General features: G+C 38.9%; 1 protein-coding gene, 1 long non-coding RNA gene and 1 pseudogene across 5 annotated transcripts in view; all 3 read left to right on the top strand.

The window, feature by feature from the left end:
* Nucleotides 1–12,810, top strand: part of RPIA (ribose 5-phosphate isomerase A) — a 32,971-nt gene extending 20,161 nt beyond the window's left edge. For all 3 annotated transcript variants that reach the window (XM_015591249.2, XM_015591250.2, XM_006914239.3), the window contains 4 exons: nt 751–819; nt 1,517–1,658; nt 7,770–7,869; nt 11,881–12,810. In XM_015591249.2, coding sequence (XP_015446735.1) covers nt 751–819; nt 1,517–1,658; nt 7,770–7,869; nt 11,881–11,978 — 409 coding nt within the window. In that variant the 3' untranslated portion in view covers nt 11,979–12,810. The remainder of the gene's footprint in view (nt 1–750; nt 820–1,516; nt 1,659–7,769; nt 7,870–11,880) is intronic.
* Nucleotides 12,811–24,670: 11,860 nt separating this feature from the next.
* Nucleotides 24,671–34,295, top strand: LOC112481705. 2 transcript variants are annotated; one of them, XR_003047000.1, is made up of 7 exons: nt 24,671–24,814; nt 28,980–29,087; nt 30,020–30,065; nt 31,268–31,349; nt 32,432–32,558; nt 32,734–32,866; nt 33,791–34,295. It is a non-coding gene; the product is annotated as an uncharacterized LOC112481705 (long non-coding RNA). The 2 variants fall into 2 exon arrangements; XR_003046999.1 differs by having other exon boundaries at nt 32,432–32,866.
* An 18,329-nt stretch (nt 34,296–52,624) lies between these two features.
* On the top strand, nt 52,625–52,743 carry LOC112481707 (annotated as a pseudogene).
* Nucleotides 52,744–60,202: the final 7,459 nt, after the last annotated feature.

Below are 60,202 nucleotides of genomic sequence, written 5' to 3'. Positions count from 1 at the left end.
AAGGTGAGGTGAAGAAGATAAAATCCTGTTCTGCTGGTTCTTAAAATCAAGCAGACGATGAAATGACACAGAATTTGTTTAAAAGCTCAATGTGCTCTTTCTGCTTCATCACTCTGACTGTCAAATAGCCAGTAGGCCATGTTGTTTGAAGCTTATCCTTCTCCAGTTGTAGGCCCCTGAGTTATGCCATGTGTAGGTGACTTCTTCAGCACAGAGCTTCTCCATAGATGTATCTTAGATGGCATTCCGCCTGGCCTAACTGGAGCCATTGTCTGGTTTCTAGGTTTCTCCCAGACACAGGCTAATGTTTCCACAATCCATTTACTAGAAGCAACATGGATTGGGCTGCCATAGCAAAACACCAGAGACTGGGTGGCTTCAACAGCAGAAGTTTCTCACAGTTCCAGAGGCTCTTGGCTTGCAGACAGCTGCCTTTTCACTTTGTCCTCTTGATGGAGAGAGAGTAAGCAGGCTCTCCCATGGCTCTTATCCAAGATTTTAATCCTATCAGATCAGGCCTCACCCTTATGACCTCATTTAACCATAATTCCTTCCTTAGGGGCCCCATCTCCAAATACAGTCATATCAGGGGTTAGAGCTTCAACCTTAGAGTTTTGGTGGGACATAATTCACTTCATTGCACAGCATGATGGGGTTGGGTAAGCGCCAGAGTTAAGTGGATTTGGGCTTCCTGTGTCTGGCCTTGGTTCCCAAATCGAGTTTTTGTCTTACCTCTGTGTTCATTTTCAGAGGCTGCCTAACGCAGGAGAAGATTGTGGCTGGCTATGCAAGTCACTTCATTGTAATCGCTGATTTCAGGTATAATTTTCAGTGTTCTGAACTGCCCACCAAAGTAGTAGATCAGACCCCAGGCTTCGTCCCCATTTTACAGAGGAGGAAATAGAGAAATGGAGGGACTGACTTTCTGAGACTCATGGCTAGGACTTAGAGCAGTGTCTAGGAGGATTTGTTCTGCTTTCGTGCTGAAGGTAGATATCACTGTTTTATGTGTTCATTGGAATGAGAAGGAAACAGCTTATCTTCCTTGTTTACAGAGCACATCCTCATATATCAGTCATTTGATCCTCACAGGGAACCTCACAGGTGGCTGGGCAAGACCTGCCCATGGGCAGTGAGTGACTCAGCATGTACTGCTTCCCCTGGGTCACATGTGACTTTTGAACAGTCTTTGACCGGGCTTTCAGATTCTCCTTCAAGGAATCTGGTAGAAGGCTCTTGTGCTGAGCACGTTAATTAAAAAAGAAAAAAAAAAGGTATTTGCTTGTGAAATATAGCTATAGGAGGAACATTAGTAATAAACACCTGTATAGCCACAAACCTAATCAATTTACTTTGAATACCCTTTTCTTAAATAGTAGAACATAGTCACTACATTTAAAGCCTCTATATACTTATCCCTGCTCACTTCCCTTGCCCTTTCACCATATAATTTGTTGTTTATCTGTACTGCTGAGTTTATATACATTTATCGTATTTTTTGACTCATTCTTTCCAGGAAAGATTCAAAGAACCTTGGGGATCAGTGGCACAAGGGAATCCCCATCGAGGTCATCCCGATGGCTTACGTCCCAGTGAGCAGAGCTGTGACTCGGAAGTTTGGAGGCATGATCGAACTTCGAATGGCTGTCAACAAGGCGGTAAGTGGCCAGGGACGTTTCTGGAAGGCATTCCAGGCTCTCAGTATTGTGTTAATATTTGTGGTCCTAAACGTTCTCTGGTGCCCACAGTTTCTCATTGTGGTGTTCTTTCTGCTTCAGTCAGGTCCTTTGTGCCTAGACTAGGCAGTCGACTTGTGTTTATTTATTTTAAATCATTTTATTTATTTTTAGAGTGCTGGCTTTTTTGACTATTTCTGTATTCAAACTCATATATATAAGACTATACTGAATGTTGTGCACATCCTCTGTACAAATGGGGGAATGATTCTTTTGTCCCTTGGGAGTCTGACACTCCTCAGGAGATCTGACCTTTGTACCTGAAACCTGGATCACCCTGGTTAACATCTGCTAAACTTGGGCTTTGGGAAGTTCCCTGAGACAGAAAGTTTTCAGATTTCATGGTATAATTTTCTTTTTTCCTCCTCTTCTCTAATTCTGTGGTTAAATGTGACAAGAAGTAGAATTTCTTGGGGGAGGTGAATACCTCCTCAGGAATATACTCCAGATACTTAATCCAAATATTCCTCTTTAGCTTCTAAAGTGGGTTACAGAGAACTTTCCTTACCCATAAATAAAGCAAAATTAATAATCTAAAAACTATGTAAAATAATATTGAATGTCAGCTCTAATTGAAAAAAAAAGTTATCCAGCCTTAAATGTGAGCAGGCTTACTCATTTGCAGGCTTGCTCACATACCAGTATATGTGAAAGGATAACATAAGAATATATGAGGTAATTAGGAACATAAGAGACCAAAAAGAGAAATGTGTTAGTTATTATAGAGCATAGATCAAGAAACTTGCTCCTGCCTAAAAATAGTTTCTTAATGTGTTCAAATTAAATACTTTCCAAAGAATTTATTCTTTGTTTACTATTATCCCTAAAAATGTAAAAGCTAAAAAGCTATTCATCCTAAAAGGCATCAATTATCTGAAAAGACCTTGTTAAGTAGCATCTATATATGGACATTATAAAAGATGCTGTGAACGATTAAGAAAAATAAAAAGTAGGACATATTCTCTGGCCTCACTAAGATTACAGAGCAACTCAAAAGACAAACGCTAAAGATAACAAATATCAAAAGTTATATTTCTATACACAAGCACATCTTTTAGATGAGAATTAAGGCTGGTTTAAATGTAGGCTTCAGAATATTGGAGGAGACACTCCACCATGGGCCCTGAGGGTTCTTGCTGAGCAGGCAGAGGATGCAAGGCCCTGATCACTCTACCTGGTCCATTTTCCAGTTTTTTCTTTCCTTCAGTGAGTAACATTGAGAGATGAAGTAACGCCTCTTCATCTCTTCCCACAGAACAGTCTTACTTCCTCTCAGTGTAGAAAAGCAGTGAGTCTAACTAAAATTAAAATTAAACTGACCATCCTGTATTTTTTATTTACTAAATTTGGCAAGCCTATTTCTATGGTATGTGGGGAGCATGGGAACCAACAAAAACAAACAAGAAGCTCTGACTATTGCTTTTGCTGTGAGTAATAAAGTCCTTTGTCACTGACCCAGAAGTCTCACGTCTTTCCCTGGCATCCATGGTACAGTAACAAGCTAACATGTTACCCTGCAAGTATGGAAAATCTGAGATTCTATATAGTTCCTGACACACAGAAGGGGAGCTCTGTTTGGACTTGTCCATTTTAGTAGTTTACCGATAAGCAGAGGAAAGGCAGGGTGTTTTCTAGAGAGGGAAACTGAGCCAAAAGGGACACTTTTTGGAAAATAAAAAGAAAATGCATATTTAGAAAAAATAAAGTTACAGAGCAATGGTCCCCAACCTTTTTGGCACCAGGGACCAACCGGTTTAATGGAAGATAATCTTTCCACAGATGCAGGCAAGGAGTAGGGTTTTGGGATGATTCAAGTGCATTATATTGTGCACTTTATTATTATTACACTGTAATATATAATGAAATAATTATACAGCTCACAATTACATTTATTGTGAATTTTATTTCTATTATTACATTATAATATATAATGAAATAATTATACTCACCATAATGCAGAATCAGTGGGAGCCCTGAGCTTGTTTTTCTGCAACTAGACGATCCCATATGGGGGTGATGGGAGACAGGGGCACCCAAAGTGCATTGCTTATGCTCAGTCTACTCCGTAATCTCGTTTTGGTTGCTGTCACTGCAGAATACCCTGCTTCGTAAAGATAGGATGTTGGAAATGGAAGCAGGCTTTCTAGTGCTTCTGTGGCAGTCTCAGGATATTCCGCCTTGATTTTAATCCAGAATGATGGAGATTTGAAGTTGTCATACTTTTAATTCCACCGTCATTCGCAGTCTCGAGCAGCTGATTCTCTTATAGAACGGATTCACCTGGCTTATTCACAAATGGGTCGCACGGATCCATTCCTTCCCAGTTTGGGGTCTTCTGTGGTTGGAAGTCGATTCACCTGGCTTATTCACAAATGGGTCGCGCGGATCCATTCCTTCCCATTTTGGGGTCTTCTGTGGTTGGGAAGTAATGCTCAAACTCTTTCAAAAGCTGAGATAGGTGATTGTGTACTAGCTGGGAGAAAGAAGGTCCTGGCTTAGTCTCTTTCAAAATCTCTGCTAATATTTGAAACATGTCAAAAATCCCAGTGTTCACTTGTCACCCTCATAATTCCAGTTTGGCTTTTAATGAAGCCACTTTATCTGCCGACTTGAACACAGTTGTCATTCTCCCTGAAGTGATCGATTGAGTTGGTTGAGCAGGTTGAGTATATCATACAAGTAAGCAAGTTATCCCATTTGATGTCACTGAAATGTGCTGCCAGTGGTGACTGTTTTTGGAAAAAAAAAATCTCTGGAGCGACTCTTGTAACTCAAAAACTCTGGCCAGTGATCTACCTTTAGAAACCATCTCACTTCAATGTCTAAGAGAAGACGTGTGTGCTCTGCATGCATGCATGCATGCAGCTCTTACAGAGCTGAGTGAACAGACATGAGTTAAGGGCATGTACTTTAATGTTGATAATTTTAATCACATCCTGCAAAATGTTAAGTTCAGGTGACATTTTCAGCTAGCCAGCATTTCTCTGTGGATGACACAGTGCATAGACTCATGTCAGAAGCAACCTCTTTGACCCGAGTAGTGAAACTGGAAAGCTGTCCAGTCATGGCAGCCGCTCCGTCTGTGCATATACTGACACAAAATGACCAATTCAGTTTTCATGATATGTAATCATTCAAAGACTTGGATAGTTCTGTAGCAGTGGTGTTGGTTGGCAACAAAAGTGCATATAACATGTCCTCTTGCACATCCTCCTGAAAAATAGGTCGCACAAAGACAAGCATTGTTGCCTTGTTGTCAACATCTGTAGACTTGTCAACCTGGATTGCATACCACGGTGACTCATGAATCCTCTCTAACAGTTGTGCCTCAATATCTTGTGCTATTTCATCGGTGTGTCTAGTTATGGTGCTAGTCAAAAAAGGAACACATGCCAATTTTTGAACTGCTTCCTCCCCTAAAAGTTCACAGCAAATGTCTTTAGCAGCAGGCAGGATCAACTCTTCACCAATAGTAAAGGGCTTCTTAGCTTTAATAATGCGGTTAGCTACTAACCGCATCTATTGCAGTTAGACACATTTGATGAAGTGATTGCCTTCAGTAATGACTCCTGTTCTTTGTGTTCATGATTTTTTTCTTTTGAAAAATTACCAAAGCCTTGTCTTTTAATGCCGAATGCTTGGTCTCCATGTGGTGAAGCAATTTTGAAGGTTTCATGGCTTTGTTGCATAGCCGGTCACCACATATTATACAAAGTGGGCTTGGAGAATGTGAATCACCTGTTGCAATGAATCTGTAATTTAAGTTGGACTCTTGATATTTTCTTTAAATACAGCTTTTTTTGTTGTTGACAGTCTTAGTCTTCCACTGTCTCATCATTGGGTCTTTCCCCCTTTCCAAAGAAGTTCTCCAGTGATATTTGTTTTTCACAGTTTGGCTACTGTTAGCTTGTGGGCTTGCCAAAACTGTGACTGAGACAAGTGTGCAGTGCGAGGAAGAGGTGAGAATGGAAGTGCTAAATAAAATAATGGGTGGGCCATGCGCAGACTAAATTAAGTATCGGATTCTGACATAAAGCCTGCCACCAGATGCAGCTTAATTGTCACTTGCCACTCACTGATAGGGTTTTGATATGAGTCTGCAAGCAACTGATTTTTTATGGTCTCTGTGCAGTCAGACCTCTCTGCTAATGTTAATCTGTATTTGCAGCCACTCTCAATGCTAGCATCCACCTCAGATCCACCTCAGATCATCAAGCATTAGATTCTCATAAGGAACGCTCAACCTAGATCCCTCACGAGCGCAGTTCACAGCAGGGTTCGCGCTCCTATGGGAATTTAATGCCTAACGATCTGAGGTGGAGCTGAGGCAGTGATGCTAGCGTTGGGAGCAGCTGGAAATACAGATGAAGCTTTGCTTGCTAGACTGCCGCTCACTTCCTGCTGTGTGGCCCTGTTTCTAACGGGCCACGGACCCCTACTGGTCCATGGCTCAGGGATTGGGGACCCCTGTTATAGAGGGTCTTAAAATTGTTGAGAAATAATTCTCTATGAATCCCTTACATTTCTTACAAGCAGAGACACTGTTTTTGTTTTAACTATTCAAGGAGGTTTATAAAGTGAACAACCTTGAAAGGTGTAGTACATCCTCCCAGAGCAAAGGGAAAGTTTACTTCTACGTGTAATAAAGATGTCTACTTCTTATGCAAAGTTCAGACAGGCTTACTAGTCCTTATATTCAAATTCCATAAGTTGGACATTCCTCTCATGTTATGCCATACACGGCATGCAGGTATCACCGGGCCAACACCATGCCAGCTAAAGGACCTGGGTCTTGGGGAAGTGATGCAAATGCTGATACTCTTGCTACTGATGCTGCTCTAAGGGCTGTGTCTCAGATCCAGGTGTCTTGTATCTTCTGCCAGTACCCATGAACTGTGGCAGGTTAAGTTGTTAGCTTGCAAGTAGAATAAAATACCAAGTTTTTCACAGTTCTTAGGATTAATGAGGGTTTTAAAATGTCAAAGAATTCATACATGATGTGATAGTCACTAGAGAACTATTACATGTTATGTCTTGAGCAGGAAGATGGTATTTTGATATGATTCCCATCCTATTTGTCAAAAATAACAAATAATAAGTAACCATAGTTACAGGCATAACTATATAAAAAGCTTGAGAGATATAGAAAATAAAAATTATTTTTAACTCTTCCTTGGTATATTTTTATATTGATGTGTTTTCTTCCTGGTGTTTCGTGACTTTTTAAATTGCTGTCCTCATCATGGTGGCTGTGCAGAGCTCTGACGCTGGGAGGTCGTTGGAGGTTCTCTGTCATGGCTGGGGTTACTCCAGACAAGAGCCTCAGCATCTTCAGCATGGAGCTCTTAACCGAGCTCCTGCCCCTTCTCCAGGTTGCGGGCATTCCTAGTTTCTTTGCCTTTGACTGTAGCGTTCTGTCAGCATTTGTGGTCCTCAGTACTTCCTAGCGCCCAAAGCTGTTGAGGAATTCTTGATTAATTAAAACTACCCCCTGCCTTCTTGTCCTCAGAACCCTTTTCAGCTTCCTGTCTTTTTGATGGGACGGCCTGACCGATGGGTGAAATAGCATTGTCTTATATTATTGATGATACTTAACGTGAAGCTGTGAGAATATTGTGCCACGTTGGTAGCCTGTTCTGTTGCTGTAGTTTTTCAGTCTAAAAATAGCTAAAAATTGTTAAGCTCTCACTGTGAACACTCGCTGTGGTAAATGCTTACTCATATAGTTTATACGTAAGCTGCCTTATGCAGTATGCATGAGTATCCATTTTTGCAGTCGAGGAATCTGAGGCTCACAGAAGTTAATGGCTCCTCTGAGAATTTATACTTGTGTAGCATCAAGACTCAAATTCTGACTCTGAAGCTCTTGCTCATTACTGCTTATACCACTGCCTTCTAGAAAGCATGGGGCGGGAGTATTGGTTGGAACAAGTTGATTAGGATACCTGTCTTTGGTTATTCACCTCCACTTCCTTGCCCCTCTCTACCTACCTGTATCTACATCCTCAGTAAATATCGAAAATTATCTTCTAGGGTCCCGTGGTAACAGATAATGGAAATTTTATCCTGGACTGGAAGTTTGACCGGGTGCACAAGTGGAGTGAAGTGAACACAACCATCAAGATGATCCCAGGTAACGTGAGTGGCGTTCACCCTCTCTGCATAAGGCCGTCCCTTCCAGGACCCTTCTTAAGCAGTAGGATAGAATGACTCAGTTCACCTGCATTCTTAAGATACAGACCACAAGCAAGATATCGTGCCACGCGTTACAGGAGCACTCCCATCTGGAGAATGTGGACTCTGTCCTTAGGGAGAGTTGTGGCAAATCGGGGCTGTTGTGCCTGGCTGTGTGGAAGCCATGCCTACAAGTAAGATAGAATGTGCCAGATTCTGCTAGAATAATACCAAGAGTCTAGAGTGCACAAAAGTTGCTGCTTTGTGGGGAATTCCATGGAGGAGAGGTGGCTTGTGATCTGGTCCTCGGCATAGTATAATCTAGACATTGCACTAAGTGTTTACACATGTTTCATTTGAGTCCCCAGTTTGAGTGTACATAGTTATCGAGAGGACACAGATTGAGGAAGGTTGAAGGATTTGCCCGGGGATTTGTGGCAGCACTGAGGTGGGAGCCCTAGGTCACCTCCCGACCCTGAACTCTTAGTCCTTCCTCCTTCGAGAGCCAGGTCTAAGAGGGGTTGTGTGACATGAACACGTGGCGCAGCGGAGAGTCTCTAATGCTGCTTTTGTACCAGGGACCTCGGCGGGCAGTGTAGAGGTCAGTTAAGATTCCATGCTGGAGGAGATATTGGGCTCAAACAAGGGGATTAAAAGAAGGAGAGAGAGGTGAGAAATATCAGTGTTATGATATCGAGAGACTAAGATTCTAATTGGGACTATTTCATGACATGGAATATTCTTGGGCCAGAGCTGGCTAATGAGGCAGATATGGTCAGTGTAGCAGATTGTAGTGGCTAAGAGTGGATCCTGGAGCAGACTGCCTGAGTACAGGTCCTAACCCAGCTATGCTCTATCAGTGTGACTTTCGTGCAGTTCGTATCTCTGTGCCTCAGTGTCTTCTTCTGTAAAAGAGACTAATTCTTAGTACCTACCTCATAGGATTGTTGGGAGGATTAAGTTAAAGTGGAACCCAGCACACAAGGGAGTGTTTGTTGGATTTATTCAACGAAAGAAAGGATACTATCTTCACCATTAATTAAATATGTTAGATTCTAAGTTAATAAAGAGCTAATTCTTCCAACCTTACTTTAGTTTGCTATTTTAGTCTTCCACTGACAATCTTTTACCAGATTTCTTAAATCGAAGATGAGTTGAATTATGCTTATTCTCTCACTTCGTGTTATCTTTTTAGTAGAAGAACTAAAGAGCCAAGAAGGCAGGAGGAAGAGAAGACAAAGAGGTCACTGTTGATATAATAGGAGGATTTGCCCTAACGATAATGCACACAAACGCAGTGGTGGCACTGTTCGTCCGTAGGTGGATTTCTTGCAGTGCCCACTAGGTAGCTCTGTTGCTGCTGCTCAGACCTTTCTTGGTTTATTGAGACCCTGAGATGTCCTTCATGAGAAAATTTCTTTCATACTTTGCTCTCCATTGCAGTAAGTACAAATTACATCGTAGAGAAGTTCAGAGGTTTATTAAGAACTTAAAATGAAGAAAATGAAAAAAAAAGAGAGTCTAGATTTTCAATCATTTAGTACAGTGCCACCAGGAGCATCAGTGAGATTTGTTTTCTTGTTTCTCTTCCTGGTTCGGCCCATTGTAATACTTGCTGCTGGACCAAGATCAAGGGAGGAGAAGCAGGGCAAGTTTCCCTATCTGTCCCTGTTGCCCTGCCTGTCCCATATCACTTAGGGGACAGCTGAACAGGTGCACTCCCTTGGATGTTCCATTGGGTTGCACCCAGAGCAGACAGGCTCTGTGGAAGGCCCAGAGCTACTGGGATTCTTTCCCCCATGTTCACATTAAGCCACCCCTTCCCTTCCCACTATTTTGGGGATGAGGGTGGGGGTCAGGAGGATCAGTCACTCCCTCCATCTCAGTGACCTGAGGAGAGGTTGCTCTCAGATCAGACCCTAGACTGCTGCCATTCATCTCTGCCCTTTCCGTGCAACCTTCTTTGAACCTGGTTTGACTTTCTATCTGACCAGGTAGAAGCTGTTGCTGTGTGTTGCAGACTTTTTGAAGCGGATGGGTCTTGAGTGGCTGCTAGGCTTATCTCTGGGGGGCTCTAGTCATATCGGCTCTTTGGTGCCAGGGACCTTTGTGCTTCAGCAGATTTTTCCCTACCTGATGGCTTTTCATTGCTAATAGATGATTTTATTTATGTATTGGGGGCTGTCTTTGGAAGTTTTAATTTTATTTCTCCTTTTGAATTTACATAGTTTAATATTACAAGAGTAAACAGTGACAAGTCTCTTCCTTCCACCCCTCCAAATTTGTCTGGAGGCAGCAAAGGTTACCAAAATTATGTGTGCTTTTTGAGTTGGTCTTTCATAAACAAATCAAATGTCTCCTCCCCACCCCTTTAACAAGTGACAACATACTAGATATACATTTTGCTTCTTCGTTTTTCCTGTCGTGGAGATTATTCCATAATGGTTCATGAAAGAGCTTCCTCGTTCTTTTAAAAATAACAGCATGGCATTCCATTTTATGGCCATCGCATACTTTATTTAACCAGCTCCCCACTAGTGGATATTTGTTTCCTGTCCTTTGCTAGAAGGCAGTTCCTAGGTCAGAAGAGATAAGTGTGTCCGATGTTGCTAGATGGTGTTAAATCGCTCACTGTGGATTGTAGCACTTTGCCTGTCTGCCAGCAGCAGGTGCAGGTGCCACTTTTCCTACACACTGAGTCCATCGGACTTTTTCTCTAATAGTTCAGCAGTTACTCTCTCATTGTAGTATGTGTATACGTGGTTGACTCTTGAACAACTTGGGGTTTGAACTGCGCCGGTCCATCTTATGTGCAGATTTTTCACTTGGCCTGTGCGATCCAAGCCTGTTTTGCTCTGCAGCTGGGAATCTGCGTTTGCAGAGGGCCGGCTGTTATTCGCTGGTTTTCGACTGCGAGGGAGGTCTGTACCCATAACCCCTGAGTTGGTAAAGGGTTAACTGGATATGTAAATATTTTCAGAAAAGGTTGTTTGCAGTTGTAGTTAATTCTCATTGCTGAATAATATTCCATCTTATTTATGTGTGTGGAAAAAAGTTTGTATGTGAATTCTACTGTTGATGGGTGTTTGGGTGTTTCCAGTTTTTAGCTATTAGGAAAAGTACTGCTGTGCACATTCTTGTACATGACTCTTGATGACCATACATCTACCTGACAGTTGTTTGTATGCCTGGAGCAGCATTGTTGGATCATTAGGTGTGAGTGTGTTTGGTGTCAGAGAGGTATTAACAAACATTTCCAAAGCGGCTTTGCCAGTTTACTCCCGCTGTCTACATGTGGGAGTGTCTTTTCATCCTCGTCAGATTTCATTATATTCTTTCTAGTGAGCATATAGTGGTGTCTTGTAGTTTTAATTGGCATTCCCTTTTGACTAGTTTAAACACCGTTTTTTATGTTTATTGGTAATTTTGGATAGCCTCTTTTGCAAAGTACCTCTAAGTCTTTTGTCCATTTTTCTACTAGGTCTTCTGTCTTATTGATTTAGAGAGTAGTTTATATATTTTGATGTGAGCCCTTTGTTGGGTATACACATTGCAAATATTTTTTTGGGCTCTTTGGGGAAAACTTCTAAAGCTGACAGTATGATTGAGAATAACTGGGACTAGGGGTTACTTAGAGTAATGACCTTTCCGAAAAGATGACTTGTCATCTAATATCTGAAGGACAGAGAAGAACCCCTTGAAGCTCTCAAATGAGTAATCCAGACAAAAGGAATAGCATGAGCAAAGGCCTTGAGAAAGGAAAAAGTTTGGCACATGATGGGCCTTTAAAAAGAAAGCCAAGATGGCAAGGGACAGATGGCTTGTAAGAAGAAATAAAAATAATCAGAATCTCTATTCATTTGTCCAGTGTTGCTAATGGTAGTTGCTTCTACTGACCCTGTGATCCTTGATTCTTTTCTTGCTAGAGGAAGCTGAAACTTAATGCTTCCTTCCGTCCTTTGTCCTGCAGGTGTGGTGGACACAGGCCTATTCATCAATATGGCTGAGAGAGTCTACTTTGGGATGCAGGATGGCTCAGTGAACGTGAGGGAGAAGCCTTTCTGCTGACCGCAGGAGTGAAGTGTTCGCCTTGAGTCCCCAGCCTCAGCCGAGATGGACATGCCTCTCCAGGAGCCTTTGCCTTAATGTGTCTGTGCCAGGTGGACAGCTGGCCGGGTGGGGGGTTGGGGAGTTAAATTCAGTCTTCTGAAATATGTTATTAAATGTCTTTTTTTAAGAAGAAATATAAACATATATTTTTACTATTAAAAATACTCAGTTTTTTAATAAAGTAGAAATTGATTTCATGTTTTATATGAAACATTTACCAAAAAAAAAAAAAAAGAGAGAAGGGAACTGTCTTTTAAACTTTTAACTTGAGCCTGCTGGTTAAGCTTCTGAATATTGAGTTTGCTGAATAATATAAATGAAAACTTTTCTTTAAACTAGTAAAATGAAGAGCCCAGCTGGCAGCGATTCCCTGATGCCTTACCGGAAACATCAGAGTTTACTTTTCTGCCACTGTCTGTCTATTTTTAGTTTTCATTGTAATCACACATAGTACCTGGTTACATATTTTAAGATGAGGTTTACAAGTCTGGTGAATGTACCAGTGTGGTGTATAGCGACTCGGAGTGCAAACTATTAGGGAGATTGTGGTGGTTCTTTTGCTAAGATCAGGGAGTTCCTTCAGACCCCTGGGGCTGGAACCAGTTGGTCAGAAGGACTTGCCCACACTGCCAGAGCACTGCTGTGAAATGCGAAACACTTTTAAATGATTGTCTTTTTGTTGTTAATATTTTACTGTTCTTTTATTATTACTTGCATGGTTCAACATCAGAAGTTGTTACCTCTTTATATTGTTTGAGGGTTGAAATAAAACAGTATGGTGCCATTTTTACTCTTGTCTTTCCTTTAGAATTCATAGCAATTTTGTGGTACAACAAAAATCAATTTTGCTCACTCAGTTTACATTGGATCTCTGATAAGGGGTGGAATATACTCAAGAAATCTTGAGCCAAGGAATAGATAAATATTTCCTTTATTTCTGAGAGAGCTTGACATTAGTTTCATTCCATAGAATTTGTCAAACAGAACATTAGTTTTCTTTGTTACTGGAGAATAACACAGCTGAACAAAAGTCACAAACTGCTCCCAAGTTTTTTATCAGTCAACTCTTTACTCATGGAAGCTGACAAACAGTAAAATGGGTGATCTGCACTTCCTCTTTATTCCCTCCTCTCTGTAACCTTCACAGTTTGCCTAATGAGCAGCAAATTGTCCAGAAAGCCTCATGGCCAGGGAAAAGAGAGGCTACGGTCAACTCAGTGATGATTCTACATGGGACGCAGGAATCCATCCTGTTGTAAAGGTGTTTGTGCTGAGACCCCTAATCTCACCTGTGCTGAATTTGCACAGTACTTGAACAGTCATTTCACTGGGCTTGCCTTCTGTTTCGAAGCTTGAATTATAGCTGCCAAACTTGTTGGCATCTAAATCCTGCTAAATGAAGTTGCAGAATAAACACTCAGTACTGAGCATTGAAGAGGCTTTCTTCTGCCGAATTCCTTCTCTTTCTTCACTCTCGGTGCTCTTTAAAAATAGTTGCCTCACACATTGTTAGGGAACCTATTGTTGGGAGTGCTTTCTTTTTCTTCAAGATTATTTTGGTCTGGATGATAATTTTTGTACCTAACGGGCACTAGATCTTAGAGAAAACTTGATAGAACTAATAATCCTTTGTTGCTCTTGTGACATGAATTAAATTCAGGCATAAAGAGAAACAACAAAGTTAAACTGGGTTTCTGAAAAACACTTTTCATGCTCTACATCACATGTAAATTTTCAGCGAGTTTCATAGGCATTCACACCTGTAACCGAACTGCAGCTCCTTCAAATGTTAATGTGAGTGAGGTTTTTCTTTTCTTGAAACAAAACACTTGCAATGCTTTAGGCACATATACAGCAGTTTGTTCTTGAGATAAATTCTGATTAAAGTTTCTTCAATGAAATTATTAAATGTGATCTCGTGGGTGATAAATTGGATGAAAAAAATTTTCAGGCTCGTGATCAATTTGAGAGGCATAGGACAAGCTGCAAGTCTAGCGTTTGGGAACAGTTTATAACCAAGTTAAACACATTTCTGAGAAGTATCAAAGGGGAAGAATCACTTGGACTTGAATAAAACCTACTCAGTTTTGGTTTTAGCTATAGCTTGTATAAAGTTTTTATATTCTTCATTCATCAGACTTTTTCTGAGTCCCCACCATGTGCCAATTCCTAGGCCACTAGTGAGAGAGAAGGGTGGGACAGAGATGAAGACACCTCCTGTGCTTCAGCTTACTCATGTTCCAGATGCTTCCAGTGTGGTGGGCAAGGCAGATTGACAGAGGAGTGCCATAATGGGGCAACGTGAAAGAGTTGTCAGCCTAGGATGGGGAGAGGTGGGCCATGAGGTGGGAAAAATGGTTATCAGGTGAACATGGCGATAGCATCCTACCTGTCATTACTTCCCATGTGTCATGTTCTTTTATGGCCTTCGGCCTGTTACCTCACAGCAGCTTTATAGCATTCGTTCTCTTAATTTGCAGAGTGAGAAACAGGCTTAGTTTAACTAACTTGTTCAGGTCATGTGCTGGAAGGCAGGCCAGACTTGTTGGGCTCCTAATTCCAGGTGGTTGTAGGACTAAATAGTTTGTGTTTCTTAATTGTCGTGTCCATCCTTGTAATGTGAGTCACAAGTAATTTGTTTAACTACTGAAGTTAGTGAAATGGTTTATTTTGTGTGTGTGTAGATAGGCTTATGGGTAATTCTATAATATTAAATTCTATTTCCTGATAGGCTTTCTTTAGTGTGAGAAAGGGGTAGGACATGGCACAACCTGAGGTTGGCCATGGGACAGCACCCTTCGTAGAAGTCTTTCTCTGCCACCACTGAATTTTCTCCTCTCTCCTGTGCTCATTTCCTTTTTTCCCCTCCCCAGGCCTGGGGATATAGGCACAGTGACAACTGTAGCCTAGGAGAGGATGTTTATGGCTAAGGGTTACTAGATTTCTTTAGCCAAAGACTCTTCAGGAACACATATTTGAACAAAGTTGGGTTTATTGACTCATTGAACAAGGGAAGTCATGTGCTATGGGGAGCCACCGGGGGTCTGTCAGAGGGTGTTAGGACTTCAGGATTTAAGCTTATGTCTGGTGCTTTGGAGGAGGGCTTTGCTCCGGATTGGATTTTTTCAGGAAGCAGGAGAATTCTGTGGTTGTTGTCTTTGATTTTTACTGAGAAGGTGAGAATGGAGTGAGGCTGAAGCTGGTCTGGCTAAAGCACTGGTGGCCACTCATTAGCCGGGGTGGGGGGTGTCTGGTCTTTTGTATGGTTTGGAACATGGTCACATTTTGTCTGTGTTGAGATGTGATTACTGAGTCGTCTGGTTTTTGTCTTAATCAGTCACAGAGTGGCCTTGTCTGATGCTGTTCTGTGAAATTGTTTCTGTTCCACAGGAGAACACAACAGCCTAGTGGTAGAGGCCAGGCCAGCTCGTAGCAACACCATGTCCTGACTATAGAACCTGGCCAGTTGCCCGCTGTCAGGGGCTGCAGCTTCTTTCTCAGGAAGGCTGACCCCAGGATCCAGAGGACCTGATCATTCTATAATCAACTCCTCCCTTCTCTTCAACTGATGGATATTGAGCCCTTGCTGTGTATTGGGCACTGACTGGGGTGGAGGAGTCAGGCCACAGTGACCATATGGTGTAAGCTCCAGCCTTCCAAGACCTCAGTGGTGCCATGACAACCTCTTATGACTTTCTTCTCAAATGCCTGACTGCTCACTTCCTGTCATACCTAGCAGCTGATGCAGCCAGATTTAGGATTTCATCGGCCTTCACCCTCCACTAACCTGGTAATCAGATGATGTTTTTGACACAGTTTCAGTGCCTTTGTTTTTTTAGTAACTGGGTTGTATTGTAGATCAGCAAAACATTCCAGTATAGCGTAGCATTCATGTGTGCCCAAATTGACCTCAGCAAATAACCACCTGTGACGGAGCTTCTAGAGGGATGGAAGTGTGATCACTGACGTGGGCAGTGGGGTGGAGGTGGAATCCAGAGCGGGAGGGAAAGGTTTGACCTGAAAGGCAGCCCCTTTGTTCTATGGACAATGCCTTATGCAGACTGGTGAACAAAATAAATTTAGTTTTGAAACCCATTTTCTTATGTCGAACCACTGAGAACATTCCTGCCCAGCAGCAAGGTGGGAGAGGAAGCAGCTCCATCTCTCCGAACTAAAGCCCTGGCTGGCTGTCTCTGTCAGCCTCATCCCAGTGGCAATAAGATCCTTGAACGACTTCTTGGTGACAGAACTTCATTTTGAGTGAGTAATCAGGTTCAGGGATATCCCAACCCAACCTGAGTTTCAAATAGGAGAGTTGTACTCATTTTATTTTGGAAGCTGCACTTAGTGGAGAGTTAGGCCAATGTATCACTGGCAAGTTCTGAAGGTTCCGGAGGTCTGATCTCTGAATTTAGCTGCACCTGGCTGGTGTCCTTCGTGCCAGTAGTGCTGCCTGTTTCTTTGTGAACCTGTGAGAAGCATTTGCAAGGTGAGAGCCCACGAGCCGGCATCCAGGGCAGCACAGGCACAGTCAGAAACAGCACCCTTGTGGAAATGTGAGCCACAGACATCATTTTAAATGTTCTAGTAGCCGCACTAAAAAGGTACAAGGGAACAGGTGAGATTAATTCTGATAAAATATTTTATTTAACCCAACATTTCTAAAATGTTACTATTTTAACATGTAATCAATATTTCACATTCTTTTTTTGTAATAAGTCTTCAAAATATGTGGGTTTTTTGTTTTGTTTTGTTTGTTTGTTTTTACCTCAGTACATTGGATTTGAACTAGCTACATTCCAGGTGCTCAGTGGGTACACTGGTGAGTGGCTTCCATATTGCAGAGCACAGTTCTAGAATTCAAGAGGACCCTGCTGTTTTTGTTGTTCTGGCTTCTTAAAGGCCCTTGATTTCTTGGAGCAAGCCCGGGGTCCTCTGTGGCCTTAGATGCTTCTTAGAGCCCACAGAGGGTTAGGTCAAATGGAGGGCTTCCTGGGATGTCTTCAGTAGCCCCAGCTTGAACCGAAATCATCTATATAATTCAAGCAGATGGACCCTATAAATGGCCTTAAAGTCCAGGAAAGAGAACACCATTCTTTCAGCTTATAAGTTAAATGATTATATTAGTTATATTGTTTTTCTCTGAGGTAAATATGATTGCAATGATAACCTCAGTTTGCAATTCCATTTTTCCACTTACTAGCTCTTGGAGAAGTTATTTCACCTCTAAGTCTTGATTTCCTCAGGGTGAAATGGGTATAATAACATTACCTTTTAAGGTTGTTTCGAGGATTGAATGAACTAATTCATTCCAAGTGCTTAAAACAATTATTGGCACTTAATAAATATTGGATTCCTATTAGACTGCTGTGGACTTCTGTTTTCCAGTTTCCTTGGGCCTCAGGATTACTAGCATTGGGATATGCAAAACGACTTGCTGAAAATAATCTGGGGGTGGGGTGGGCAGTACATGGGGATACCATGAGCTGAGTCATAGGTGCATGGAGATGCAGGTTAACCATTCTCCCACTTTTATATATGTGATATTTTCCATAATAGAATTTTTCTTAAAATGGCTTGTCAACTTTTGTTCTGGAATTTGTCAAAAGAAGAAACTGTTACAATAATTTTATATGGGTTCTGCTTGGGGAAGGCCTTGTGGAGTAGGTGGTTATTTAGCTGAATTTTTAAAAAATATTTTTTAATAAAAATTTTTTATCAGCTTTATTGAGATATAATTTACATACCATTGAGATATAACTTACATGTGTTCTGCTTGGGGAAGGCCTTGTGGAGTAGGTGGTTATTTAGCTGAATTTTTAAAAAATATTTTTTAATAAAAATTTTTTATCAGCTTTATTGAGATATAATTTACATACCATTCAGTTCACCCACTTAAAGTGTACAATTCAGTGACTTTTAGTATATTCGCGGTTGTACAATCATCACCATGATGAATTCTAGAACATTTTCATCAACTCAAAGAGAAACCCCATGTTCAATAGCAGTCACTTCCTCTTGCCCCTCAGTATCCCCCACTCCACTCAGCCGCAGACATATCATAAATTCACTTTCTATTAATAGAGATTTGCCTCTTCTGGACATTTCATGTAAATGGAATCATACGATATATAATCTCTTGTATCTTGCTGTTTTTATTTAGCGTAATGTTTTCAAGGCTCATACATGCAGCATGTATCGGTTCTTCATTCTTTTTTATTGCCAAATAATATTTTATTGTGTGGATATACCACATTTATTTATCCATTCATTAGTTGATGGACCTTTGGATTGTTTCTACTTTTTATGAATAACGCTGCTATGAACATTTATGTATGTACAAGTTTTTGTATATGAACATATGGATATAGTTGTTTTTATTGTCTCCTGTCTTTTCTTGCTCCTTCCTCCTTTACTACCTTTTGATTTAAATAAACATTTTTTCGCATACCATTTTAATTCCTCTGTTGTTGTTGTTATTATTATTATTACTGTATATATTTTGGTTACTTCTTAGTGGTTGCTCTAGTTGTTGAAAATTGAAAGAGTAAAAGACCACCAGGCAGGCAGAGGTAGGTGGGAGGCAGGTGAGATGGAAAGAAACATTCCATGATTGGAGAACGGAATGTGCAAAGACAAGAGGCCCTGGTGGGCAAGAGATAACTTGGAGGAGCTGCGTATGGCTGGTCTCGAAATGCTTGGCCAGCTGGCCGTTCCTGCTCAAGGTCTGAACCTTAAGGAGTGTCTCAATTACCTATTGACACAACAAACCACCCCAAAACTCAGTGGCTTTACCCCACCACTACCATTCATTTGCTCATGGTCCTTCAAATGGAACAGAACTTGGTGGGGATGGCTCATTTCCATTTCATGTGGCTTCAGCTGGGGTAATTTGGCCGAGGCTGGGTCATCTGGGGTATGCCTGGGCCTCTCTCCATGGGCTTTCTTGGGCTTCCTCATGGCATGGGGGCTGTATTCTCAGAAGGAGCCTTCTTCTGGAAGCTGTCAGGCTTCCTCAGAAATTGTATAATGTTGCTCAAAGCAAGTCATCATGTCAGCCCAGACTCAAAGAGATAGGGAAGTAGATGAGGGAAGGAAAAATGCAGAGTTTGCAAGTTGTTACAAGGAGTGACAAGATGTGAGAAGAGTTTAATATGCATTCTGCCAGTGGCGTTCAGGATTCAATGGTGGATAGCAGTAATGCCAGGAGCATCATTCAGGTGAGCAGTATTGGTAGTGGCACCTTATTCAGACCATTTCAGGGTAGGATCTTGACCATATTTTCAGCTTACCAGGTTTCCTTGGTTCCATCTATTTCCTGAACCTAATTTACCAGTCTTCTCACCCACTTTGGAGCTGAATGATATGCTTCCAATAAACCCCATTTCTGCATAATTTAGCAAAGCCAACTTCTGTGTGCATCTGAGAACTCCTAGTCAATACGAGAACCACTAAGGACTGTGTAGTATAATAGATAATTTACCAAAGAGGAAATGCACACAGCCAATAAACAACTGAAAAATGTTCTGCCTCACTAACAATATAAAGAAAATATCTAAATTAAAACAATAACAACCAGATATCTTTTTTGACCATAAAATTAGCAAATTAATGTGGTAGAGCTATAAAGGGCATGGTGAGACAAGTTTTTTAGACCTCTGGTGGGATTGTAAACTGGCTTAACCTTTCTGGGGATTTGGGGGCAATATTCACCAAGAATCTTAAAATGAATCATCTCTTCCTACTCACTTCCAAGAATCTAGTCTAAGTGAATATTTAGAAATGTGGATATAAATTTATACAGCAAGGTGTTCATACCAATGTTATATTTTCACAAACATTGGAAACTTTAATGATATGAGTCAATTAAAGTGTGATATAATAAGATTTTAATAAAAGCTTATGAAGAACTAAAGATACAGAATGTTGAGTAATGTGGTAACCAAAGGTTATCGATGTGACATATATCAATCATGATGTAGTCAGGGAAGTAAACCATTTTAGGTATTTCAAACAAAGGGACTTTATTATGGAAAATGCTTCACAGGTGATGGAAGGGCGGAGAAGCTAAACATTATGTTGAGGCAACTCACAAATGAGCAACAACGGGAAGCTACTCCACTCCCAGAGCTGGAGAGGTGCTGTTACCAGACGCAGAAGCTGGGCGCCTGGTGGGAGCTAGAACCACAGAAGAGATGCCTCCACTGCTGGAAAATTCCTCCCCAAAGTAGAGAGAGGGACAGACATCTTAACCCTTCTTCCCACCCTAACATTTTGCCAATGAGCCAAAAGTCAGCTGGTAATGGAGCCAAGGGCAGGAAATGAATCTGAGAGTAGATAAACAATGATCACCACGCAGCATGATCTAGACTAGGTAGAAATTATGCTTATTAAATGATGTTAAAAGTAGTTGCTTTTGCTGATGGGATTATATATAATTATTTTCGTGTTTTCCTGTATTTTCTGAAGAACCCGAACAATATTATCAAAATTTTTTAAAAAATGGCAAATGTGTGCGAGGGAGATGCCAAATAAAAATTTATAAAGATGACAAGTGTGTAAGAATGAATATGAAGCAGCCAGAGTTTTAGTTGCTGAGTCACTTCGTCCGCGGCCCTCAAAGGGTTGGGTGTACTCTCTTAATAGGCCAGCAGGGGGCGCTCCAAACCAGCACACGGAGGCCTCCCCAGCCCGGCTGATCCGCTGAGAATTGCCGCGGCCATTGCTGGGGAATATGTCGTCTTGCCTACTCTCCCAGGGGTTTGTTTCTGTCAGAATCATCTCAGAGCTATCCTTTCTTACGTTTCAGGCAAGCTATTGCCAGAACTCATGAGAAAGCCAAGCACCATCGGAACTAGAAAGTCCTTATTTGTCCCTTTGGAGTATTTGGGATGTGTGTCAATTGAACCTTGAGCCTCACTGTATTGATTATGGTTGGCCTAAAGGAACTTGCACAGAGGTGCCAGTGATCACTGGTTAGGGCTCTCAGCCCTAGTTGTCATATAAGAGTGAATGCTTTATAAAATCATCTTTATGTGTGTGTATGTGTGTGTGTATTTTTAAAATTTATTTTAATTATTTTCAAGTATACAGTGCATTCATTGGTTAGACATTTATATAGTTTATAAAACAATCCCGCTAATTGCTCCTTCTCTCCTCTGGTTTTCCACCTAGCCAATATATTAATGCTAACTGCATTTTCTCTAAATAATTGCCTCAAATTGATGAGTGTAAAGCTCCATATTTTGCAGTTTCTGCTGTTTCCTCAAGCCATCTCACCTAAAGTGACTGACTCAGGAGATCAGCTCTGGCCAGTTAACTGGAAAAGTGCCAGAAGAGTGCCAGTGAGAGCTGCACTGAGTGGTCAGAGGACATTTCTTTGCAGTTAAGATGTGTATCATGACTGTTTAGTACCTCTGCTCCAACTCTTACCTGTGCCCTCCTGGGCACTCAGAGCTTTCCTACTGCTGAGGGTGCAGGCTGGGCCGGGCTGGAATTCCTGCCTGCCCGAAGCTCCTGCACCACCTCTTCAGGCAGACAGTTTTCCCTGGACATACAGGTCCTCAGCGTTCAGAGGAGATTGTTCTAGGGGGATGGCACGCTTTCCTGGGGGAGAATGGGACAAACTCTGAATAGTGAACATTGCAAAAATGTAACGGGGCTCTGAGGTTGAAGGCACCTTCAGCCTCATGAGGACCCAGTTGGTGCTGCCACTAGGGCTGTCTCTAGGGCTGCCACAGTGAGTGCTGCCAACCTGCTGCCTGTACAGAAACTCTGAGGTAACAGCCGGGTCCTGGGGCCCACCCAGGCTGTGTGCCCATCTCAGTTTGCTATGTGTGTATGTGGTTGCAAAATCTAAGAGAAGTTCAGTGAGGTGGAAGAATAATTTCTCGTAATTCCAGATAGCATCCTCCTGCTCCTTACTCCCTAAGAGACTGTGCTTTTAATTGTGTGGCTTTTTTTCCCCCTAATTAAGTATACAATACTTTAGAACTTTATGCTTTTCTGTTTGGGGAAATGAGTTCAAACCTCTTAAAGGAAAAAATTGCTTTGATGAAACATAAAGAAAGAGATCATGTAAACAAAATACAATGATTAAGGGTAAAGAGGGCAATGGATGCAATTTTAATTGTGAAAAATAAACATGATTTCATCAAAGTAAACTTTCAGGTATGAAAAGTTGAATCTCTGAATAAGCATTAACCCAAACCAATAATGCTTACAAATGTTGATCTTAGAAGTTCTTGAGGTATTTAGCTGAGCTGAGAGCTGCATTCTCTGGGCCAATGCCTCAGATCAGCTCCTTTCTCTTAAGTACAATTTCTGTGGGTTTTATTAAACCGTTTTTGTTTTTTATAAATGTATAATTCACATACAATAAAATTCACCACAATGTATTCTTATTCCTAAAATAGATTATTATTTCATAAGATGTGTATAGGGAGTTTTAGAATTATGTTTAAAAGTTTGAGGAGAAAAGAAGAATCCTTTTTCTAAGTAAACTTGTAGATTTTGTTTTGAATCGAACACATGTGGTGAGTTCTCATTAATTATAAATTCATTTCATGCAACAAAGTATATTTTCTGTGTTCCTCTTTCCATACAAACCACATTAGATCATTTCTAATTTTGAGTGTATTATAAGAGTATAAATAATGTTAGACAATAAGTAAGTGACCCAAAATATTTTTCCAAAATAAAGACTGACTTATTTACTGAATTACTAGAACTTATTTTTCTGAATAATTTTCTGTAATTAAAATAACTAACACTTTTATAATATGAATTTTATAGTAAGGATAATTCTAAAAGAATTTCAAAAGTACGGCATAGGGAAAGTAGTCAGCAGTAATGTAATGGCTAGGTGTAGAGACAGGGAAGATAGAGTAATCGGGAGGATCATTTCAAAAACTATATAAATGTCTAAGCAATGTACTGTATACTTGAAATTAATAATAAAATAAAATTTTAAAAAAGTTTAAGTTTTGGAAGTACTTCAGGAATCATTTTTCTCTGCAAGGAGAGCTTTTACAATTTGTACCTCTAAGTCTAACTTGTTATGTCTTTTCTAACATATAAGTTTTGGGTTTCAGTCCACTTTTATTAAGAAATCTACTTTAAAACTAAAATACTTGGTTAAAAATTTTTAATCTGGGGGATATGAAGTGGTAAAGAGAGAATTACTTCCATGATTATTCTTTGTGCTGTTTGAATATTTACCAAGTACATGTATTACCTTTCCAAAAATTAAATGGAAAAATTTTTATCAATAGAGTCAGTAAAATATTTGGTGCACTATAGTGTTTTTCATTAATGTACTTTTGCCCTCTTAAATACTTTCAGGAATGGAGCTAGACAAATGGATTGAGAGATTAGAGAGAAGCGACAATTAACTAGAGCATGCCTCTGTCCCTCAACATACTGTTGTTAATTTATTTTAGACAATTGTCTAAATTTAAAATATTCTCAGTTCTCAATCCAGAATGGCTGAACTTATTTTTAGGATTCACATGTCACTTGACAATGTAAGATAATTTAAGATCCTGAGAAGTATTTGCTGTAACTGGTGAAATTTTACCTTTCAGATCATTTAGTTCAAACTGTTGGGAAGCAATTAGCTCTTATGTTCTTTTGGTTAAGTAACGGCACTTTGGCTACTGGCGCCATGTCTCCAGGGCTGTGGAATGGTCTGCCCAAGGCCTGGCACAGAGTTGCTTGGAAGGGACTGGCTCTATCCAAATCTGAAAACAAGACAGTGGTTTATTTCTTACATCCTTTATGTAATGTTGGCAAGTTGTCCCTCCCCTCTTTTCCTGTTCCTGATTATTACTTATTGGAAAAGTGATATTCTAATAACAAAATTTCAAAGGAAGAAAATTCACAACCTTGTACTTTAATTTAACAGTCATAGCATTTTGGGCCATGTTTTCTTTCCAATCTTTCTTCATACACACATGTTTTTTTACATAGAGCTAATCGTACGATGTATATAGAATTCCACACCTTACTTTACAGATGCTCACTGAGTTTTCCATGTTGCCGCATAGACTTCAGAAGCCTCCTCTCAATTGACTTAAATTAGTCCATTGAGTTGGCTTTCCATTATTTTCTCTGCCATTTCTCCCATTGTTGGGCATTTAGTATTTTTCTAATGTTTGAATTTTAGACTTCTTGAAATTATATATTAGTTAAAGGGAATGAAATTTTAGTGGCTTTTGATATGTGCTATTAAATTCCTGTTCAAAAGGTTATATCAATTTACATGCCAACTAAATGTTTCACGAATGTTTTCAACCATACAAGGATTATTTTACAGTTTATTTTCATATATCTATATCTCTCCTCTCCAACCAGCAAAAAAATAAAAATAAAAATAATTAAAAAAAAATAACAAAATAAAAATAATAGTGCCTGAGGGTGAAGTAGGGCATAGACATACATACATGTATGTTTACTGTGAATGTCTGAGCTTCGGATACTAAATTCTACAGATACCATCTCACTGAAAAATACAGAAATAACCTACTTAGCTCCAGGCCTCAAGTCTGGTATTAGTTCCTATTTGATAGCCTGATTCAGTAAGTTTTTTGTCATAAGCCCTGAATAGTAGAGTGGAAACTTTGACTTTCTGTTTCTGTAATTGCAGGTGTCTCTCCAGAAAGAGGGAGTTGAGAGAAATTGTTCCCACCGGTCTAATTACAGAGTGCTAAGTAAATACTCAACATAGAATCGGTAAGGAGAGCCCGTCTGTGAGCCTATCACATGTGGAGAGGACAGTTTCATTTCATTTTCTGGTAAGTGTAGGAAGGCGCATCATGTTGTCTTTCGTGAAATGAGTTCTGCTCCCATCCCTGCGAGCTGTCTTTCAGGAGGCTATGTACAATAAGCTTGCTGAGAGTTTTGTAGAATATTTTTTGTGTGGTCATTACTTAACAAGTGTGTAGAACATAACAGGTGTTTCTACTCTCAGTTTTATGCTGTGGCTCATTTCAGATGGGCTAAGTGACTTGGCATCACCTAAGAGCATAACCAGAACCAAGTACAAGTATCTTTTCTGGGTTTTATGTCCACTATAGGCCACTTGACCGTTTAAAAACATGCCATTTGATGGTAGAAATCTCTCAATTAGCAACCATAGCACAGATGAAGGGAAAACTAGATGAGTTACCTTGGCAATTTTGTCCAGTGTTGACACTCAAAAAAGATAATCAGGGATTTCTAGATTTCATTTATGTTTCTTTCTGACTATATTGTTTAAATAATCTGGATTATCTCCTCATCTCGTTCTAGGACTCTACAGGCATATTTTCAACATCCATAGGGGTGAGCACATGTTTTAGGTGGTGGTACACTCCTAAAAGTCAGTGGAGGCCTGACACGAGGCCTTCGCATCAGGGGAGTCGATCTGTACGGTGGGCCTAGTCTATCTCTGGTGGAGCCGTTCTCCAGTTGACCTTGGGCCAGTTATCTTTCTTAGTCCTCTTCATATACCTTTTCATCTGATGCAGCTTTCAAAACCCTCTCTCAAAGAAATACTGCAAGACCTCTTTTCATATTAAAGTGGTTATTTTCACATGGTAGATAGCAAATCGTGTTCAAAGGAAGGACCTTAACATTTTTTTCATATTGCCATGTAGGAATCATAGCAGTTTAGATGTGGAAGGGACCTTCACAGCCCCCCAGTCCGCCTCTTGCCCATATTACAGACTGGGAAACTGAGGGCTAGTGACTTGCCCAAGATTGTTAGCAAGGTGGTGGTTGAGGAGGGACTCCAGGGACTCCTTGGACTCCAGCCCACTGTTTTTAAAGTCAGCACAATGAGCAGCCAATGCTTACTATTCTGCAAAAGGGGAGCAGGCAAAAGGAAAAGTGTACTAGTTCAGAAACCATAACCACAGGACCCCCTTACAACTGTGAAATCTTTTTAGGTTTATTAAGTTCTTGCACACACACAAAAGTATGAATATGTAAAAAATTTATTCTATTATTAAACAGACTCTTAATTCACCAACATTTTTGTCCCTTCATAGTACTACTGTAGTTTGTTGTAAGAATCTGAAGTGACTTCTGAATTATCAAAAGAGTGTTAATAAAGAAAGGAAACCAGAGTTACTGGTTTTATTTCACTTCAGTCACGATCTTTTAAAATCTATTCAATTTATTTTAACTAGACCAACCCATTCCTTAAGGAAGACAGCAAACAGGGAATTCACTGAGATTACTTAACAAATTTTGGCAATTTTCTTATCCCTACATCGTATATTTTATATTTTGCCAAAGAAAAAGAGTTTGTGGATTTTGATAACTACACAGCAGATTTCAAATCATCAGATTTTGATAGAGCACAGAGGTCTAGTAACATGATTTAAATTAAAATTCATGGAATCCTTTGACTTCAAATGGTAGATTCTTGGGAGGAGAGTGGCCTCTATCATTATAGGGGAGCCCTGAGAATGAATTGATTGCTTAGGTTCTGAAATGAAGAAACAGGATAGTGAAGCATCTTGTCAAAGCATTGAAAATTGTAAAGGAATGTTCTCATGTAGGTTGATAAAAATAACAAGAACAGTTACTTTTGCCTAGGCCTTGCAGTCGGTGCTTCCATATTGTCACTATCCTTACAATAACCTTCAAAGAGGTGTTCTGTTATTATCTAAAATTTTGGATGAGGAAACTGAAGTTTTGATAGTGTTAGTACTTTTACACAAAGCTAGTCAACCAAGATAGTGGCAGACCTAATTCAAAGTCAGATCTTTCTGGCTCTAAAGTCTATAATCTTTCCATTGTCCTTTATTATTTTACTGAAGAAACGGTGGTTAAAATATTTTTCTGCTTTTCTTGGCAGTTTATTCCAAGACCTAACAATTTCTTTTTTCTAGATGTGCTGAGTAGGGAGCATGGGCTCTTAACTCCCCTGACCCTAACCTATGGCTTGTTTGGACCTCCTGGCTTCCTATTCCTCCTGCTTAATTAGCACACAGCCAGTGTGGGGGCATATGAGAGCGACTCTACATGAGCCAGAGGACTAAAGGGTCTCTTTCTCTGGTTTGCCCTTACTTCTCCTCTTGGTATTATGCGGACAAGCTTTGTAGTAACTGAATTGAGAATCTTAGGAAGAAAAGCCCTACTACACCCATGGGGTGCACATACTCCACTATGGCTTAAGCAACCTGTGACCTTGAACCCTCATGCCAGCCCATAGTGAGAAAAGCCTGTTTTCATTTCTTTTTTTTTGCCAAGCTCATCTGAATAGGGCAGGTGCAGGGCTAGGCTCTTAAAATGGAAGCCTATGTTCCATGTAACGTGGCATAGTCGAACTCCCCTTACTTCACCCATTGTTCATATTATGAAATGATGAAGCTCTATCCCCTAATCATTGCATTTTCTTAACTTCTGTGGGATCTTTCATTTGTCATTTGAACTCTCTAGTTTCTTCACTTGTAAAATACTGGACTTCTTCCTGTAACCTCAAGGACCCTTCCTAGCTTTAACATTCTGTGTCCATGTTTCCTATTAGGGTTCAGATTTTGGAAATCACTATCTCTATCTTGCTTAATTCTCCTGGCAAAATTATTCTAGCAGGAATACCTGGGGCTAAAAATTATTCTTGCTGGTTAAAGTACAACATTCCACCATTTTGACATTCTGTTTGCTCTATATCAGCAACCTTCTCTTAAGCAGGTGCCAAGTACCACTTAAAAGCTTGAATAAATACTGATGTGTGTGCTTGGGATCACAGAAAACAATAGGTGACTTAATTTAACATCAGGGAGGGGTATTTCTATGAAAAATTAAGGATTTTTCTCAAAAATTTTAAATCTCAAGAGATTGAATTTTAAGAAATTGATACCTATAAAACTCCTCTGGCTTTTGTTCTGACAGGTGAACTGATCCTTGAGTCTCAATTTCCTTTTGTAAATTAGAAATAATAATACTATCTCTTCATAGGTCGTTATGGAAATTAAAGAAGAAAAATAATGTGACATTGCTAGCAAGTGTCCAACACATGTTAGGCACTCAGAAATTGTTCACCTAGGGTCAAATAATAAGTTTCTTTTTTCTGTTCATGAATGATAGCTATTGATTAGCCTTGAGGCTGAAAACTTCCCTCAAATCTCAAGGAGCTAGCAATATTTTAGTAAGATAAAATGAATACATATGAAATAATTAGACAACAGCTTAAGTCAGGACCTGACCATTTGCTGCATTTAGGGCTAGGTACCCCTAGCAGAGCAGGCAGATTCTCACAGTAATGATCTCAGTCAAGTTTTCAAGGAGAGTGGTATGCCAGCATAGCCGATCATGCTCAGGAAGAGTCAAGGTCACACGTTATGGGTTTCAACAATGGGGAAAGACTAACTAAAATTATATGCTATCAACAAGAGAGAATGATGAGTATCATTCAAAATGATCGATATGATATTTAAGTAGAAAAGAGAAGTACCATGAAATAACAAAGTGAAAGAAGTGGAACACAAAATTGTAGTAATGATGTGAATTTTTCCTGTGGCTTTGTATAAAGAAACATAGATAAATATTAGAAAATAATATGATGTGAGAAATGAAAATAATAAATGTACTAAGGTTATGGATTTGTGAATGAATTTCTAAAACATTTCTTCGACTAGGCTTTCACTTTTAATAACTGACATAAACCAAACATTTTGAATAATTTAATACTGAATAATGACTGAGGTTGACTATTACACCAGTGAAGGATCCAGCCTTCTCTGAGTCGGGACTTTCTCTCTGATATTCATTGTGATCTCTGAATGGCTTGAATTTTTTTAAAGAGAAAAACGTGCGACAAATCCCCCATAGGTTATGGAGTCCTCTTCCATTTACATTTCTGTAGATCTTCTTCCTCAAATTCCCTGCGACATGATATTGAATCCAAAGAAAAGGAGAGATCCTGAGAACTCTGATTTTGAACCAGGGATTTTCCTTCTACTTTTCTAGCAAATGCCTGGTTCTCTCAAGAATCCTTCAGCCCCAGTAGAAGCGCATAGCACTTCAAGAAAAAAGCAGTGTACCAACAATCAACTGGACAAGTAGATAATGCAGGAGGTACTTTACATTTTATTTTGGCAGATGAACCTTTCATTTTCAAAAGAATTCCCCATGAATGTCCTTTAAAAGTGTATCGAGTTTCTAGGAACACACTGATTCCATTTAGTGATTTACTCTACAGGTAGTAATGTATATTTAGGTCTGGCTCTTTCACAGCTTGAGTCGGTCAGTTCCTGTTAAGGGAAAGAATCTGAAGAGATGAAACACAACTGTGGCCCTCAGTGATCTTCCAGCTCCAATTTTATTTAAATCAAATCAGTTCCACCCTATGCAAGCTAATCCATCGCAAACTAGTCCAGTCTAACCAGGCCAAAAGACACGTGAATATTCGTGCCAGTGAATCTACGGATAAGTTATTTGCTTCTGATTTAGAAGTTAACTAAATCTAGTCTTGTCTTCTAGTCTTTCATGCCACCACAGGGAGCCCTGGGGCCCTTTTTCACTCACTCTATGTGCCAACTTTTCAAAGCTTGATGCCTAAGTTTGCTTGAGAATGTAGAGTAGAGGAAAGAGAACTGAACAAGAAGCCTCAAGACCTAGCTTCTAGTCTTGGCTCAACTTCAATTAATGGTGTGGAGTAAGTCAGTCAACTTCTCTAGGACTTAGTCTCCTAATTTATTAAATTAAAGAGGATAGTCTGACTCTTCTGGCCACTTCTCCCCAGTCTTAGTAGTCTATGAATTCACCTTCAGCTCTTTTATCTAAACTTCTCAATTAATTCAAATTTTCTCCCAATCACTTTGATACTTTGATACTTTGATACTTTTAGTTCTCAGAGCATTAGTGCCCAGTTGGGCATTATTATAATTTTCCCTTGTTTGTACCCATTTTTTGGGGGGTGGGCAAGGGCCACTTTTTTTTTTTTTTTTTATCTACATAGACTCCTTGAAAATAGGGCTTGTGACATCCATGTCCTTATATCTCCTCAGAGTGGTCTGAGCTCTTGGGACCATCATCAAAACAACATTTTTCTTGGTGAGTCTATCCTTTCTTTCAGAATCTTTCTCACGTTTATAAAATATTCTTAATTCAAGAGTAAAACTTTAAATAAATCCTAGAATTTTAATACATCTGACATATTTTTTCTTTTTAAAATATTTTTCAGTTATGGTTGATATATATACAATATTATATTAGTTCTAAGTGTACAACATAGTGATTAGACATTTATATAACATAACAAGTGATCACCCCAATAAGTCTAGTACCCATCTGACACCATATATAGTTATTAAAACATTATCGACTATATTCATGCTGTACTTTACATCCTTATGACTATTTTTATAACTGCCAGTTTGTACTTTTAATCTCTTTGCTGTTTTCACCCATTCTCCAACCTCCCTCCCATTTGGTGATCATCAATTTGTTTCATGAGCTTGTTTCTGTTTGTTTGTTGGTTGATTTTGTTTTTTACATTTCATATATAAATTAAATCATATGGTCCACTTCTTCTTTATCCATTCATCTTTTGATGGACACTTAGGTTCCTTCTATATCTTGGCTATAGTAAATAACATTTCAATGAACATATATCTTTTCACGTAGCATTTTGGATTTCTTTGGATAAATATCCAGAAGTGGAATTGCTGGGTCATATTGTAGTTCTATTTTTTTATTTTTTGAGGGAATTCCACACTGTTTCCCATAGTGGTTGCACCAATTTGCAACCCTACCAACAGTGCACAAGGGTTTCCTTTTCTCCACATCTTCGCCAACACTTGTTTGTTGATTTATTGATGATAGCCATTCTGACAGGTGTGAGGTGGTATCTCATTGTGGTCTTAATTTGCATTCCCCTGATGATTAGTGATATTGAGAAAATGTTAGAAATAACTTCACAAAAAAATTTAAGAGATTTATTCTTATAACTAAGTGAGGTTGTTTGATAAATTTGTCTGGAGACATGCACACACAAAAGTACTTTCCAACTGTGAAGGAGCAATAGTTCCAAGTTATTCAGTGCAAATAAGCACTTCTTCCTTGTCAACAGTGACTTTTTGCCTGTAGTTAAGTCATTCTACCCCAAAGTAGACTTATTCTCTCTGCTCTACGTAGATGGGCCCATCATGTGTTCACAGAGGTGGTGAGAGTGGTCATGCTGCTGGGTGAGGGGTGTTTTTAGTGGAGTTGGACTACATTATGAAGGATCATGAGAAATGATGCCTTATTTCTAGCTGGCTGGCTCCAGAAGATAGCAATCTCCTATCCTTACATGAAACATTCTTTGGAACTGAAGACAGCATAGAGCAGTACAAGGTCAGTAAAAAGGAATAAAAAGACAAGTTCCTGGAAGTCACAGTCATAAAGTGGATTACAAGTGCAGCAGCACTCTCTAAAAGGACCTGGGTTATCAGATTCAATGGTATTATTTCAGATGGGCAGTTGTGTGGAGCCAAAGGAGCTATGCATTTGAAATCAGAGGGCAGGTATCTGAGAGACGGCTTTTCCACTTAAGCAGTTCTCTTGATCTTTCTAGTCCTGTTTCTTCATCTGTAAATTGGGGTAATAATGTCACACTCTATGAGCAGATATATTAAAATAACAAACAAACACAACCAAACAGAAAAACAACCCTATAATAGTTCTATAAACATATCAATCATCAACAATTTATTATTCATTCACTCATTTATTCATTCAACAAATGCTTGTACAAATAAGGCACTATGCTTTGTGCTAAGCACTGCAATGAGCCTAAAACTGTATAAAGATCAAGGTGCAAAATCCTAGTTTAGGTCCTCAGTAAATGGTAGATAAATCATAAACTGAAGGATAGAAGTACAGAGTGACACTCTAGAGGTCCTTCAGTTACGATTTTTGATCCTCCAATGTTTTGATGCATGGTTTCCAAGTGAAACAGTGCCAGTTTCTTTATAGTTGACAAAAGCCCCTGCCTTTTAGGAGTTTGTATTTTGATGGGAAATAAAGACAGCTACTTGGGGCTTACACAAATAAAACACATAAGTGATAGATGATACATAGTGAATGCAGTGATGTGGGGAACTGAGAGAGTGGATTCTGGGTGATGCCAGCAGAGTTTCCCGTTATTCATAGATGGTCTTTAAGAGGAGGTGAGATCTCTTCAGGACAGCTGGAAATAGAACCAAGATTTCATTGATTTTTAGCCATGCCTACAGATAAATAGCTAATGAGAGTTATGAGGTTAACAAATTTGATATTGTTATATTTAACAAGGCATTTGTGCCTCATGATTTTGGAGGGTGTCATGAATCTGACAACATGGATGAAAAGATTGTTTGCAACTGTCACATCAGGTAGACCTAACGAAAACCTGTGTTAGAAACTCGCTTAATTTCACTCGTTAACTCTTACTACAGGATACAGTAATTGAAAGAAGTACATTTCTTTTTCCTACATAAAAATTCGGAGTTACAATATTTCTGAACACCAATACATATTTGGAAACTAAATTGAGGTTGATGGTGGAGAGAGCAAGTTGCAGAGGTGAGAAACACTCTAGACAGAAGCATGTATCTGTGGGTATGTGTGTGTGTTGGGGCAGGGGCGATGAGAGTTGGGTGGTGTCATTTTTCATTCATGTCTTATTTAGCTTCTCCTGTTTCGAGGACTTTGTTTTTTTTGTTTGTTTGTTTTTTTGTTTTTTTGGTTTTTTTTACAGTCAATTTCAGAGACACTGTCTACGTCCTCAAGAGAAGACGGCCTAACAAGACTTGAAGCCTCAGACCCTTCGAGTTTTCTGGCTGTTGTGGCTCTCTTCACTATTGCATTGGAGGAAATCTGGCCATCCCTAGGTGGGCTGCTCTGGTTAATACAGTCAGTGGAGATGCTTTGAAATCATGTCATCCAGCAACAGAATCCTGGGACAGTGAGCAGCAGACTAGCTGATCAGCATCCCAATGCACTGTAGTTCGCAGAAGACCGTGACCCAGCTCCTCAGAGGAAAGCCCTCTGATCAGAACTCTTTTCAGAGCATACCCAGTTTCTCTGTTTCTCCATCTTTTTCCCTCCTTTATCATTATTTCCATCTCTATTACCTTTCATCTTTCTTCTATCTCTCTGTAATTTCCTTTTTTAAATCTTCTTTTAAATTTAAATGAACACACTATGATATCAAATTACAAACATTAGTTTGTTAAATAAAATGCTGCATACACACATACATGGAATATTTTCTATTTCTTACAAAAAAAAAGACAGGAAATTTAAAAATTTCTCTATAGTGTAGAAGTCTGGATGGATTGAATTGGTGATCCTCAAACCAGAATTTCTTCATGTCTAAATTATTGTTTTTGGTGGACAACAAAAGAAACCCATATGTGGTTCCTTGAGTCTGTGGAGAATATAGTGAAAATTGAATGAGAGTAGATAGGAAGTCCTCATTTTATTCAGGTCCAGGGAACAGGTTTGAGCTTCTGTTTGGTGACTGAAGATCTTAAAGGGCTCAAGGTAGGTCATGCTGCAGCCCCTTGAGGACAAGACTTCTGTGTCCTCTTCCCTGTGCACCTTTCCTCACCTACCTCCCAGCCCTAGAACACGAGCCAGCTGCTCATACATGTCTATGGAATGAAAGAATCCAGGAATATGTGTGGGGTCAGAAGTTGTAAGGGACTGAGTTGAATTGATTCTGATTCCCAAAGTTATTTATCTATTTATTTTCTTATTCTCCTCTATCTGTAATGTTATAGTTTTTCCTTGTTATTTGTCTATTTGCACAGTGAAAGGGAGAAGAACAGTTCCAGCCATTAGAAGAGTTCAGTAAATGAGCCACCATCTGCCTGTACATGAACCAAGTGGATGAGAAGGCAGATCTCAGCTGGTGTGTAGTCCAAGAAGAGTTCGTGATGTCTCAGATTTCAGAGCCTCCTTTTCCTCAAGGACATGAACCACACTCTTAGTTCACTATCCTTCTATTTGGGAAGACAGCCCGATGGTTGGACCTCTTGAAATCACATGCTGATGACTGGCGAGCATATTTATTTTTCCTCGTATGAAATATTGTTTTTTTTGGGGGGGGGAATGCACCTTCCTCCTTAAAACTGCAATATTATGTATGTTCTATTATGGTGTCAGGGAGGATGGGCTGAGGAAAAATACACTGAACCAGGCTTGATTCTTAGCCCTGTGGGGAAGATATTGTGTCAACAAATAGTTTCTTCACTTTGTGCCTCAGTTTCTCCTTCTTTCAGATTGAGAGATTTTTTTTCTTACATGTCAAATAAAGAGAGGAACAGAAGGACTGTGATATAATACTGCAAATTTGAATAAATGAAGGTTTCAGGTCATATTTAAAATGGCTTCCTTGTGGAATCCCTGTGGGAAGAATATCCACTGAGGTCAGCCATGGAATCCAAGAACCTATTAATAATTAAGACTAAGAAAAGGTCATGGATTGAACACATATTCTGTGACATGCCTTGTACTAAGTGGATTATATACAAAATTTCATTTAATGTTCACAGTAATATTGAGACAGAGGTTCTATTACTATTGCTTTATTATAGACAAAGAACCCCAGACATAGAGGAGATAAGTTTGTGAGTGATGGGTCCCCATGTCAGAGCTCATTAACCCATGGCTTTGCAGTCAGAGGGCTGGAGCACAGGAGTGCTTTATGAGGACAACCTCGTTGTCAGGTACATCCCACGTTGGCTAATGTTTGGGCAGGAAGGTGAAAGTATGTATTTTCCCTGACCTCCAATATGCGGTTATGTGCCCCTCCTGTATGGTTCTATAGAGCTCTCTAGATACCTCACCCTCCAGCGCATTACTTCATGATACAATTTCTGCTTACTTGTTTCCACACTAGGCTGGGAGCTCCTTGATGTTGAAAACTCTATCTTGTTAACCATGTTATCTGCAGAACATAGTACAGAGCCAGGTACATGAAGATGCTAATCAATGTCTGTATAATAAATGAAGATGAACATCCATTCATCCAATCATGCAAACAGATTTTGACTGTAATAGTTAGGGTTGCTTGGTGTAGGTGGGCAAACAACTAACCCTGTAACTTGGGTAAGGACCAAAGGATGAATGGATGGATGTGTGGATGGCAATAGGCATGGTTGGAAGGAGGATATAGTAGAAGAGAATGTTTCTGTCATGGGAACTAGAAAGTTTACTGAAATATATACTGAAATGTTGCTATATCTCATCATTATCTTTCCCAGCCTCCTATCCCTGAGATGCCCAAACTATTCAACGTTAATTTTTTTGCTGCTCTCAAATAACTCCAGGACATCTGTGGGCCACATGAAGAAACTTCTTGCTTACTATTTCTTTCTCACATGCAGTCTGAGTGGGTCCTATTACCATATTAGACCTCTTAGAGGATGCCGACTATTCTGGGCTGAGGTTTTCCAGCAGGAGAACTTCTAGCACTGGAGATGCAGCAGTGAGTTCAGGTGGAATGATATCAAATAAGGTTAGGGTTGGTGTTACTTCCATTCCAGTGCTGGACACAGACTTGGCCAGGTGCTGTGAGGGTCCCAGGTGCAGGGGCCCATGGTAACTTCTGAAAGGGCGTGTTGGAGGAGAATGGGAGTGAAACCAGCAGATGTACTGAAGGTTCTGTTTTCAGTTCCCCAAAAAGTCTTCTCCTTGACCAAAGTAGTATGACCGTTGCCATAACAACTGCTATCTTAGTCCCTGGGACTCTCCCTCAAAGGGTGGCATTACTTTTTTAATCTTCTTAGGCCAATCACCATGAAACTTGGTAAAAACAAGTCTGAGGTGGGGTGGTTGGGGGCATAGTTGGGGTTTGAGCACTGTGATGGGGGAAGATGTTGGGGTGTGAAGAGGGACTTTTGGTTAATGAGTTGTTTTTTCAAACTAGATTAATATTTCCAGTTGTCTTAAGCTTGGTTAACTTTTTTTTTGCACAGGGTCATAGATTGCTCTTCTGAGATGTCTATAATTTGCTCTTTATTGCACCTAGCAAACATATAACAGGTGGAAAGAGCACTAGCTGCAAGTCTCAATTCTGTGTCTAAGTGACCATTCAACTTTTGCTCTTCAGTCTCCTCATCTGTTAATGAGAGATTTGATTTCTAAGGTTCTTTCTCACTTTAATATTGACTGATTCTTTGGCCCTAAAAGTGGCAACCGTGAATAGTAGTTACTAAGAGAACAGCACTGTGTTTTAGAGTTAGGACTCTTGATCGGGCCACTTGAGTTTGAAACCTGATTTTGATGTTTAAGAATTGTGTGATCTTGGACACTGTATTTATTCTCTCCAAGTTGTAGTTTCTTTATAACACAAACTACTCCTGGGGTTGTAGGAGGATTTGGTGACATGATCTCTGTCAGTGTTAGGACATTGATCCATTACTATTACATGTACTGAGCCACCAACAATATTACAGAAGGTCTTCTCTATGTATTTTTTGCTTCCAGTCCTGACCATCAGCATTTGATTACTGTGTCATATGTTGGAGGCTGTACCTCATTTGCTCTTTGGTAAAATTTTGCCCATGGTAAAATTTTATATTTTCTTGAGAATAACTCACAGAGAGAGAGAGAGAAATAGACCCTTAATCACCATTAGTCCAACCCTTTTATTAGACCTAGAGAAGTTGACTGTTACTATTAAAAACCAATATTACTGAAAATCTACACAGAATCTGCCAAGTACAAAGCTATGGGAAAGACATGGTAGTTTGGGCTTGATAACCTTGGTTTAAGTTATGGTTCTATCCCTCATGAACTCTATAATCTTAAGAATGTTACATAACCTTTCTTAGCCTCAGTTTCCTCATCTATGAAGCAGGGTTAATAAAAAACACTTCAGTGGGTGGTGTGAGAATCAAAGGTGGCCATACAGGTGACTGTACTAGCATATGTCAGTACTCTCCTCTTCTCTGCCTTCCACACTCCACTGCCTCTTTCCTCTCCATCATCCTGTTTTTTATTCTGCAGAGAATCTTGCTAGTTTCAGGGATACAAAAGGTTCCAGCCAGAGTTGGGAGATCAAACCTTTTCATGAAGAAATAACTAATCATGTGGTAGGGGTAATAGTGCTATTCAAATCCTGAGAAGAGATTGGTAAGTAAATGAAGGGGTAGAAAGGCTACGAGGAGCTAAGGAGAGAGACAGAGAAAATGGAAGGAGGTAGGAAGGGAGAAGGGGAGAATATCTGAGAATGGGAAAGGAGCAAGAGGAAGAAATGGGAAGGAGAGGGAGGATGGTAGGGTAAGGAAAAAAATCAGAAAAAGTTTTTCTGAAAAATTATGCGATGCCTTTGGTTGTCGATGGTTGGGGTGGCAGAGGGATCTTTCCCATGCCATCAGTCTTCAAGAACTCAGGGGGAAAGTTGACAAGTGGAACCAAAGGGAAAGCAACTGGCAGATGGTAAAGGAACTCCCTTGTGAATTTCATTTTTCTTCCCAACCCTTCTCTAAGCTTGACCCTGCTGTGTTGCTGCAGATTCGCAGTTTCGAGATCCGGTACTAGACTCAGGCAGTTGGAAGAAAATGCGGGGAGTGTAGGCAACTATGACCTAGCTCTTTATTTCAGCAATGGCACCGCTGGCCTCACAGGGCAGCAGTGTTATCCAGCCAGGGCACGGTATCCCATCCCCGCCACCCACCGCCATGGTGGCAACGTCTTTTATACACTGGTTAAAGAATAGTGGCACATTGCCAGATAATGGGAGCCTGCGCATGCTTACCGGGCACATACGGGGAGAAGTGCTGAGTTTTCTTCCACTTGGAAGCTAGCTACGGGTGTGGGAGGGAACCTGATTACGGTTATGTTTCTTCCTCTCCATACATCCCCATAGCCGGTACTTGCTTACTTCAATCTACAAGTTCTTCCCAAACTTTTAAACCTACACAGTCTAATTGATACACACTCATTAGAGAGGTCATGAACAATTCCCAGCACATCTGGGGACTTCGCTGCACCAGTGCCTGTGGACACTCTCTTCCTGGCTGAACCACCTGTGTCCTTATCCACGTGTGCTCCATCCACCTTGTCTCATCTACTCACGAACACTGCTCGAGCAATTTTCTCTTCTCTCTCTTTTGCACCAGATTTTTCCTCTCTACTGGATCATTCTCATTAGCATTAAAAATGCTGTCATTTCTCTTCTGCTTTTATATACTGCATCACTCTGTCCTTCTCTTTTCCAACTCCTTGAAAGAATTGTCCATGCACATTGTCTCCAATTTCTTTGCTCTCATTTTCTTTTCCATTCATTCTGATCAGACTTTTGCCCCTGCCATTCTATAAAAACTGCTGTAATATAGTTCACCAATGACCGCCCCCTCCCCCTGCCCGCCCCCCGCCCCCCACATCACTGGATTTAATGGTCTGTTTTCATTCCAGTTGACCCAACTGGCTGCTGATTCGTTTCTCTTTGTAACACTTCTCTTAGATTACCGGACAATACCACCCCTCCTGATTTTCCTTCTCCACTGATGAATCCTTTTCAATCTTCTTTTCTAGTTCCTCCGATCTCACCAACTTCTTAATGTTAGAGTGCCTCTCAGCTCAGTGCTTGGATTTTTCTGCCCATGCTCACTCACTAGATACTTCTTCGCAGTGTGATAACTTTTTAGCATCACCTGTATGAAGATGACAGCACATTTATGTCTCTAGCACTGACCTCTGTCTTCTAAATTCCAGGCTCTTATACCTACCTGTCCACCTGACATCTCTGCTTGGTTGTCTAAGGCATCTCAAACTTAATATGTCCAAAATAGAGCTTTTTAAGTTTCAGTAATCAAGGTAGTGTCTGTTGGTATAAAGACAGACAAATAGATCATGGAATGAAATAGAGTTTAGAAATAGACCCAGCTTTATGGTCAGTTGATTTTCAACAAATGTGCCAAAGCAATCCAACAGGGGAAAGGAAAGTCTTTTTAAAGATACGGTGCTGGAACAACTGGATATCCATATGGAGAAAAAATGAATGTTGACCCTTATACTTCTTACTATACAAGAAAATTAAATCCAGATGTATCAAAATTGAGCTCTTGGTCTTTTCTCTTTAATCTGCATCTTCCGTAAGTTTCTTCCTTTCATGAAAAACAAAACAAAACAAAACAAAACAAACAAACAAACAAAACTCTATTTTTTTAATTCCTCAGGTCAAAAACTCTGTATTTACCCTTATCTTCTCTCTCTTTGTCCACATCCACATTTTCAGCATGTCATGTCAGCCTTACCTTCAAAGAAGCTTGGATTATTGTAATAGACCCCTAACTAGGGCTCCTACTGCCACACTGGCTCCCATTCTACCCTGACAGTTTATTTTTATCAGAGCACCCAGAGAAATCCTGCTACATATAAATCAGGCAAAAGTATTCTTCTGTTCAAACCCGCCAACCTTTATCTTACTTGAAGTAAAAAAAAAAAATTCTTCCCGTGACTCATGAGACCTTGTGTGACCTGCCCCTCTTCCCTGTAACCCTGTGCTGTAAATATTCTGGGCACATGTCTACCTCAGAACTTTTAATTTGCTGTTCCTGATGCTTTGAATGTCCTTATCCACTTATCCACGTGATTCACTTACTCACTTCATTTAGGTCTTTACTTAAATGTTACCTTCTTAGTGACACCTTTCCTGATGACGTATCTAAATTTAAAACCCCCTGGAGCACTTGACTCAGGTAACTAGGGAGACTGCACCAATGGATTCTACAGGACACTGACATAAGGCCACTCCACTAAGTTCGGGGGACATAGCAGCCCTACCTATGTAGAAACAAACACAGGGAGGCAGCTAAAATGGGGAGACCAAGAAACATGTTCCAAATAAAAGAAGAGAACAAAGCTTCAGAAAAAGAATTAAACAAAATGGAGACAAGCAATCTACCAGATGCAGATTTCAAAACACTGGTTATAAAGATGCTCAATGATCTTAGTGAGAAGTTCAACAAAGAGATATGAAACATAAAAATGGAGATATAAAACATAAAAAGCCAGTCAGAAATGAAGAATACAATAACTGAAATAAAGAATAAATTAGAGGAGATCAACAATAGATTAGATGAAGCAGAGGATCAAATCAGCGATTTAGAAGAGAGTAGCAGAAAACACCCAAACAGAACAGCAAAAAGAAAAAAGAATCCCGCCCCCCCCACAAAAAAATTGAAGATAACTTAAGGGACCTCTGGGACAACATCAAGTGTACATTCGCATCATAGGGGTACCAGAAGGAGAAAAAGAGAGCAAGGAATTGAAAACCTATTTGCAGGAATAATGACTGAAAACTTCCCTTACCTGTTGAGAGAAATAGACCTATAAGCCCAAGAAGCACAGAGAGTCCCAAACAAAATGAACCCAAAGAGGCCCACACCAAGACACATCATAATTAAAATGCCAAAAGTTAAAGACAAAGGAAGAAAAGCAGTTAGTTACCTATAAGGGAGCTCACGTAAGAATGTTAGCTGATTTCTCAACAGAAACTTTGCAGGCCAGAAGGAATTGACATGAAATATTCAAAGTGATGAAAAGCAAGGACCTACAACCTAAATGTCCTTCAATGGATAAAGATATGATACACACACACATACACACAGTGGAATACTACTCAGCTATAAAAAGATGAAATATTGCCATTTGCAATAACATGGATGGATCTTGAGAGTGTTAAGTACAGCATAATACTGTGCTAAGTAAAATAAATCAGACGGAAAAGGACAAGACCATATTATCCCACTCATATGTAGGATATAAACCAAAAAGCAACAAATGAACCAACAAAACGAACGAAAATTCATAGATACAGACAATAGTATGGTGGTTATCAGAGAGAAAGCGGGGTAGGGGAAGGACAAAGAGGGTAAAGGGGGTAAAATTTATGGTGACAAAAGGAAGCTAGACTTCAGATGGTGACCACACGACAGTATACAAGAATGTACAGAAGTTGTATTATAAAGTTGTATACCTGAAATTTCTATGTTACTAACCAATTTTACCCTAATAAATTTAATAAAAACCAAAAAGAAACTTGTGAAATTAATTTTGATAGTATATTAAATTTAACCCAATATATCTGAAGTATTACCATCTCAACATGTAATCAAACTGAAAATTATTAATGAGATATTTTATACATATTTGTTGTAAATAAATCTTCAAAATTTGATGTGTTTTTACATTTATAGAACATCTCAATATAAACTAGCCTCATTTCAAGATCTCGATAGCCATGTGCGACATGCAGCTGCTGTATTGGGAAGCACAGGTCTGGAACATATATGAGTTAGTGCAAGATTTAAACATTTGGGGGCTGAAGAATTTGACTGAAGAATGCATTCAAGGAGACTCTTGAAGGAAATCTAACAATAGCCAAATTGAGCTACTCCTTCTATTATAATGATAACTAACATTTATACCTCCCTTAATATATACTAGACTGGATGCTTAACACGTTACATGAATTATTTCATTTAATCCTCACAACAATCTTATTAGTAAGACCCCCTTTCTTTCAGATGAAAAAAACTGAAGCATGAAAGTCAAGTATTGCTATTGTGACTTGAGAGCATATTTTCTCAGACAATGATATACAAACAATTATGTGGGGGGAAATAGCCAATAATTTGTTCACCACATCTCCCCAGGCTCTTGGTAATGACTGACTAACCCTGGTGATAACTCATCTGTTCTCATCTTGTGGGGAGAGGGCGCAGAGCCCCTGGTCTGTGTCTTTGAGACTAAACCTTAGGTTTTCCAGTGGCCATTCAGACCACCAATTTAGTTTAGTAAAATGTTAGTTTCCATCTTGTTAGCTTTCATAACAACACTCTTCCCCAGCACAGGTACCAGCCCTAGTGACACCTTCTGTGAAAAGATGAAAAGGCCTGACATGAGCTTGAGCTCACTGGGATCTGAGGTTTCAAGAAAGACCAAAGAGAGTTGTTCTTATGTTGGGGTACACAACTGAAGAGTTAGGTCTTGGAACTGTGAGTGTTTGGGAATAAGGCACAACGTAAAAAGACAAACAGACATCTCTCTCCCCTTCCTCTTTCATTTCTCATCCTCTATTAATCCTTTGCTTCTTTGCTTCTTCCTCCTCCTCTATCTCTCCCTGCCTTCCCAATTTCTTTCTATCTTCCATTTTCTGATATTTTAAAAACATTTCTTTACTCATTCTCTCTTCTCCCTTTCTCTTTTCTCCAAAACACTGTTTCATTTGTTGACTTGCTTAGGGGCTTGTGGAAATGTATTAGCACCAACTCTAAAACACATGGTTAATTCTGACAAAATTCTCCTTTTGTAGAAAAAGTTAATAGAAAGCTATAGTCCATTTTTGAAGCCATAGAGAATCCCACTCAGATATACAGACATTAGAGCTGGAAAAGAACTTCAAGGTCTCCAATCCAGCCCTTTCCCTTACTGATAGGGCAAAGAAGGCACAGAGGGGACATGGTGTGCCCAAAGATACTAGGATGTGTGGATGGCCCACAGGAGTGATAGGTAGAGATGGTTGGTTAGCAGTTGGAGCACCCCAACCCTGTGACACTAAACATTTATTATTATTATAAACCCACTGCCAACCACCAGGAAGTTTTAATTTTTCTTACTATGTCTTAGTCTACATATAATCCATATGTTGCTTTCAAGATGTCTGGGCATCTTTACTCCCAAATAGTTGATACCCAGCTTTGTGCCACAAGTGTGGGCCTCTTCTCCATCAGGTACGATTGCTGTTCCACACTTGGTAAGCCTGGGAAAAGGTACAAACTCTGCCATGGTAGGGGGCATGCCATTCCAGGGCCCTTCAAGTTTTCCTGGACACACCCCCTTTTCTCATTCTTTCTTTTTTCTCTTTTCTCTTCCTTCCTTTCTCCTTAATTTCTCCTTTTTTCCTTTACTTTCTCTTTTGCATTTCTTTCCTCATATCTTCCTTAGGTCTACCGTGGGGCCTATGAGACTTTAGAGTCAATGAGTTAGCTTACCCCGAAGATTGGTGACACATGGTGTGGTCATTCGATAAGCAGCCTCATTGAGCTTCAATATACACCAGACACTGTGCAGAGCACTTTATATTTGCTATATCTTTTAATCTTTATAACTTTTTACTAATCAGATGGTTAACCATCATTATCTGCATCTTACGGGTGAGAAAGCGAGGCCCACAAAAATTTAGAGACTCCTCAGAGCCACACAGGTAGTTACTGGTAGAGTGGGGGTTTTCTGACTCCAAAGTTAATTTTAAGAGCCAAAAAGTATGCCATTAAGTCCCACGAAAAGCAGCCTGGGTCTTTCATCTGTTGACCTGAGCTTTCTGGATTCGTGAAAAAGACCCATAGCATCTCATTTCTCTGAGTGGATTTGGCCAGCTGTTTCTGCAGGGCATGGACACTACTGGAGCTGACTTGATGGAAGTTTGTTGAGAACAGAACTCTCATCTCTGTTACCCCCATTATATTAGTTTGCTTCAGCTGTGGTAACCAAATACCACAAACTGAGTGGCTTAAAACAACAGAAATTTATTCTCTCACAGTTCTGAAGGCCAGAACTCTGAAGTCAAGGTGGTTTCTTCTTGAGGCCCTGAGGGAGAAGTCATCCCCTGCCTCTTCCCTAACTTCTGGTGGCTCCTAGACAATCCTTGACATTACTAAGCTTGCAACTGCATCACTCCAATTTCCGCCTCTGTTGCCACATGGCATTTTGCCTGCGTCTCTGCATCGCCAATCTTCCTCTCCAAATAAGGACACCAGTCATTGGATTTGGGCCCATCTTAATCCAATATGATCTTACCTTTTTCTTTTTAATTTTTTTTGAAGTAATTATAGAACAGAGAAGTTTGGTGTGCCCTTCGCCCAGTTTCCCCTGATGGTTACTTCTTACATAATTATAGTACAATATCCAAATCAGCAATTTAACACTGGTCAAATTGTGTATAGTTTGTCAAATTGTGTATAGTTTTATGCCATTTTATTACATGTCCAGATGTACATAACCACCACTGCAATCAAGAAAAAGAATTATTTCTTTACCATCAAGATCTCCCTGTGCTATTCCTTTCAGTCTCATTCACTCTCTTTCCCCAACCATTCCTAAATCCTGGCAACCAATAATCTCTTCTCCATCTCTATAATATTATAATTTCAAGAATGTTATATAAAAATAAGATGGTATGTGACCCATTGGGATTGTTTTTTTTCAGTCAGTACAAAGCACTTCAGGATCACCCAAGTTGTTACATGTACCAATACTTTCTTTTCATTGCTACATAGTATTCCATGGTATAGATATATCACAGTTTGTTTAGCCATTCACCTATTCAGGGACATGTTGGTTGTTTCTAGTTTTTGGCTATTACACATAAAGCTGCTATCAACAGTTATGTACAGATTTTTTTGTTTGGACATAGTTTTCATTTCTTGGTGATAAATGCTCCAAAGTGTAATTGCTAGGTCATATAGTAGGTGTGTTTTATTTAGTTTTTCCTGAAACTGGCAAACTATTCTATGGAGTGTCTGTACCATTTTACATTCCCATGAGCACTGTGTGAATAATCCAATTTCAACTGTGTCTTCACCAGCACTTCAGTATGACCTCAGCTTAACTTGAACACATCTCTAAAGACCCTATTCCCAAATGAGGTCACATTTATAGGTACTGGGAGTTGAGACTTGAACATATCTTTTTGATGGACACGATTCAACCCACAATACCTGTCTTCACTTCCTTGAGTCATGGTGTGTCTGACTTCAGAGCTTTGCTTTATGAGAAAGGGCTTGCTTTGATTTCAGCTTCATTAGAAGTGCCCTTGATTTTTGAATTTGCCCCTAAGGATGAGTGAGAAAATTTATATTGCTTGGAGATACATTTTTGAGTCTTTCTGAACTCTAGTCAGACCTTTAGTTTCAAATATTTAATAATAATGAATATTCTCAGGAGGTGGAATGTCATTGTTGTTTCCCTAACCAGTTTTCCCATGACTGTCCTTGTCAATGCTTCATTACTGACAAGAGAAAGGGGCGGGGGGAGGAAGTAGAAAAACTAGATTATAAATTTATTGAGGGAAAGGACACAGTTTTAGTTATTTCTGTACTTCCTTCAGAGTGTAGGCTAAGGTGCTCAATAGATATTTTTTGATGGATAGGTAGATAAGAGGAGAGGGGCTGGGGCGCCCATACAGAAGTGAGGGAGAAGAGCCAAAGTTGGTTTTATATGTGTCCTCTACTCCTTCTAATTCCCAAAACACATAATCTTTTGTACATGGGATCCCAATGTCTGGACTAGGTTAATTCTGTGTGTGTGTGTGTGTGTGTGTGTGTGTGTGTGTGTGTGTGTGTGTGTATGTATATAGTAGTTAACCAGGTGGAGAAGGAGACCCAGGAAAGTGGCATATTTGACCCTGTTTTCTGTGCATTGCCATAAGCACTGGAAGGTTACAATCCTCTTGCATTGTATAGGCTTCAAGACAGCAGAGTTACATAGGTAGAGATTTGATCCTGGGCCAGCCATTTACCAGCTGTGTGGCCTTGACTTTAGCCTCTCTTATCTGTAAATTGGGTGTAAGATATTTATTGATGTAAACTTATTTTGAAGTATAATATATATGCATAGAAAAGTGAACAGATCATAATTGTACAGCTCAATAAATTTTTACAAAGTGGCACACGTTACATTACCAACCTCCCAGGAGCCCCTTCTTATCTCCTCCTAGGCACTATCTCACCCCGCGCCCAACCAAAAGTAATGTGTGCCACTTTGTAAGTGCTCAGTATGGTCTTTGGTAGATAGGAAGCCCTTGATACTTGTTTAAAAATGTAATGAAAGCATAATATTTCATTAAGTCGAAGTGCCATAATGTACTTAAATATTTCCCTATTGCTTTTTCATCTAGGTTGTTTTTTTTTTTATATATAATGTTGCAGTGAATGACTCTCTTTATAGCTGTCTCCTTCTTTTGTAAACTTAGGTTCAATTACATCATAGGATATGTGACTGTAGAACTGTCACCCTTAAAAAGACTTTGAGAGCCTACTGAGGAGGGGAAAACAAGAAAGCAAGCCTCTCATACCATGTTCCAGGGGAATGGGTATGAAGGCAGGTGGCTTATGGGTTTCATAGAGGAGTGTCTTGTAGAGGACAGTAGAGTAGAGGTAGAACAGAGGATGATGATTTTTATAAATGATGATATATTTTATACCAATTTAATATTTAGTTCTTTAGAAGATAAACTGGGTAATTAGAAAAATGACATATGACAACCATTAAATCAGGAAGGAGAAAGAAATCACAGATGCAAAGATTCACTTTATTCATTTATCCCCCCAAATTAGCATGATTAAAATCAAAGCAGGGGCGAACAAGGTGGAAAGAGGGGCTGGGATACTGACATAGGGGTATCTCTTGTGGGAAAAGGGCCCGAGGCCTGAGAAGGGAAGGCTGGGATTGAGGCGCAGGTGATGGGGCCTGGGAGGCCTCTCTAACAGCTTTCTCTATTGAAGCTCTTGACAAAGGCAGAATTCAGGCTCTGGTGGGTGATCTCACAGGCGTAGACATTATGACTTTTGTACTCTGAACTGGACAGTGTCAGGATGCTGCTGAGGCTATAGGTGTTGTCCTTGCTGTTCTGCTCTGTGGCACTGTTCTGGATGCCATTGGTTTGGACGACACCATCTACTTTCCATTTGACATTGATTTCCCTGGGGTAGAAGCCATTCAGCAAGCACACAACCGAAGCCTTTCCGGTTTGTAACTGCTGTTGAGATGGTGGGAAGATGAAGGTGGATGGTTTAGCTACATTCCCTGAGGAAGGAAGCACAGAGAATAGTGTTTAAGTACCAAAGAAGTCCTCCACTTGGATGCATTGTTTGTGGGAAATCCCAGAGCCCATAAGAAACAGACATACAGAGAGCAGCACATTTATTTTGTTTAACTGTAGCAAATAGGGAGGCCAGGAAGCATATTTATAATCTCTAGGATTTTGAGTTTCTCCCCAGCTCCCCACTACCCCTTAAGAAATTGCTTTTTTTGAACTCTTTGCAGCCATTCTTAAAGCCATTTTTTATGCTTTTCTGACCTCAGCATTCTTTCCTTCAACTGTGTTCCCAGCCTCTTGCAGTAATTCAGTGCTTCAGGACAAGAAACAAAGGCCACTTCATCTGACACCCCTCAGAATTTAGAAATGAGAACAGGTCTTGGCCCTTCTACACAGAAGGTCATTTCCTCTGTGCCTCTCTTAGGACTGCACAGTGACATCTGGCTGCCTTTCCCTTCCTGGGCTTCCTTTGGGTGTGTTGGGGCCAGACTCACTCGACAGAGTGGGTCCCAGGTTCTGTGTCTGTGCCTGGGTGGGGGTCGGCCCTTTCACCCTCTATGCTCAGGCCAGCAACTCTTTAACCTCTTACAAAAGCCTCAGAAGGAGACCTGGACCCTGGACTGATGGCTGTCACCATATGTGGCAATGCTTAGCCAGATCAAGAGGGATCAACTGTAATTCTGGCCACCTGCCTAGGAGGAACTGGTTAGCTTTGCTTCAGACTGTGAGCAGCTGCCAGATGGCCACCTGGAAATTCCCCTTTGTGGGTATTCAAACCCTCAGGTAGTAGAGTAAAAGTTAAAATAACAAATCAAGAATCCGTTGCTGGGAGAACCTAGCAGATAAGTGAACAGGTTTTTATAAAGCTAACCTCCATGTTAACCAAGCAGTTCAACATAAGATACTGAACTTTTTATGTTTTGATGATTTTTTCTCTTTTAACTTTTATTACTAATTTTTTTCAGAGTTTTATAAAATAGCCTTGGTGGCAAAATAATATGAAATCTAGAAAGGCAAGGAAATAGTCTATGAAGATACTCATATCTGGATGAATCTTCGATAGCTTTAAATTTTTCATTCTGCACGAAAATATTAAATAATTAGCATATTTGATATTGAAATTCTTGTAAGATATCTTATTAGCTTTTAATGACATTTAAAATTCATTAAAAGAGTTTTTCAAAGACCAGAAAATAGTTTTAAAATAGCTTAAAATACTTAAGTAGCTTAGTTTTAAGTAATTTTGAGTTTTAAGAGTTTTAAAACAGCCCTAAAATAGTCCTGTAAAATCCAGTTAATTGATCAAAATCTGAGGAGCCAGATGGACTTAAATTTTTGCTGATTGGAATTTTACCCTGTAAGTTTTATATATTCCTTTCCTTTGGATTAAACTTTCCAACTCCAAATAATACATCAAGTTTATCATTTAAATACATTTGATGAGTAGATATTGGAATAATTACATATCACTGAAAAAAAAAAAGTTTTAAATTCTTTATAGTTGCCTAATGAAACTTTTCATTGAGGATATAATAACGAACGTGAATTTTATTTCTCAAATCTCTAATAAATCAGTCTTCTCTCTGTTTTCCATTGTTAGCTCAGTGACTGCCGCATTTCTGTTCTCCTTCGTTAGTGGCATTATTCGTATCACTGTGCCAGGAAAGCAGACCGTGGCAGAGTTTAACAGGCGAATGCAGCATTGCCCGTAGCCTTTAGCGGCCAGGCTCACTGCCACAAGAGCGCTGTGTCCTGGCCACGAAAGTCATTCAATCACCAAAAAAGACCGCCACGAAGTCTAGGGACCACGCTAGCTGTGCCACGGACTCCTTTGCGATATAAAAATATGGCCAAGTAATAACTTAGGTAAATAAAAGAACGTACTCATTAAAATATTTACTATTTTTCTACAAGTCCACGGGCATTTAAAATGCAATTATTTTATTTTTCTCCATTTAAACAAATTTCTTCAAAACTGAGCTTTTGGGGACAATCATCTTTCCATCGTTATAAGAGATTATCAGGTTAGTTTAACATTGCAATTAGATTTTTTAAAAAAGAGATGTCTGTTAAGATATAGAATCTCTGTGGAATTTCTGAATACTGACAGTTTATTATTCACTTTAGACTAAAAATGACATCGCTGCTGATTCTCAATTAAGCTACATCTTTTACATGGCAAACAGATATATTTTTCTAGTTTCTTACTGATAATTAGTGCATCCTATTGATTTTTATTGTTATCTTATAAAATAATTTATCAGAAGAGAGAAAATAGACTAAGAAATATATTTCACTGCTTTTCTGTAACAATAAGGAGCAAAAATTGATACAATATTTGTCAAAACTCAATGAAAATTAATTCGCTTTTGTTCTTTAGAGATGCAAGGATTTCTTTTTAATCTACACTAAAATTTTCCCCTTTGATTTAGATTAAATTAATTTGTTTTGTCTACAAATCCTTTTTTGGAGCTGAGTTTAACTGTTGAAACTGATGATAAATCTAAAATACTCTCATTTACTGATCTCCACAAAACTCATACCTAAGTCTCTAAAAGTCAGTACTGGCATTTAGACCCAAATTTCAGAAGACAATAGAGAAAAATTACTTACGTTTAATCTCCAGATGTCTCCCTTGGCCAAATGTGATCCACAGTATTAGCTTAATTACTTTTCCTTCAACAAAAACCTCCTTTTATTGCTAACTTCATTAGACTGCCCGATGCAGATAAAATCTGGCAATTTAGATGCCATGTCAACTAACTAGTTCTTTCCTCTTTCTTGAGACAAACTACTTTTAAGCCCCTTATCCATCTGATCTTTGGAAGAGTTCCATTCTTTTTGGAATTGACCTGAACTCATATCCCAAGCATGTAAACTTCCAAATTTTACCACTCTATAAGAAAAAGGATTAGAAAAGTGCACTTACTTTTGCTCTCGGGCATAGTCCCCTGCAGAAAGTAAGCCAGAGTGAGGGCTCTGACACTACAAAAGCCAGGCCTGAAGCCATTCACATGAGAAGGGCTAATTCAGAGAAATAACCAGCAATTTCTTTCCTATTCTCACAAATCCTACTCTCCTCAAAAAATGAACAATTTATTTGCTCAGCTTAAAAAGAGGCCATTTTCTGCTATTTACTTTTGATCCACCAGAAATGGCTCATTTTACCAAAATGCCACGAACTTGTACAAATAATACAGTGGAACAAAAACCTCACAAATAATTAAGCAAAAATGTACTTACGTTTGATCTCCAGTTTAGTCCCTTGGCTGAAAGCGAACCTCAGTGATCCTTCCTAACTTCTGCCTCTACAAAAACTTGCCCTAAAAAGTCAGTGAGTCCCTTTCCCCAATTAAGTTATTTTGATTTGGAAATCTTAAAAATTAGTCATCAGCTAGTCTCCCCTGGAACAATTTTTCCTCCTCTGTACCTAATCTGGGAATAAAATGTGTTTTATTCTTGACAACTAACTAATGAAAACACACAAAAAGGAACAAAAAGTAAGTTAATTACACAGCAACAGAAAAATCAGTTGAAAAAAATACTTACGTTTGATCTCCAGTTTGGTCCCCTGGCCGAAAGTGTATACACAAAGGTTCCTCTTAACCTCCCTCCTATACAGAAACTGACACTTGAGCAAATCTCTGTTCTGAACATGTAATTTGCTCCCCAGTAAGTTTCTGAAACTGTCACTTAGACAAATTAGTCTCACCCATCTTGTTCTTCGTAGAAAATGTGCAATCAATTCTCACGTTTGTTTACAGACTTTGTCTTTGTTCTGGAGGATATCAGAGTCCAGTTTCAAAGAATCAGCTTTATAGACACAGAGAATACCAGACACCGACAAACGAGGAAGGAAAATTTGGATTTTACTCACGTTTAATTTCCAGCTTGGTCCCTTGGCCGAATGTTTACCACAGGGATAGCTCTCCACTGTGTCACTGTACAAAAACCATTCTCATCGAAGGTTAACAGAGTCCTAAGTCAGCTGCTGATGCCTCACTCCCTTTTTGAGCAGGCCTGGAAGCACTGATAGAGAATGTTTGTGTTCTTAGGTGAGATCTAAAATGCTAGAAGATGATATATTTATGTGTATGGCCTGATGGTTCTTTTCTTTAGCAGTGTACCACATCTGGACTACTTGTTTGTTTGTTTGTTTATTTATTTATTTATTTATTTATTTACTTATTTATGAGAGTAGGCTAAATGAAAATTACCAAAAAAATAAGCTAATTTTTAAAAATGCATTTCTTTGTATCTGCTGGAGTGGGGTGACTTTTGCAAATGGTAAACCTCATTCAATGAAATTAGGAAACACTTTAGCTTCTCTCAGTTAATAATAATTAAAGAATGCCTTCATATTGGAACCTCTCCTTTGCCACAATGTTGTTTCAAAAAAGGTAGACATATTAAATCAAGGCCCATGTCTTACTTTGAAATATATTTTCGAATGAAGCTATAGATGACGTGAAGCAAAAACAAAGATCAGTAAAGTAGAAAAGTAGACTTTTCTTGGTTGTACTTGGTTGATCATCTATTGTCATAGGACAGGTAGAGAGCTCAAAAGGATACCTACCACGTGTCATTGAGCTGAATTAGGTGTATGCTGTCTTTGGAGCTGCCAGGGAACCATGGCATGCCTTAGTGTTTCCATAGTAATCCCATCAAGGACACTGAAGACCTCATTTTATTTTGAGTCCATTTTCACTTATTGCAGTCTTGTTTTTCTCTTAACCTTCCATCCCCGCTTCAGCAAACAGCTCTAACTATCTTAAATTCCTTATAGTTCTTCTATGGCCTCCAGCTTTTAAAATACACCCCCATTGCTTAGAAACACCTTTGCCCACCTGTGTAGCCTGTGAACAACTAATTGTCTTTCAGAAATCAACTCAAGAGAAACCTTCTCTCAGATTATCCCACAGCAAGTGACCTAACTTTGCAGAGTACAAAGGCAGGTCATTGGGCCTGGAGAACCTAATTTCTCTTATCTGTTGTAAGATTCTTTCTATCCTACTAGATTGTAAGGTGTTTGATGTTTTATTTGTCTTGTATTTGGAAGGCCTAGTCCAGTATCTTCACTTGGCAAAAGCTCAGCAATCATTTGCAGAATCAACAGGAAAAAAAACCCAACAACAAAAAATTGAAAATCAATAATACTGATCTATTTTTGATTTCATTATTATTTTTTTTTTCATTAATTCTGCAAATGTTCGTTGAGCATTTGCCAACTGAAGATACTGAACTGGGAAAGAAATGAAGGGATTTAAAAGTACAAATTGATAGTTACGAAATAGTAATGAGAATGTAAAGTACTGCATAGGGAATGTAGTCAATAGTATAGTAATAATTATGTATAGTGCCAGGTGGGTACTAGAATAATTGGGGCGATCACTGTGTAAATTATATAAATGTGTAACCACTATATCATATACCTGAAACTAATATAAAATAATATAGAATTATTTATGCAGGACATTATACATGGATCGCCACATTTAATTATCCCCCTAAATCTAGAAACTAGAAGTTAATATTATCCCCTATTTTGTAGATGAAGAAACTTGAATGCAGAGAGGTTAAGGAACTTGCTCGTAGCAGTGACTGGCAGAGCTTGAACTTGGTTTGAACTTGGAGTTCATGTTTAATTGACCATGGGAGTAAGACCACCCAATGGAGGCAGCATGCATGGCAGAAAATGCTGGGGTAGTGGAAGGAAAAGGAAACTCTTCAGACTGTCCTAAGGTTAGAAATGAGTAGATGAGTGTGTTCGAATGTATATATAAGACTATTCAGTGACATTTAAAAGATAGAAAGTGTCTATGGTCATGCCATCCTGAACAAGCCTGATCCTGTCTGATCTCGAAAGCTAAGCAGGGTCAGGCCTGGTTAGTAGTTGGATGGGAGACCACCTAGGAAGACCAGGTGCTGTAGGTGTAAAAAAATAAAAAATAAGGGATTATAAGATGACAAGTTCCTTGCAATCTGTGAGGTCAATCAAGGGTTGCCTCACCAAAAAAAAAAAAAAAAAAGAAGAAAAAAACTGAAGTCTTTTTTGATGGAAATTTTATTAAACTAATTATGATAGAGTTTTGCAATGGAGCAGCCAAGTAGGGGACAAAGTAAGTTTCTATATAGTCACATGGAAAGTGTTCATGAAAATCCAAGCCACTGAACAGTATGTATTGTATGATATTATGATTTCATTTTAATTGAATATGTATGGATATCAATACAAGTTAATTCCTGAAGAAAATACAACAAACTGCGCTCAGCAGTTAGCTCCTTGGATTTCAGAGGTGTGTTGCTGTGGAAGGATTAAGAACAATGACACTTTCTCTTTCTGTATATTGTAGATTATTTGATTTTTAAAAAATTCTGTGAATATATTAATTTTATGGTTTTCAGAAACAATAAAGCTGTACCAATTTTGGTAAAAAGTAGATTTGGACATTTCTTTGTAGAATTTTCAACATTCATGTTCCATATATAATTTTTAAATGATATATACACATGCATACATTTTCTTTGCTGATTAAATACTTTTCTATAATCTTTAAATTGGGAGTGTAAGAAAGTGGTTCTGTATAGGAGGTACTCTACAAATGTAAAAGATGTGGGGGTGATATGGAGCTGTAAAGGTGGAATGAAAAAGATGATATGGCTGTACAGGGATATAGGTTCCTAAGTGAATAAATTTGAGATCTATTGTGAAAAGTCCAACTGAATGACTATTATAAAACAGTGTTGCTAGTAATAAAACACAATTATTATAAGAACCATTGTAGCAAAAACAATTTTATTGATTATACACAGTAGTGATTGATAAAAATGGTTGTTGTGATGTTTGTTGTGACATAAAAAGGATTACTAAGAAGTGGCTGTGATCTTTAATGTGTGTGTATTTTATTATTTCAAAGCAAAAGATGTCTCAGAAGCATCTGTGAGGCTCTGCCAGAAATTACCATTCTATAGTGTCCATGATGGTCCTTAATAAGGTTCCTCAAACCTTGTAAAGAGCAAAATTGTGCCATTGACACAGTTTTGTCCCTGATATACTGGCTAATTTACTCTGTTACTAGTGAGGCAGACCTCTCCAAATAGGCTAGTTAATTATATCAAATAAAAAGCAAAACTGGTGTTTTAAAAAAAAGTTAGACCTGAGAAACATTGATAGCTTATCAATAATTTCCAGGATGATTTATAGATGCATGTTCTCTGTCTCTTTGTCTCTGTCTCTGTCTCTGTCTCTGTCTCTGTCTCTCTCTCTCCACACCATAAGCAATTTAGAATTTCTTCTAAGAATCTAACTTTGCTGGGAGCCAAATGCAAGCAGCTTCAGGAGTGCGTTTGATGGAATGTTCTCCCTAATTTTCTATTCCTATCACTCTTATACATTAAATTCAAGAACCTCTCAGACTATTTTATTGACACTGCCTTTCCTCAATAAATCAATCTTATCTTACTTGGATCTGGAATATTTGTGTCTGATAATCCATCTTGAAGTCTGTGCCTTAATATTTTTTCCAGCTCGTCAATTATAGTAGAGTCCAAGGTGATTCTTTTTTACTTCATCTTGACTGCTCCTTAGGATTATAAAGTCTGTCCTTTGTGCTTAAGGTGATATTCCACAAAGTGAGGAGAAAATTCTTGAGCCCTCATTGCTTAGAACCTTATCAATTTCTGGTCTTCTGGCAAAAATGCCGCAAATTGACATCTGTCCTGAATCCCCTCGCCCCATTAGCAGAGAAGGAGGAGGTCACTTGAGAAATCACTGCTTTCTTCCTGCTTTGGAACTGTGTCTGTTTCCACTCGTCTATGAGGAAAGACATGTTGAGAGAAGCAAAGTCCCTCGCCCAACCATGTGCAAATGCATGTGTCATAAACACGATCCAAGATGCTAGTCTTGCTCTGGAAAATGTAAACACTCATCTTGTTCTCAAGAGGATATTAAGACTGCAGATATTTTTTGACTTCGTAGAGTGAATGGAAAAATGGCAGGAACTCTGTGAGTCCCTGGAGAGACTTAGCCCCCCTGAAATGTACATATTGAGTATTGTAGTTTCTGGCTGGTTTTACACAAGTGATAAGCCCCTTGAGCTCTACCCTACAGTTCCCTGCCCACCTCGTCTCACTACTTAGCATCCAGCCCTGTGTCCTCTTTCATCCTACCATCATGGACAATTACTCTGACTGGGCTAGCTCTGAATCTATTTGGGAAACCGATGCATTCAGGCTTCACAGTTTCCCCCTCTCTATTATCAAACTCTTCAGGTCCCACAGGGACACTCTAGTCTTCTCTGCTGGCCCAGCACGGAACACCTTGCCCTCCACCCCTACCACCATCCTTTTCCCCTCCCTGGGCCTCGCAGTCTTACTCATCTTGGGTAAAGGCTGGGCTCTGGACCTCTCCTGCCCACTGTTGATTACTGCTTCATGCCTTCAATGTGAATATCTGGATTCTATCTCAGAAGGATTTTGATCTCTCTCTGCTTTCTATTCCTACTAGCTTTTCTATTTAGCTTTATGAGTCGGTTAAGTTGGTTATCACTCAACTTAATATTTTACTGTTGTTAACTCCTGCTCTGTTCTTCCTGTCCTTGTGAGTTTATTTCTTTAATTTTTTTTTTTGCATTTTAAATATTTTATTTTTGCTTTTAAACAGAGGGTTTGTGATTGAATGGATATGTTTACCCATTATCTTAACCTGGATCCTTCTTTAATTGGCTGATTTATATTTTAAGTGGAGTTAAACGAGGCTGGTTACTGGCTCTCTCTCCCATTCTCATCTGCATACACATTAAGGGGAAAGAAGTACGTATCATCCTTGTCCTTCTCAACTACCTCCCCCTACAAGTACCCTGACAATTCTGGCTGACATATAAAGTTCCAAATCTAAGAGGGGAGAATAAGAAGAGGACAGGCCAATAGGAAAACAAACAAACAAAGCTAAACAAAAAACCAATATATTGAAACAAGGAATAATTTGGACTTTTAAGCTGAGTATAATAGATATGTCTGCCACTCTCTTAAAATTCCCTTTGCAATGACAGAAGAAATATAAAATGAGAATAAATTTATTTCATTGTTAGAAAATCATGAATGGTCCGATTAACAGAAAAAACTTTTTTGAGGAAAACCAGAAAGGTTTGAATCGATAGAGCAATTGGAATCTGAAATCTTACATTCCAATGCAAAAGTGGGACCTTGAAGCAGCCAGTACTGGTTTTTTCAAAATAGCCCTGAAAAACCACACCTCAGAGTTATCCGAGACTGGGATCAGGAGTGAGCTGGGCAGGCAGTGGAGAGTCAAATAACCCAGGGCCACTCTACTGAGCTTGGCACTCACCCTTCAGGACATGTGAATAGTAACAGAAATAAAAAGATATAAAGTTAACAGGCATTCAATAAGAATGAAATAAAAATCTCCCAAGCCACTAGAAGAAAAAAAAAAAAAAGGAAAAAAACCCTGCTAAACTAATCTAGCAAATTCAGGAAAAAGAAATAAAAAGTCAAGAGAAGAGTCCAATAATAGAAAGGCAAAATAAGATGAAAAGACCAAGTCCAAGCAGAATAGTCACAAACTATAATAAATGTTGTTAAATTATTAAAAACTTAAAAATAGGGTGACTATTAACAAAAAAAGATTTTCTCTTTGACCAAACTCTACTTAGGATCCTCTGAACTCTCTTCTTAACCAGGCCTTGACTTTTGAGCTTCTGTGTTTATCTCACATTGTCCAATTTTAGCAAGAATCTTGCTAAATTTATTTAACTGGAATTTCCCATCCCAAATCACTGTTAATATCTAATTGGATTTGTTATACTCCACCATCTTTTAGGTGATATCTAATCACCCTGGTCTGCCTTCAGCAAAAATCCTGTGAGGTCAGTTTAGCCAGAACCTCCCCTTACTTCTAATCTTTTGTTTTATTAATTATCCATTCACTGACCCCACCCTGCTCCTTGACTCTAAGTCTCTTTTCCTTGTGTTTAAAGTTGAGTCCAATCTCTCTCCCCCACAGCATAACCCCATTGCAGTTGTCCCCACACCTGTGGAAATGGTCCCGAATAAAGTCTGCCTTACCATTCTTTAACAAGTATCATAAATAATTTATTCTTCAACAATATATGCCCTTGCAAGGTCATTTGATCCACTAGAGAAATAAAATTTGTTTGATTTCTACTAAAAAAAAATTTTTAAATTTATTTTACAGTTACAGTTGACATGCAATATTATGTTAGTTTCTAGTATACAATAAAATGATTAGATATTTATATACCTTATGAAGTCATCACTCAATAAGTCTAGTACCCATCTGATAGCATACATATTATTACGATATTACTGACTACATTCCCCATGCTGTACTTTACATCCCCATACTTTTTTTTATAACTGGAAATTTGTATTTCTTAATCCCTTTAATCTTTTTTACCTATCCTCTTAGTCTTCTCATATCTGGTGACCATCAACTTGTTCTCTGTATCTGTGAGTTTGTTTATCTTTTGTTTGTTCATTAATTTTGTTCTTTAGAGCCCACATATAAGTGAAATCATGTGGTATTATCTTTCTCTGACTTATTTCACTTAGCATACTATCTTCTAGGTCCATCTATTTTATCACAAAGATTTTTTTCTTTTTTATGCCCGAGTAAATTAATTTCATTGTATATATGTACCACCACTTCTTCTTTATCAATTTGTCTATAGATGGACACTTAGATTGCTTTCATATCTTAGTTATTGTAAATAATGCTGCAATGAACATAGAGGTGCATATATCTTTTTGAATTAGTGTTTTAAATTTCTTTTGATAAATACCCAGAAGTGCAATTGCTGGGTTATACGGTAATTTTATTTTTAATTTTTTAAAAATTTATTTATACAGTACATTGGTTAGACATCTATGTAGTTCATAAAACAATCCCTCCAATTGCTCCCTCCCTCTCCTGGCCCTCTACCTAGCCATCATATTAATGCTAACTGCATTCCTTCTGCTGTACTTCCATTCCCATTACCAACTATCAACTACTAATTTGTACTTCTTTAACCCTTCACTCCATTCTTCCACCCCCACGACCCTCTCCTCTCTGTCCGTCACCAAATTGTCCACTATATTTGTGAGTCTGTTTTTGATTAGTTTGTTCTTTTTGTTCCTTAGATTCCTCATATAAGTGAAATCATATAGTATTTATCTTTATGTGCTTGACTTAATTAAATACCTTCTAGGTCCATCAAAGCAATAACTTTTTCCATCCTTTTCCTTTTAGTCTGTGCCAATCGTCTGTTGATGGGCATTTAGGTTGCTTCCATACCTTGGCTATTGTAAATTGTGCTGCCATGAATATTGGAGTGCATAGATCTTTACGAATTATTGTTTTGGTTTTCTTTGGATAAATACCTAGAAGAGCAATTGCTGGGTTAAAAGGTATATTCATTTTTAATTTTTTGAGAAACCTCCATACTGTTTTCCGTAGTGGCTGTACCAATTTGTAATCCCACCAACAATGTATGAGGGTACCCTTTTCTCCGCATCGTCACCAACACTTGTCGTTTTTTGATTTATTGATGATAGCCATACTAACAGGTGTGAGGTGATATCTCATCGTGGTTTTAATTTAAATTTCTCTGATGATGAGGGACCTTTAGCATCTTTTCGTATGTCTATTAGCTATCTGTATTTCCTCTTTGGAGAAGTATCTGTTCAGGTCTTCTGCCCATTTTTTAATTGGATTGTTTGTTTTTTGTTGTTGAGTTGTATAAGTTCTTTATATATTTTGGGTATCAACCCCTTATCAGATGTATCATTAGTGAATATCTTCTTCCAAACAGTTGGTTGTCTTTTTGTTTTGTTGATGTTTCCTTTGCTGTACAAAAACTTTTTAGTTTGATGTAGTCCCATTTGTTTATTTTTTCTTTTGTTTCCCTTGCCTAAGGAGATGTATCTAAAAAGAAATTACTGTTAGTAATATTAGAGAGTTTACTGCCTATATTTTTCTTCTAGAAGTTTTATGGTTTCAGTCTTACATTTAAGTCTTTAATCCATTTTATGGTTTCGGGTCTTACATTTAAGGCTTTAATCTGTTCTTGTATATAATGTAAGAAGGTGGTCCAGCTTCTTTTTTTTTGCGTACATCTGTCCATTTATTGAAGAGACGCCATTTACCCCATTGTATATTCTTACCTCCTTTGTCATATATTGAGTGTATAGATGTGGATTTATTTCTGGGCTCTCTATTCTGTTCCTTTGATCAATGTATCTGTTTTTATGCCAGTACCACGTTCTTTTGATTACTGTAGCCTTGAAGTATAGGTTGATATCACATAGTGTGATACTTCCAACTTTGTTCTTCTTTCTCAAGATTGCCGTGGCAATTCAGGTTTTTTTATGGCTCCATATAAATTTTAGGATTATTTGTTCTAACTCTCTGAAAAATGCCATTGGTATTTTGATAGGGATTGCATTGAATCTATAGATTGCTTTGTGTAGTATGGCCATTTTAATGATGTTGATTCTCCCTACCCATGAACATGGTATATGCTTCGATTCATTTATATCTTCTTCAATTCCTTTTTTCAATGACTTATAATTTTCTGAAAACAGGTCTTTTATCTTCTTGATTAATTTGATTCTCAGATATTTTATAGTTTTCAATGCAATTGTAAATGAGATTGTTTTCTTAATTTCTGTTTCTGAAAGTTCATCATTGGTTTATAAAAATGCCACTGACTTCTGAATATTTATTTTGTAACCTGCTACTTTACTGAATTCATTGATCAGTTCTAACAGCTTTTTGGTGGAATCTTTAGGGTTCTTTCTATATAGTACCATGTGATTGGCAAATAACAAGAGTTCTACTTCTTCCTTTCCAATTCAGATGCTGTTTATTTCTCTTTCTTGTCTTATTGTTGTGGCTAAGACTTCCAATACAATGTTGAAGAGGAGTGATGAATGTGGGCATCCTTGTCTTGTTCCTGACCTTAAGGAAAAAGCTTTTAGCCTTTCCCTATTGAGTATGATGTTAGCTGTAGGTTTGTCATATATGGCCTTTATTATGTTGAGATATGTTCCCTCTATTCCCACTTTGCTGAGAGTTTTTATCATAAATGGATTTTGTCGAATGCTTTTTCTGCATCTATTGATATGGTCATATGGTTTTTATCTTTCGATTTGTTAATATGGTGTATCACATTAATTGTTTTGTGGATATTGAACCAATCATGCATCCCAGGAATAAATCCAACTTGATCATAATGTATGATATTTTTAATGTATCGCTGAACTCGGTTTGCCCATATTTTGTTGAGGATTTTTGCATCAATGTTCATAAGAGATATCAGCCTGTAGTTTTTTTTTTGTAATGTCTTTGCCTGGTTTTGAAAGCAAAGGAATA

Source organism: Pteropus alecto, unplaced genomic scaffold (genome assembly GCF_000325575.1).
Source record: "Pteropus alecto unplaced genomic scaffold, ASM32557v1 scaffold55, whole genome shotgun sequence".
NCBI classification, from domain to species: domain Eukaryota; kingdom Metazoa; phylum Chordata; class Mammalia; order Chiroptera; family Pteropodidae; genus Pteropus; species Pteropus alecto.
The sequence above is the reverse complement of the archived record's forward strand: the minus strand, read 5'-3'. Positions and strand labels throughout refer to the sequence as shown.